The 72,089-nt window shown below is 38.7% G+C and overlaps 2 protein-coding genes across 9 annotated transcripts; one reads left to right on the top strand and one right to left on the bottom strand.

Annotated features, from left to right (window-relative positions):
- Positions 1-28,871: 28,871 nt before the first annotated feature.
- Positions 28,872-34,849, bottom strand: LOC107782171 (uncharacterized). Of its 4 annotated transcripts, none has more exons than XR_001647164.2 (11): positions 33,853-34,849; positions 33,645-33,699; positions 33,167-33,266; positions 32,814-33,060; positions 32,062-32,115; positions 31,827-31,966; positions 31,039-31,606; positions 30,781-30,892; positions 30,607-30,656; positions 29,916-30,127; positions 28,872-29,529 (listed from the first exon to the last, which is right to left on the bottom strand). XR_001647164.2 is itself a non-coding variant. In XM_016603014.2 (11 exons), exons 1-11 carry the CDS (start codon positions 34,579-34,581, stop codon positions 29,281-29,283), a joined length of 2,445 nt encoding a protein of 814 aa, XP_016458500.1. In that variant the 5' UTR covers positions 34,582-34,849; the 3' UTR covers positions 28,872-29,280. The 4 variants fall into 4 exon arrangements, 2 of the variants coding, with proteins under 2 accessions (XP_016458500.1, XP_016458501.1); XR_012694881.1 differs by having other exon boundaries at positions 32,814-33,057; XM_016603014.2 differs by having other exon boundaries at positions 29,987-30,127.
- Positions 34,850-60,078: 25,229 nt separating this feature from the next.
- Positions 60,079-62,170, top strand: LOC107782173 (uncharacterized). Of its 5 annotated transcripts, none has more exons than XM_016603020.2 (4): positions 60,079-60,319; positions 60,490-60,755; positions 60,990-61,325; positions 61,684-62,170. In XM_016603020.2, exons 2-4 carry the CDS (start codon positions 60,531-60,533, stop codon positions 62,014-62,016), a joined length of 894 nt encoding a protein of 297 aa, XP_016458506.2. In that variant the 5' UTR covers positions 60,079-60,319; positions 60,490-60,530; the 3' UTR covers positions 62,017-62,170. The 5 variants fall into 5 exon arrangements, with proteins under 5 accessions (XP_016458506.2, XP_016458508.2, XP_075077797.1 ...); XM_016603022.2 differs by having other exon boundaries at positions 60,080-60,319; positions 60,490-60,610; XM_075221696.1 differs by having other exon boundaries at positions 60,080-60,645; positions 61,081-61,325.
- Positions 62,171-72,089: the final 9,919 nt, after the last annotated feature.

The raw sequence follows: 72,089 nt of genomic DNA, 5'->3' as shown, positions 1-72,089 counted from the left end.
ATTAATCATGATATAAACTTCTAAAATATTTATATCAATCCATGATTTTAATAAAAATAATATAAATTTATTTCAATTGCATTATGTCACTGAAATCACTTTCTGCTCCTTAGGCTTAAACATACGAAAATAACTTTTTATCTTTCCAGCGAGAGTATTATACCATCACCGACACAAAGAAGTCAACTAGGTTATTTACTGTAACGACCCGGCCGGTCGTTTCGGGAGTTATAGCCCCGTTTCTCCCATTTCTATTTTCTTTATGCTCTTAAGCTATATTATGATATAACAGGTTAGTTGGTGCGGGCCCGGAGTGATTTCGCAGTGGAATGAGACACTAAGTCTCTTATTTAGAACCTTAAGTTGGAAAAGTCAACCGAATATTGATCTATATGTAAACGATCTCGGATTTGAATTCTGATAGTTCTGTTAGCTCCGTTAGGTAATTTTGGACTTAGGAGTGCGACCAGAATGTGATTTGGAGGTCCGTGGTAGAATTAGACTTGAATTGGCGAAATTGGAAATTTGGTGATTTTTGGTCAGCAGTGAAAATTTTGATATTGGTGTCGGGATGGAATTCCAGAAGTTAGAGTGGGTTCGTAGCGTTATTTGTGACGCGTGTGCACAATTTGAGGTCATTCGTACGTTGTTTTGTTGGTTTCGGCATCGGTTGCCGAATTTGGAAATTTAGAAGTTCTTAGGCTTGAATCCGAGGGTAATTTGGTGATTTGATGTTGTTTTGAGTGATTCGAAGGTTCGACTAAGTTTGTATGTTGATATATGACTTGTTGGTAATTTTGGTTTAGGTCCTGAGGGCCTCGGGGTGATTCCAGGTGGTTAACGGATTTGTCGAAGTTGGAAAATGCAGCTGAAGCTGCTGCTACTGCTATTTCCGCACCTGCGGAAGGAGGAGTCGCAGGTGCGAGGCCGCTGGTGCGCGTGGGGAGTTCGCAGGTGCGGGCAATGCTACACTAGGCAGGTTGCACAGGTGCGAGTTAGAGGTCGCATCTACGAGCCCGTAGGTGCGAAACCTGGGGCGCAGATGCGGAAAGGGGAATGTTGGGCAGGCTTCGCAGAAGTGGAGTATGAGCGCGCAGGTGCGCTTTCGCAGGCGCGAGAATTTGCTGCGCAAATGCGGAAAAATGTGAGGTTAAGGCTGGAGCGCAGGCGCAAAAGATTTGGCCGCACCTGCGAGCTCGCATGTGCGAGTCCTGGAGCGTAGGTGCGGAAGCTGGGGAATTAAGTGGAGTTTGCGGATGCGGTGCCTTGACCGCAGGTGCGGTCCCACAGGCACGGAAAAAGAGCCCGCAGGTGCGAAAACCTGGGCAGAAACCATAAATAGAACCCTTCGCGAATTTGGTTCATTTTCACCATTTTCAAGTCGGTTTGTGGAGCTTTTGGAGTGATTTTTGAAGGGTGATTCAAGGGATATCACTGAGGTAAGTTTCTTGAGCCCTAATACTTGTTTATATGGTGATTTTCCGTTGTTTAGTCATTGTAATTAGTAAAAATGAGGGGTTAGGGCTTGGGATTTTTGGATAAGAAATTTAAGGATTTGAAGGACCAAACGATATCGAATTTTGATGAATTTGGTATGGTTAGGCTCGTGAGTGAATGGGCTATCTAGTATTATAAATTTTGTCAGATTTTGAGACGTGGGCCCAGGGGCCGAGTTTGAGCCAATTTCGGGTTTTGGTCTAATTTTATAGCTTTTCCATTGGAATTCATTCCATTAGCATATATTGATGGTATTATACTTATTGTAAATATATTTGGAGCATTTGGAGGCCGAGTCCAGAGGCAAGAGCATTGCAGGGTAGAGATTTGACCGGTTTGAGGTAAGTAACGATTGTAAATCTAGTCCTGAGGATTTGAAACCCCGGATTTTGTATCATTCTACTATTTTTAGTGATATACATGCTAGGTGACGGGCGTGTGGGCGTGCACTGTTGGGGATATTGACTTGGTCCATCCCGTAGCAACTGTAAAGTTGCAAACTTTGTTGAAACTATATGATACTTATATATTTTAGAAAGAGTTTCTATAAATTGGGTCGAATGTCATGTTTGGGCCTTGTGCCAGTGTTGTTTGGACCCTTAGGGGCCTTTTCTTACTATCCTCTCATTGTTTTCGATTGAAAATTTATACTCACCCATGTTTATACTTATTTACCGCATAACTCAGTTTTATGACTCTATTTTGATGCATATAAATATTTTGGGCCGAATGTCCTGTTTTACTGAAATGCCCGAGTGGCTTGAGAGGTTTAAGACTGAGTGAGGCTGAGGGCCTGATTTGGGAGGATATTTATGGGATCGGGCTGCACGCCGTAGCATGTTTGATATCAGCCGAGGGCCTGATTGTGAGGATGAGTGTGGATCGGGTCTGCCCGCCTGCAGCATACTTTATTATTATAGCACGTGAGTTGTCTGTGCAGCACGTAAGTTATCCGTGTAGCACGTGAGTTATCCGTGCAGATTATAGCGCTTGGGCTGAAGGAGCCCCTCCGGAGTCTGTACACACCCCCAGTGAGCGCAGGTACCTACTGAGTGCGAGTGCTGAGTGACTAGGAGTCATGAGTGATTGTGAGGTATGCCCGAGTGGCAAGAGTGATTGTGAGGTATGCCCGAGTGGCACGAGTGACTGTGAGGTTTGCCCGAGGGGCTGTATATGAGTGATGTTTTGCCCGAGGGGCTGTTTATGATTTCATCATTTTTGCTCACCTTTGCATTTTTCCTCTATTTGAAAACTGTTGAAAAATATCTTTAAATGATTTTTAGTGGAACTGGGTTTAAACGAGATATTTTGATTCAAATCCTGATTTTAAAAGCATGTGGTATTTTACTGAGATTTCCTGATATGAATGTTATATGCTTTATTGCTCGTCACTACTGCTCAGTCTTTATTTATTGTTATTACTTACTGAGTTGGCGTACTCACGTTACTCTCTGCACCTTTTGTGCAAATCCAGGTGTAGCTGGACACGGTAGCGGTTGTTGATTATTTTGGTTACAGATTTCTCGGGGATAGCAAGGTAGCTGCTTGGCGACTGTTGCCTTCTCTTCTTCCTCTTATCTTCCTTTAGTTGTATTTAGCTATTTTCCAAGCTGAGTTAGCCTTGATATTGTTAGACAGATTGCAGTAGATGCTCATGACTAGTGACACCCCGATGTCGGGCTTTTCCTTCCGCACTTTTATTTTGATTGGAACTCCCTTACGAAGGTTTTTATGTTAAATAACATTGAAATTATCTTTGAAATAAAAATATCGGTTTATTTTGGAAATGAGTCGGCTTGCCTAGTTCCACCATAGGTGCCATCACGACAGGGGTTAGTTTGGGTCGTGACAGATTGGTATTAGAGCCTAGGTTACATAGGTTTCACGAGTCATGAGCGAGTTTAGTAGAGTCTTGCGGATCGGTACGGAGATGTCTGTACTTATCTTCGAGAGGCTTCAGAACCCTTAGGAAAAATTTCACTTTCTTGTATTCTAGCGTGCGAAATTGATTCAGCTTGAAACATAACTCTTTGAATTCCTTCCACGCATTCGTATGCGCACATGAGCGCTTGGTATCAGTTGTGCATCGCCGGCTTGTGATTCTATGAACGAGGTTCGAGATGTGTATTATGTATTTTGGTGATGGGCTAGTCTGGAGGACTTGAGGCCAGGTTTAAACCGTAGCTTTGGCTCGGTAGCTTCAGTTGTAACCTATACATTTGGACTCATATGTCCGATAATGCCACTACGAGTGGAATTCGTGGCTCGATCAGCGGTGGAATGGCTTTGTGATGAGTATGATGTAACTGCGGGATGTGTTAAGATGATTTGAATGTGATGAGAAGTGTTTCCTTGAAATGTAAAGGAAGTCCATTGGGCGCTTGATGTTTTCATTTTGATGTGATGTACGGTCTCGATTGTGAATGTTTTGAAGGATCTTTCACGTTGTTAAATTTTGGAGAAAATTAAATTCTCATGTCTTGTCAATGAGTTTGGACTCAAGAAGAGTAAGTGATTGTGTAGTAATTGTGGTTGAGAATGGGTATTTTTGATATTGATGGCTCGAGAAAGATGATCTTCGAAGATACTTAGAGTCGGTAACATTTTATTGGTTCAGGTGCGACAGAGATACATTTCGATTTGATGCAGCAGTTGGGTAGCAAAGTATGAGGGAAGACATGACGGGAAGTGTTTCACGGTGGTTGAAGTACTAGCAGGTCAAGTAGGAGAAGTAGAGGTTGAGAAGTTTCTTAAAGGAGATGATTTAACTAAAGTAAGAGTGGCAGATTAGCATATGAATTCACTAGTAGGGTAGTCGTGCGCCCTGAAAAAGTGTAGAATGGTTTGGAATCGTGTTAGTATGTGAATCGGCCTGCAGACTCTATTTGGAGTAATGGTTAGTGTACAAAGGAAAATTGAATATGGCAGAAAGGAGTGTGTTTGAAATGAATAGAGGCGTAAAGATCTGATAATCGTGTCAGGCGCAATATGGCTTGAGTTCGGAAGGTGTTGTTGGCGTATAGTTGATGTCAATAGGGAAAGTGCAGACTTATACAAATGGTGGGGGAGCATTAACTTAGGAGAATTTACGAATTTAGTGGTCGTTGCACTTAGTGCAGTGTCATTGGAAGATGTCGGTAAGGAATTCCACATGTGGGTTATCTCCTGTGTGCAGCTAGCGGTGGCGTGATGTTGATGAAGCTTTTGCGAGGAATATTACTTGCTACCCGGTAGGAGGTCGCGTGTATGATTTTGGCTGGAGATTCAGAATGTTCATGAAAGGCTTAATAAAAGACTTCGAGAAGTCTGGCAGGTTAACGGTGCGAGACCTTGGTAATTGAGAAGGATAAATCCTTACAAGTTCTAATTTTATATAATTGCAGCTTAAGGCTAAGTGGGGGAGTCTGCTATCGACGAGTTGATTGTACGGTTATGGGTCGTATTAGTTTCGGTTCGGGGTATACCGGTGAATCAGTTATGACTTGCAGAGGTCGAGATCGAGGATGACTCTGGTAAAGAAATTTCTGGACACAAGTTGTATTTACTCGGTTGCGTAGGAGTGTGGGTTACTCTTTATTCCCTTGGGTGTTGGTGTGCTAATGGGGCACAGGTCATTTCGGTCCGTTTGGTCGGTTAATTCAAGATTTGAGTAGAGTGGATGACTCTCGAGAATGATTCCAATGGATTCAAGATTTATAAATATGGCTAGAAAATTGGGAGTTACATTGAACGATGTTGAGACTCGTGGCATCTTATATCATTGTGAATTATGCATTTTAGTATCAAGAAGGTGAAGTAAAGAGTTTTAGGTTCACATAAAGTCTCTTTTGAGTAAGCATTTTTGGTTGTGGAACCTTTGGGATACATAAAAAGGGAATTCGGCGGCTTATAAGCCTTAGGGCGGCTTGATTCTATGCTAGAGTTTGTGGGGTAAGTTTTAGTTAAGGATAGTAGTGTTCTAACAAGGAAAAACTAGAAATTTGAAGGCAATTTAGAAAGAACTTGGAGAAATAGGACAGCTTGGTTATGTGCTAAGGGATTTCAAAGTGTTCATAATGGGTTCTACCATGGTTTGAACCGGATATTTTCTACCGATGTACGAAACGTGTTGTGTGTTATGATTTCCTCCTAGAAAGAAGCAAGAAAGAGGTTTCTGACTAATAAGGTATGTAATTTGCTAGTGACTTAGAGTTGATAATGGAATTTTTATGCTTGTCACATGATGGCATAATAGATGTGGTGTGTTATGCGGGAATAGGACTTACATGTATAAGGTCACAGTTCAGTTTTGAAGGGAAGGACATAAATTCTTAGGCAGCATGGACGGTTTCAGATGACTAGGTAAATGATATTACTATTTGGTATGGCTTGATGAGAGTGTACATTTCAGAAGGGGCAGTGTGTTTTGATTTATGGGTACTTCACTGGTATTACGGCACTCTCCTGGTTGATCGACTGTTGATATTCAAATTGTTTTGCCAGGTGGCACGGAAGAATTTTTAAAGTATTTCTCATGGGATGATTGTGTATGAGATAGGTGTTAGGCATTCGGGCGGTGGAGGTGGAATCAAATATGGTGATTTATGTGTTCTATGGAATTGGAGATTGGGAGCTCTCAGGAGCAGATTGTTTTATGGTTGTGGACTGTGAAGTTGTGGTCGGAGCTAGCCAGATGATAGAAGGTATTATGATTCCGTCATTGTGGACTTTCAGAGGTTGTTTATCTATTGGTGGCTGATCATAGTTGATTTGGGGCCTATTGGTAGGCCCAATTAGGATGTGTATTCTACACCGAGTCGGATTGATTAGCTCCATACTGCTATTGTTGAAGGATGTGCTATTCAGTTGATATGAAGCTTATTCGTGTTCTGAAATAATCTGTGAGTTACTCTTCTATGCTACGAGGAGTTGTGACTTGTTGGTTATATGCACATATGGTGCGGTTCTATTGTGGCCTTATAGTGGAATTTGAGCGAGAATAGTATTGGATATTGCTTGGTGGATGACGTATTGGTTATGTTCTTTCGGGTTTTATGTGGCATGGTGTCGTTTGCTTCTCCGTGGTTACGGTAATGCACTTTGGGTACTTGATGTCGAATTGCGCATGGTTATTGATTTTAGCAGGGTGGCTTGAGGTGTTTCATATGGACCAGTATTTGGATAGGGTCACGTATTGCAGCAGAGTTATGTGGAAATATGATCCCTCGTGATTTGTGTGTTATGGTTCTACGGTGTGTGATGGGTTCTTAGCATTGCGTCGGGGTGGTACTCGTCGAGCTTGCAGAACGGTTCTCCTGTTTGGGTCATTGTTACGATTGGGTACATTTGGAATGTTGCTATCTGGTGCACAGATTGCACAGGTTGTGGCTTTAGATTGTATTTATGTGTCATGTCACTAGAGTAGTCGTGTTGGATGAGACGAGGTCATTGGGCCTAGAATGGATGCTATCAAATTTGATTGTGGTATAATTGGGAGGATAATATCGGAAGTCGGCTTTGAAATTGGCTATAGTTCTTGTAAAAGGAACGGGAGCTCCATGACCTGTTGGTCTAATGAATGGTTATGAATTCGGTATGTTTCTTTCATCATCGACAGTGTACGAAGGTTTTAGAACGAGGTTTTGTCTGATATGAGGTTTATTACTGGCACTGGGTTGATTTGAGTCGATACTGTGATTTGAAATCATTGTTTCGAGCATTCAAGCTATGCGGTATTTGAATTTGAGTATTTGATTTATGGTTACGGCTTTTGGTACAGTTTGTTCAGACTTATACGGTATGTAGATGCGAACTTCTAATCTTATAAGAAATTTCGGATGTCGGAAATTTGATTCGAAGGCTTGTGGGCTAGGTTGAATTGAGGAATTTCAGTTATGCTGTGCTATCGGACCTGTATAGGATAGGGTGACGTGGGATCACCCCCGAGTATGTGCATGGGAAGGTTACACAACCATTTCTTGGCTTTTGGAACAACTCTCGGCATGTTCGAGGACGAACGTATGTTTAAGTGGCAGGATGTAACGACCCAGCCGGTCGTTTCGGGAGTTTTAGTCCCGTTTCCCCCATTTTTGTTTTCTTTATGCTCTTAAGCTATATTATGATATACCAGGTTAGTTGGTTCGGGCCCGGAGTGGTTTCGGAGTGGAATGAGACACTTAGTCTCTTATTTAGAACCTTAAGTTGGAAAAGTCAACCGGATATTGACCTATGTGTAAACGATATCGGATTTGAATTCTGATGATTCTGTTAGCTCCGTTAGGTGATTTTGGACTTAGTAGTGCGTCCGGAATATGATTTGGAGGTCCGTGATAGAATTAGGCTTAAATTGGCGAAATTAGAAATTTGGCGATTTTTGGTCGGCAGTGGAAAATTTGATATCGGGGTCGGAATGGAATTCCGGAAGTTGAAATGGGTTCGTAGCGTCAATTGTGATGTGTGTGCAAAATTTGAGGTCATTCGGACGTGGTTTTGTTGGTTTCGGCATCGGTTGCCGAATTTGGAAATTTAAAAGTTCTTAGGCTTGAATTCGAGGGTAATTTGGTGATTTGATGTTGTTTTGAGTGATTCGAAGGTTCGACTAAGTTTGTATGTTGATATATGACTTGTTGGTAATTTTGTTGAGGTCCCGAGGGCCTCGAGGTGATTCCGGGTGGTTAACGGATTTGTCGAAGTTGAAAAATGCAGCTGAAGCTGCTGCTACTACTATTTTCGCACCTGCGGAAGGAGGAGTCACAGGTGCGAGGCCGCTGGTGCGCGTGGGGAATTCACAGGTGCGGGCAATGCTGGGCTAGGCAGGTTGCGCAGGTGTGAGTTGGAGGTCGCATCTGCGAGCCCGCAGGTGCGAAACCTGGGGCGCAGATGTGGAAAGGGGGATGCTGGGCAGGCTTCGCAGAAGCGGAGTATGAGCGCGCAGGTGCGCTTTCGCAGGCGCGAGAATTTGCTGCGCAGATGCGGAAAAATGTGAGGCCAAGGCTGGAGCGTAGGCGCGAAAGATTTGGCCGCACCTGCGAGCCCGCATGTGCGAGTCCTGGAGCACAGGTGCGGAAGATGGGGAATTAAGTGGAGTTCATGGATGCGGTGCCTTGACCGCAGGTGCGGTCCCGCAGGCGCGGAAAAAGAGCCCGCAGGTGCGAAAACCTGGGCAGAAACCATAAATAGAACCCTTCGCGAATTTGGTTCATTTCCACCATTTTCAAGTCGGTTTGTGGAGCTTTTGGAGTGATTTTTGAAGGGTGATTCAAGGGCTATCACTGAGGTAAGTTGCTTGAGCCCTAATACTTGTTTATATGGTGATTTTCCGTTGTTTAGTCATTATAATTAGTGAAAATGAGGGGTTAGGGCTTGGGATTTTTGGAGAAGTAATTTAAGGATTTGAAGGACCAAACGATGTCGGATTTTGATGAATTTGGTATGGTTAGACTCGTGAGTGAATAGGCTATCTAGTTTTGTAATTTTTGTCGGATTTCGAGATATGGGCCCGGGGGCCGAGTTTGAGCCAATTTCAGGTTTTGGTCTAATTTTGTAGCTTTTCCATTGGAATTCATTCCATTAGCGTATATTGATGGTATTGTACTGATTGTGAATAGATTTGGAGCATTTGGAGGCCGAGTCCAGAGGCAAGAGCATTGCAGGGTAGAGATTTGACCGGTTTGAGGTAAGTAACGATTGTAAATCTAGTCCTGAGGGTATGAAACCCCAGATTTTGTATCATTCTACTATTTTTAGTGACGCACATTCAGGGTGACGGGCATGTGGGCGTGCAATGTTGGGGATTGTGACTTGGTCCGTCCCGTAGTAACTGTAAAGTTGCAAACTTTATTGAAACTATATGATACTTATATGTTTTAGAAAGAGTTTATATAAATTGGGTTGAATGCCATGTTTGGGCCTTGTGCCGGTGTTGTTTGGACCCTTAGGGACCTTTTCTTACTATCCTCTCATTGTTTTCGATTGAATATCTATACTCAGTCATGTTTGTACTTGTTTACCGCATAACTCAGTTTTATGACTCTATTTTGATGCATATAAATATTTTGGGCCGAATGCCATGTTTTACTAAAATGCCCGAGTGGCTTGAGAGGTTTATGGGATCAGGCTGCACGCCGCAGCATGTTTGATATCGGCCGAGGGCCTGATTGTGAGGATGAGTGTGGATCGGGGCTGCCCGCCTGCAGCATACTTTATTATTATAGCACATGAGTTGTCCGTGCAGCACGTGAGTAGTCCTTGCAGAGTATAGCGCTTGGGCTGAAGGAGCTCCTCCGGAGTCTGTACACACCCCCAGTGAGCGCAGGTACCTACTGAGTGCGAGTTCCGAGTGCTGAGTGACTGGGAGGCATGAGTGATTGTGAGGTATGCCCGAGTGGCAAGAGTGATTGTGAGGTATGCCCGAGTGGCACGAGTGACTGTGAAGTTTGCCAGAGGGGTTGTATATGAGTGATATTTTGCCCGTGGGGCTATTTATGATTTCATCATTTTTGCTCACCTTGGTATTTTTCCTCTGTTTGAAAACTGTTAAAAAATATCTTTAAATAATTTTTACTGGAACTGGGTTTAAACGAGATATTTTGATTCAAATCCTGATTTTAAAAGAATGTGGTATTTTACTGAGATTTCCTGATATGAACGTTATATGCTTTATTGCTCGTCACTACTGCTCAGTCTTTATTTATTGTTGTTACTTACTGAGTTGGCATACTTACATTACTCTCTGTACCTTGTGTACAAATCCAGGTGTAGCTGGACACGGTAGCGGTTGTTGATTATTTTGGTTGCAGATTTCTCGGGGATAGCAAGGTAGCTGCTTGGCGACCGCAGCCCCTGCTCTTCTTCCTCTTATCTTCCTCTAGTTGTATTTAGCTATTTTCCAGGCTGAGTTAGCCTTGATATTGTTAGACAGATTGCAGTAGATGCTCATGACTAGTGACACCCCGATGTCGGGCTTTTCCTTCCGCACTTTTATTTTGATTGGAACTCCCTTACGAAGGTTTTTATGTTAAATAACATTGAAATTATCTTTGAAATGAAAATATCGGTTTGTTTTTAAAATGAGTCGGCTTACCTAGTTCCACGATAGGCGCCATCACGACAGGGGTTAGTTTGGGTCGTGATATTTACCTAGCGGCTAATATCATATACCTTACTTGCTTAGATCGTCTTATCGTAGTATCATATGAATCGACTCAGTCAGACTAATAATAGCACAAAATAGTACCCTTTCATGGGAGAGCAGTCTGTCGTAGTCTGTACCACAAAGTGGCCATCGACGTCTACACTGGCACATGTAGTTTCATGACGGCGAACACAATATATTCGAAGTCAATCTCAGTGAACACAAGTAACTACCAAAATATTTGATATTCTATAAATAGATTCATAGCCTAGTACCCTCAAATGATCTATTTTATCAAATCATAGCTCATAGCCAAACTAAACAATTTGAACAAAATCAAATACAAAATTATTTTCATGTTAGAACCCTTAGCAATTTAACATCCATCTTTTAAATATACAACAAGTGGTATTTATTACTCAAGTTTAAAAATAAATACCTTTCATGAAAACACATGTTTAGCACTCATATATTTTATATCATTTTCAATACATAAGTTTAAATAATTCTTATAACATTTACCTCAAGCGTCATTTGCCATCAAGTCTTCTAGAAAGAAGATTTTTATTTTATAAAATAACAAGACCTGTTATATTCAAAATAACTCAAAACACATGGTGACATCCTTCTCTGCTTGTCCCCAGAAGTACGGATGCACATTTACAAACAATCGCACTTATTAACTCAAGCATGATTTTAGACAAATCCCTCAAGAAAAGTAAGTTTTAATCAACTTACCTTAACTCCAAGCTCTAAAACGATCTCCAATTTGATTTAAATGCTCATAGATATCCAACAAGTCGATATCTACATTTAAAGACCTCAAGTACGTCAAAACCTGTCCAAACATATTTGACATTACTCATTTAGGTCTCACAATTTGACAACAAGACTTCAAGAATCTCAATTCACTCATACGGTTTACTTTCTCCCCAATCAATTCTATTCTTAGCATTTCATGTGTATTTAAAGTCACTAATGATACTACATTAATTACCCAATGCCACCAAGTCATTATACATCGTCTTCCTTAACCAATAAATATTTCTAAACAATTTAATCGAGCGAATACTAGTTCTCCACTTCCAATTTAGCTAACAAATGATTAAATAAGTTCAATGCATCCATTAATTTTATTTTTAAGGACACTATTCATCTTCTCCCCCATTTCTTCAAAAGCACTATTCACGTTATGAACTAGGGGTTTTATAATCTAACCTTCCAAGCATTACAGCTCGTACTAAATATCGTAAACTTCATAAAAAATCATAACAAATGATTTGGATTGATTAGAATTACCTTAGGAAGACCAAATCATGAAAAATAACTTTGGGGTGTTCCAACTTGAAGATTTTTAAGAACTCCCAAGATTGATTTATATTAATACTAGTGTTTAGGAGTAGTAATTAATTCAATAGTACTCCAAAAACTTACTTTGATTAGTAGACAAAGTCCCAAGCTCAATCTTCAACTTATCCCAAAACCCCAATCCAAAATATCCCCAAAAAATGAGGTTGCCCGTCAATGGTTTTATGCAGGTTGGTTGCTGCTGCGAGTTGTACCTCGCTCTCCATATGTTGTACCTCGTAATTTAAGTTTTTTTCCTGCTGGACACCTTTCAGTAAAATGCTCATAAATAATCCTTTATACAAATATCTAAATGATGAAGGGTTTGTTTGATTGACAACTAGACTCAAAGAAATACAATTTAGAACTAAGAACTATGGTAAACTATTTTATAACATAAGAGTAATACTCATTTAAAGTCGGGTAATATGCGACTTTATACCTCTTTTTCACTTACATTTGCAACTTCTTCCAAACTATTTCTCCTTACTTCTAAATATCCTCAATACGTCCCAAAATAAGTTGCACATATATTTTAGAGTCCAAATAATGTTCTTCATACAATTAACCCTCGTTCTAAGTAAATCCATGTAGTTAATATACGTTGAACTCCTTAATAGCCTTTAAGCACTTCAAAATTTCCTAGGGTATTATAATATGAGTACAATCGATTCCATGTACTCAATAAGTAACAAACCTAACCTCGGATTGAAAGCAGTGACAAGCTTGGCAAGGTCGAATACCCACTTTCCATAGCCAACAATAACAATAATAGCAGAATAATAGCATATGAAAGAAAACAACTCAAATAATAACAGACTCGGCTTAACACAACAGGAGGAACCCTAGACATGCTTTTCAGAAACAACAGTCAAGGTATCAACTTCCATAGAAATCACTTACATGTGTATTTAACAAGATAAAACTGTAATATCAAGCTCTAAACATCAAGTAGAGATATCAAATACCAATTAGCATGAGGAATATCATAACTCTATGTCCACACATCAGTCATACATGCAAAATCAACAAGAATCACAATTTAAATATCACGTACACATAATATCTACACATTCATAGTGCCTGGAAAATGTTCCAGAATCATACTCTAATCACTCTCATAGTGCTTGGCTCAAAGCCCATGTACCATATCACGACCCAAAATCCCACTAAGTCGTGATGACATAACTCAACCTGCTAGATAAGTCAAACAATATAAGTTACAACTAAACTGAAAATCAACGATATGTATAATAGAAACTACAACCAAATGCAATACAACTACCCCAAGGACTGGTAGTACAAGTTATGAGCCACTATGATTTAGATTTATAAAATTGATATGAAGAATAAATACAATATCTATTTGAAGTTTACATAAATAGAACTTAAATCCTAAACTACCATGAACAAGAGGTAGCTTGAATCTGGAACGCAGGTACGTCTTCCACATCTACGCAGCTCCAAGATCTGCACGCAAGGTGCAGAAGTGTAGTATGAGTACAACCAACCCCATGTACTCAGTAAGTATCTTGACAAACCTCGGTGAACTAGTGACGAGATTTTAAGTTAAAGATACTCACTTACTATGTACATGTGCAAATAATAAGCAGGAAAAACAAGGCAAGTAATATGTCAAATAATGGTAAGAGCATTAATTGGAGAGCTATGGAGCAGGTTAACAGACATGGCAAACAATACATGACCTCATAACCATTTCTATGAAGGAAGCAATAATCACGAATAATTGAAGCCAACTCAGCAGTCATAACCAATTATCATTTTCATCAATTCTGTTGCAGCGTGCAACCCGCTCTCACAATATATTCACATTCAATTCTGTTGCGGCGTGCAACTCGCTCCTCCAATATATTCATTTTAATCAAGTCTGCTGCGGCGTGCAACCCGATCCCCCAATACATAAATATGTATGTTGACTTTTAAATAAGTCTGTTGCGGCGTGCAACCCGATCCTCCAATATGGACTTTTTAATAAGTAACAACCAAGTACGGGAAAATTCACAACGTAACACCAAGAAAACTAACAAGTGAAATTCAACTAGGGAATACAAAATCAACCAAGTAAAATGAGCAACACAACATCCTAGATCTAGTCTCCCACATATAAAGACAAAGCTTCCACAAAGCATAACACACAACCAATCTAAAATCCACCCAACCCGGCTAAGCAAAGAAGTGTAAAACATGAAACGAGGAAGGATGTACATTAGGTAAATACAAGTATCTAGTAGAGATGTGTAATAAGTAAAATGATGTAGCAAGTTGAGGCATGGGCATATAGCAAGTGAAGGCATGTAGTAAGTGAAGGCATGTAAGTCAAAACACCTAATAAACAGATCACGTAACAAATAGAGAAATGTAACATATACGGGCTAATAACAAGTAAAGGCATGAATTCGAAGAGAACATGGAGCAGAAGTAAATCAAGTAAAAGCGTAGGAATAATAGTAACTCATAAGGTAAAACAATAGCTATAACAGTAACAAGCCAAATGGAAAACACAGAGGTAACTTCATAAGGAACACAAACGCGAAAGTAACATACAAAACAACATTAATAGTAACCAGGGTAGAGAGCATGTAAGTGCTTAACGAATGAGTAATCATACAAGAATCCAACTCCCATTCTTCTCACACGGTAACAACCAACCGGCCGATCTTCTTTCACGCTGCACGGCAATACCCCTCGTGCCATCATTATACCAACCGCACAAAATACCCATCCTGCAAACATAGACCTAAGGCCCCAATCATCATCTCTTATTATGGATAAAGAAGCTCAAGTAACGTGACAATAACAGGTATAGATATAGGTTCGTGATACTACGATTAAGTTAAGTATGCAAATAAATCTCAAAAATAGCACATTAAATCCATTTTAAGATGTCATATATTCTAGTATGATTTCTAATACAGTTAAATTAAGTTTAATAGTCATTGAATTAAATGAAGCATAAGTTAAGGGATCACCAAGTTCAACAAAGGCACAAAAAAGCATATAATTTCCCTCCCGAGAGTGGAAACCCTGGCACATGCATATACGCTCGCCACCTCGTATATGCATCACTCCCGCATGTAGCAAACAATATCAATTAGTAGGAAAACCTCTCCCAACAAAACTAGGCAAAAAACTTGCCTCTTTCTGGAAATAAGTCAACAATCAACCACATCTTTCCCTTTAGAACAAGCTTCCAAACCAATCAAATCTAGCCAAATATCATTCAAAACATTCAAAACAAGCTTTAGAAATTACCCACGAATGAAAAAGGTTCGATGTTGATCATAATTGAAAAGGTCAACAAAAAATTAATATGGTCCCACTCGGTCAAAAATTTGAGATATGGACCAAATTCCGATTACCCATTCACCCTCGAGCTCGAATATGTGAATTGTTTTGAAATTCGACCTCAATTTGAGGTCTAAATCTCAATTTTACCAAATTCCTAAATTCTACCCAAACCCCTTAATTTTTACTTTGAAATTCATAGATTTGATGAAAATATTCATGAAAAAGTAATTGAAATTGATTGAAAACAAGTTAAAGTTGCTTACCAATGAATTTTGGAAGAAAATGCTCTTCAAAAATCGCTTATACGGAGTTTAGGGTTGAAAAATAGTGTGAAATGAGCTAAGTCCCGAAATTCCCACATTTTATCCAACTGCAAATGTCGCAATTGCGAACTGCGATGTTCGCAAAAATGAAAAATTGGTCACAATTGCGGACCTGTCTCTGAGCCTTTAGTTGTCGCAAAAGCAATAAGATTATTGCAAATGCAAACCCTGGGCAGCCGTAAATGCGATCAATGCTTCGCAAATGCGACACTGCTACCAAAGTCCATTGTGTCGCAAATGCGATAGAATCTTTGCAAATACGGAGACCCCTTGTCCGCAAATGCGATACAAACTTTGCCAATGCGAAGTGCCCAGCCCAGCCCCCACATGAAAAATGTGAGCCTAGCATCGTAAATGCGAAGCTCGCATTTGCGAACAGGTCTTTGCAAATGCGAGACCTACAGATTAGTTGCACCAACAATCCTTCTAAGAAAAAAATCAGTCCGCTAAGCATCTAAAACTCAGTTGAGCCCCTCGAGCTCCAATCCGAACATTCACACAAGTATAATAACATCATACAAACTCGCTCGCTACCTCAAATCATCAAAATAACATCAAATATCAAGAAACGAGCACCATAACTCAAGATGTTTCAGCTTTGAAACTCAATTTTTCACATAATGCGCCGAAATATACTCGGGTCACCTGGGACCCCAACCAAACATACATACTAGTCCAAAATTATCACACGAATCTACCGGAATCGTTAAAATACCAATCCGAGGTCGTTTACCAAAAACGTTGACCGTAGTCAACTCTAGTCATTCTTAAAGTTAACAAACATATTTTCTTTAAAAATTCACATTTAATTTTTTTGAAAATTTACACGGACCACGCACACAAGTCATAAATTATCAAATAGAGCTATGAAATGTCTCGGAACACAGAAAGGAAAGTTAGTACTCAAACTGACCGGTCGGGTCATTACATACCCTCACACACACACATATACACACTCAGCATTGTACAGGTGCCTGACAGAAGTCCCTCACCCAAGCGCATATATATGACCTTGTGCCTATGTCCATGGTTAATATTTGACTGTGAAGGGGAGGGTCCTTACCCAAGCACTGATCGGATCAAAGTCAATGATCAATATCATCTAGCCCATTATGGGGCTTGGCGCACGCGTTACCTTAATATCAATACCACTCAGTCCATCATGGGATCTGGCGCACGCGTCACCTCAATATCAATAACAACAGGCTCGATGGCCCAAAATCAGTCATTATTTTGCTCAAGTCTCCATATGTCAAAATCTCATAGAAATATAATTCAATATACCACACATAATATACCATCGTATTACAATTCAGCTCACACCTGTGTCAAGTACAAGGACACCAACAACATATGAGATAACATATCAAAAATGCATAGAGGCAGAGATATAACACGCGAATATAATATCATGACTGAACAGTATGATTACGGCAAAGGCAATAGCTCAACATAGCAAAAAATAGACCTATCATGTTTCAAACAAATAAGCAGATAGCCTAGACATGATTTCTACCATGAATAATAACTCGTGTAATCATATAAAAGGAGAAAACATGATATCAAAGAAGTATGATAGCAAAACAAGGCATAGTAGCCAAATATTCTACCCAGATCACGAATAACCATGGTGCTTTCATATACGCTCGTCGCCCAGTATGTCACCCCCAACATAAAACAAATATCACACCCAACGGGGAATTACCCTCAAACCAAGCATATGCAAGATACTTACCTTTTTTAGTCTAGTCTTTAACCTCAAATCGCATCAAAACCTCGATCTATGTCTCCAATCGTGCAAATCCAAGCTAAACATCATCCAAGGAAGTCAACAATGCCATAGGAAGCAATCCCAATCCATAAAGCTTCGATCTTTGAAGGAAATTCCCAAAAGTCAACAAAAGTCAACCCAGACCCACATGGCTAGAATCCAAAACCAACACCAAAATCTAATGGCCCAAAACCTATCGAGTCCAAATATGTAATTAGTTTCCAAACCAGATCCAAATCGATACTCAAATCCCCAAAATATGCTATCTAAAAATTTAGGCAAAACCCCCAAATTTCTTCCTTAGATTCACCAATCAAATGCCGAAATTGAAGATAAAATCTTGAATAGTAATCAAAATTCGAGTTAAGAATACTTACCCAATCTTAGTGGGTAAAAATCGCCTCAAGAACCGCTCTAATCCGAGCTACCAATCTCAAAATATAATAAAATAAAGCCAAACCCTCGAATATAACATATTCCCAGGGATTTCCGTATATGCAGTCATAATAGTCATTTCTGTGACATTGAATCCACGACAAAACTTTTGCATATGCGATATACACTTAACCTGTTGATCTCCTGCGTCTGCGACAAAATTTTGCATCTGCGGGAGCGCTTCTATGCAAGAACCCTCGCATAAGCGGTCATGCACCTGCACAACTCCAGAGAAATTGTGATTCACTTGGACTATTGGCTTCTCCCTCTTCTACGCACAAACACTCGTACATGCAGCTATGCAGGTGCGCTGCTCCAGGCCACAGGTGCGATGCACCAGATTCCTGCCAAAAACCAACAATGTCAACTTTTACTCAAATGGTCTGAAATCAACTTGAAACACTTTCGAGCCCCACGGGAACCCGTCCAATCACACCAACAAGTCCTAAACATCATCCAAACTTATCCAAATGCACAAAATGGTACAAATAATAGCAAAACTAAGAATCGTCGATCAAGATCAATCTCTTAAGTTCATAAACTTCCAACTTCGAACCAAGCGTCCAATTCAAGTCTAACCAATCCGGAATGAACCCAAACTTTGCACACAAGTCCCAAATGACAAAAGGACCTATTCCAATTCCCAGACAATAATCTGACCCCGGTAGCCTCAAAGTCAACTCCTGGTCAAACGTGTGAACTTTTTAATTCTTAAAATTACCAACTTTCGACAAATAGAGCCAAAACCTTCTAGGAACATCCAAATTCAAATCTGAACATATGCCCTAGTTCGAAATCACCATGCAAACCTATTGAAACCATCAAATCCCGATTTTGAGGTCGTTTACTCTAAAGTAAAATCTTGGTCAACTCTTCCAACTAAAAGCTTCAGAATTGAGAATTATTCGATCAAATCAATCTCGAATCCTGTGAACATTAAAACCAACCATTTACGCAAGTCACAATACAGCATATGAATCTACTCAAGGTCTCAAACCGCTGAACAAAGTCTTTAGCTCAATTACGAGTAGAATACAACAATTACGAGCCTTCTCAAGGATCATCTCTCTCAAATAATCAACACTGGGAATGCAAATCCGACCTGGAAGTCGAAAATGGTGATCCAATCTAGGTGCCACTCCCTAGAACTATCTCGCAACATGCCCTTGGGAAAAACAAATGGATAGCATCATACCAACTATCCTTAATGCACTCAAACAAGGATGATTGTGCAATAACACAAGCAAGAGCTCTACTCAACCCAGAAATACCCAATCTCATAAATCTATCGACCAGGGACTAAACATCCATGGTCCAAATGCCTCCCCCTTATGGAACAAATGCCAAACTCCGAATCATAAACCAAGTAATCCTTCTCATGGGCTGCTACGACGCGAAGCTTAAGCAATCACTCTACCAATCTTCATCCAACACCGCGTCAAGACCAATGCATGAACCATCACAATACACTGTATAAGACCCCAAACTTGTGGGCAACACCAACACTAGGGCTGCAATGGGCGGCAACTCATCCATAAAGTGACAATAGGAGTCTAACCTCCCACATAAGGAGAGAACATCCTGCACCATATTTATACCATCATCAAAGCTTGTCAGTTCCTATCTGATATCAAGTACTCAAAACTGCATACAAAATATGTAGGAACGAACTGAAGATATACACTTCAAGCCAAGATAAAAAGCTCACATAAGGAATCGAGGAAGGGAAAGTTTCCTAAAGTCCTATAGACTCTCGAAGATAAGTATAGACATGCAAGACTCTACCAGTCCTGCTCATGACTCGTAAGACCTATACAACCTGGTGCTCTGATACCAACTTATCACGACCCAAACTCCCACCGGAGCCGTGACGGCACCTAACACTGCTTGCTAAGCAAGCCATCAATCAATAAGCAGAAACAAACATAAATAGCAGTATTAAATAGTCTTAACTGTAGAAATAATGATAATTAACTGAAGTCAATAGTCACAATACAACTAAAACCATCTCATGATCTGGTATCATCGAGTGTATGAGCTATATAAAATAAGTAACACAAGGTTTAAATCAAATATAGTATTGTCCGAAAGACTAAATTGTGTTAAAATGAAAATAAAGAAAGGGGACTTCAAGGCTTGAGAATGGAACAGCAGAGTCTCCGAGCAGGTGCTAGCACCAGATCTCGCAATCACCGCATCCAGATGTACCTGGATCTGCACACAAAGTGCATAGTGTAGTATGAGTACAACCAACCCATGTACTCAATAAGTAGCAAGCTTAACCTCGGGTGAAGCAGTGACGAGCTTGGCAAAGTCAGATGCTTACTTTACACAACCAACAATAACAATAACAGCAGAATAATAGCATATAAAAGAAAATAGCTTAAATAATAATAGGCTCAGCTTAACACAACAGGAGGAACCCTAGACATATTTTTTAGAAATAACAGTCAAGGCATCAACTTTTATAGAATTCACTTAGACATGTATTTAACAAGATAAAATTGTAATTCAAGGTCTAAACATCAAGTAGAGACATCAAATACCAATTAGCATGAGGAATATCACAACTCTATGCATGCATGTCAGTTATACATGCCAAATCAACAAGAATCACGGTTTAAATATCAAGTATACATAATCTCAGCATATTCATAGTGCCTGGAAAGATGCCCAGAACCATACTCTAAGCACTCTCCCGATGACTGGCTCAAAGCTCATGGACCCTCACTTACACACATACACACACTCAACACTATACAGGTGACTGACATAAGTCCCCCACCCATGCACATATATATGACTGTGATTGCACCCACGGTTAATACCTGACTCCAGAGGGGCGGGTCCTTGCCCAAGCACTAATCAGATCAAAGTTAGTGATCAATATCATCTAGCCCAATATGGGGCATGGCATACCCGTCACTCAATATAAATACCAACACGGCTCTATAGCCCAAGATCAGTCATCAATCCGCTCAAGTCTCCATATGTCAACATCTCATAGAAACATAATTCAATATACCACACGGAATATATCAACGTACTATAATTGAGCTGACACTCGTGTCATGTACAAGGACACCAACAACATGTAAGATAACATATCAAAAGTGCACAGAAATAGAGATATAATACACGGATATAATATCATGACTGAACAGTATGATTACGGCTAAGGCAAATCGCTCAACGTAGCAAAAATAGCCATCATGTCTCAAACAAATAAGCAGATAGCCTAGACATGATTTCTATCATGAATAACAACTCACATGGTCATACAAATGGAAAAATATGATATCAAAGAAGCATGGTAGAAAAACAAGGCTATAATAGCCCAAGATTCTACCTAGATCATGAATAACCATGGTGCATGCATATATGTTCATCACTGTATATACGTCACCCCCAGCATATAATAAATATCACAGCCAACAGAGAAATTACCTCAAACCAAGATTAAGCAAGATACTTACCTCATCCAGACTAGTTTTCAACCTCGAATCACGTCAAAACCTCGATCTAGCTCTACAATCGCGCAAATTTAATCCAAACATCATCGAAGGAGGTCAATTATGCCATAGGAAGCGATCCCAATCCATAAAGGTTTAATCTTTGAAGGAAATTCCCAAAATTCAGCTCAGTCTTACGTGGCCGGAATTCGAAACCAACACCAAAATCCAATAACCCATAACCTGCCGAGTCCAAATATGTAATTAGTTTTTAAAATTGGATCCAAATCGGTACTCAAATATCCAAAATATGCTCTCTTAAAGTGTAGGAAAAACCCCAAATTTCTTCCTTAGATTCACCAATCAAATGCCAAAATTGAAGATATAATCATGAGTACTAATCAGAATCCAAGTTAAGAACACTTACCCAATCCAAGTAGGTAAAAATTGCTCCAATCCGAGCTCCCAATCTCAAAATATGATAAAATAAAGTCAAACTTTTGAATATAACATTGTGTCATGGATTTTCGCATCTACAGTCATAATGGTCGCTTCTGCGATGTCGCATTTGTGGCAAAACCTTTTTAGATGCGAGATAAGCGACCCTGCACCTGTGCAACTCCAGCGCAGATGTGATCCACCTGGACCACTTCCTTCCTGCTTATGTGCACAAAGACTCGCATTGCGCTGCTCCAAGCCGCAGGTGTGATGCAACAGATTCCTACCCAGCAATGCCAACATGTACTCAAATGGTCTGAAATTAACGCAAAACACTCCTGATCCCCATGGGACCTCATCCAATCACATCAACAAGTGCGAACACATTATCCAAACTTATCCAAATGCTCAAAATGCCACAAACAACATCGAAACTAGAATCGTCAATGAAGATTAATCTCTTAAGTTCATAAACTTCCAACTTCGAACCAAGCATCTGATTCAAGTCTAACCAATCCGGATGATCTCAAACTTTGTACACAAGTCCCAAATGATAAAACGAACCTATTTTAATTCCCGAAATAATAATCTGACCCTTATAGCCTCAAAGTCAACTCGCGGTCAAACTTGTGAACTCTCCAATTCTTCAAATTGTCAACTTTCAATAAATAGAGTCAAAACCTTCTAGGAACATCCAAATTTGAATCCGAACGTATGACCAAGTCTGAAATTACCATACGAACCTGTTGAAACTATCAAATCCTGATTCTGAGGTTGTTTGCTAAAAATTCAATCCTTGGTCAACTCTTCCAACTTAAAACTTTTGAATTGAGAATCATTCTATCAAATAAATCTTGAACCCTGTGAACATCAATACCAACCATTTACGCAAGTCACAATACATCATATAAAGATACTCAAGGTCTCAAACTGCCGAACGAAGTGCTAAATATCAAAATGACCGATTGGGATTACAATTTCAAACTGTAAATTATTTTCTACTCTTCCTTTATTTTTTTGTTCTGATCCAATTCAATCTCTAACCTTCTTGCGGCCTTCTATTTCATCTCTCACATGTGGGTAGTTATGGTTCAAGTGTATAATCATATGATCCATCCCCCATCTATTATTCATAGGCTCATGCTAAATTATTTGCGTATAAATTTTAAATTGAATCGTGTATGTATCTATACCATCAAATAATGCCACACGTGACTTGTTCTTGCTTGGGGCCTAGACACGTGAAGAGGACTATCCATTATGTAAATTGATTCTTGAAGGTAATTTAAGAGAGAGAGAGAGTGTGTGTGTGTGTGTGTGTGAGAGAGAGAGAGAGAGAGAGAGAGAGAGAGAGTGTGTGTGTGTGTGTGTGTGCGTGTGAGAGAGAGAGAGAGAGAGATAGTAAGTCTAATTTTAGCATTTACAGGTACAATTAGGGCTAAAGTATAATTATAGGTGAAATTAGGGCTAAAGTATAATTTTGTAAACTTGGAAATTAAAAATAAAATTAGGGCATGGGGTATAGGGGTATTTAGTGGGGGTAGGAGTCCATTTTGTCTGTTTCTAAACGTTGGCCAATAGTCAAACTATAGAAATAGCAGGTTTCAAAAAAAAAAATTAATCGTTAGAGGTCGGTTCGGGCCGGTGCCCTGATGGAGCGAGACTCGGACTACCACCTAGGTTGGTCTGTCGGGCCTAGTACCTTGTTCAGTCCAGCCCCTCTCCCTGGTACCCCCATCCTAGCCCCCACTCGAGACCAACCAGGTCATTTCGATCGGAATTTTTACTGGAACATGAGCTAACTCGACCCAATTGACAGGCTTATAGTCCACCCACTATAACTACTAGTAATAGAGGTATAACTTTAAGAATGCATTGTTCAGTTGAAAATAAATAAGATTGCAAGTAATATTTAGCTAAAAATACATATAATACGACAATAATTGCCTCATATTTTAGTGTAATGTTGGTGATATTAAAGTGCGTTGTAAAATTTTGAGCATAATTGTATTATTTGTATGTGTAAGGACAAATGAAAGAGAATGAAGTAGAAGTGCATGATTTTTAACAAAAAATGATGATTGGTGATAGCTCATGAAAGTGACTTTAGTCGTAGGATGTTTAGAATGAAAATACAATAGGTTACTAATGGCCTAATGACGGAGATTATCATGATGTGATGATGGGGAATGTGAAAAGATGGAAGACAAGAGTTGGGCAAATAGAGGGGAGCCCAGGGTCATCCTCCGACCCCGGGGAGCGCGACCGGCGCTCAACCAAGATACCCCAGTTAAGCAAGCCTGCCAGATGCTTTCTACCCAACCTTGCCCATTAACAATTTAAGAATCAGTACAAGTGATAGACATGTGAAGAGTCAAGTGTTCTATATTATTTTTCCATTACTCAAAGAAGATTCATTTATGATTTCCAAAATATTACAAGTTTATAGATACAAGGAAAAAAATATTTGTCAAATACCAACACTTCTAGTTCATTACCCAAAATCGTACACTACCCACAACATGTCTACGGAGCCTCTAAGTACAACAGAAGGGTAGTATGAAAGTGACGGCGACAAGGCCTTGGCTATACCTCAAAATATTATGTACAATATCAAGTGACATAAGGCCCATAACATAATGGAGCTCACATGCTGAGTAGAGGGTAACTGCTAACGAGGATCAAAGCTGCCTGCTGACGAACCACCTGCATCTATTAAAGATGCAGCGTCCCCGGCAAAAGGGACGTTACTACATATGAAATAGTACTAGTATATAAGACTAAACACCCGCCCAAAGAATTGACTAAAAGTACAAGGAGAAATAATCATAAGATCAATGAGAGCCTCAAACAATATAAAAGCATCAAGTTAAGAAGAATATAACTTTTCCCAAGTAAATATCATTAGTTTTAAGTTGGGAGATATTTAGCACTGATATACCACCGTATTTTTAGCACGAAATCTGATCTCTGCTCGATCGGCTAAGTCGTCTCATCAGAGACATCCAATCACAACACCACCATGTGTGCGGCATGGTGTCTGATCTCAGCCCGATCGGCTAAGCCGTCTCACCACAATGTCGTGTGGGTCGACATCACATTCACTAGCAATTATCTCATCCCAATTAAAGGGAATAATATCATCACATCAATCCCATCCCAATTAAGGGGAATAATCTCATCACATCAGTATGGGGATTTATCCCTCAATCACACCTACACTGACATGTGTAGTTTCGGGGTTAGGTTGTTTTAACCTACCCTTCCTTGGTGGCTAACGATACTCCCAAAAAAATACTTTTTCTTGTATACAAAGGAAATAAAAATATAAATGCATTCATCTCATAACCTTTCATACCATATATAGGTTCATTAGCACTTTTAACCACTCACAACATCACTATTTCATTGGCTCTCTTGGCCATACATAAAGTTCTTCATTCATGGAACGATGGCCGTATTTCATATTTCACACTTCCATTTTATTACTTTCAAGGATCATTATTATAAACATCAACACATAGAATATCCCCGAAATCATAACCTTAAGTTCATTAGTATTGAAGGCTTTAAACATAATGGATTTCTTTCCACAGAAATGGAGCAAAAATGATTTGCAATCGAGGCATAAGTTAAAAATCGTAAACGAGTGACACACCATTTATTCTTGACATACTCTTCCCCAAAAGAGCAATACACAATTTCAACTCATGAATATGTAAGAACTCAAAACACGTTGGAAATACTTACAAGGCATAGCATGGTGATTTAAGACTGAAACAACGGTTCGAATCATACGCATTAGTTCAAAACAACCACATTTGAACATGACTTGGGTACATAAACTTTTAGGAAAATCTATTTTCGGATTCAATTTGGAACCGTTGAATCAAGGCTCATTTCATAATCTTTCACATATCATTTCATTTCATTGGCACTATTGGCCACAAGTATATCTTTCATTCTTGGCACGATGGCCACATTTTAGATCCCATGCTCACTTCTTTCACTTTCAAGCATCCTCATTGATTATCGACCACAAGAGCATTTGGGACCAAAACTTTAAATATGGATATGAGGAGCAATATGGGTCTTAAGCACATTGAATTTTCTTTCCAATTTAAGCATAATAATCTTTCATTTGAAATACGAATTGAAGTCATAACATTTTAAATACATAAACCATACTTGAACACATTCTCGAAGAGGTCATAATAGGATAGGAACAATTGGAACACGTTTTGAGTATATACATCTTTCAACACAATGCCTACTTGGGATAATCGAATCTATTAGGAACAGCTCGGAATATAGAAACTAGGAACATGGGCCAACCATACTTGAACTTACGGGAACATTGTGAAATTCGATTTTAAGAGAGAAGTTTAGCCCAAATACCTTGCTTGAGCTTTCCTTTTAAGTTACTATGACGTTCCAACACTTCTAGCAATATCAATTTATAGGAAGATAGCGAAAATCGGATAATAATTAGAAGGATTCTCATGGTGTAACTCTCTTAGGAATTTTGTCAAACACCTATTATGCAAAATTGACTACAAAGCTCTACAATGGTAATCACTTCCTCCCTCAACCAATTTCAACAAGAAACTACTCGAAATTATTTAACAATCCCACATACTACCTCTTATTGATACATGCATGGCCTATCTCCAACCCCACAACATACTTAAACCTATAATCTCTTGCATGAAAGCTTAGGAGAAGGACTTACCCAGATGGATGATAGTTTAGTGAATGGTTTCCTTGATTCTTGAAAATTGGGGCAAGAGTAGATGAGTAGAATTGATAGGTCTTTACCTTATCTCTCTAAGATACTCTCACTTCTCTCTAAAACATTAGATATTTTCCTTCAAAATGAGCCCCAAAGACTTTTAATCAAAATTGGGTCGGGTTACAAAAATAAAAAAATGGACCCTCCAAACTCAACTTTGCGGTCGCAGAGTGGACCGCAGAATAGATACGCGGTCCGCATAAGGGACCGCAAAATTGACTTTAAAAACGGGACTAGCCTGGACCCGTCTGCGGCCAGGTCTGCGGTCCACAGACCAGTTATGCGGTCGCGAAATGGACCGCAAAATCACTTTCCGAAATTCTTTATGCTAACTCTGCGACGAATGTGCGGTCCGCGAAATAGAAATGCTATCGCATAATGATCTTCAAAAATCCAACTATTTTTCTGCTCAACTCTGCGATAGATATGCGGACCGCATAATGGATCTGCGGTCGCGAATCTGACCGCATAATTGCCTTCTTCTGCCAAAAATTTCCACCAACTCCTCAATGTCTTCTTCAACCCAAAAAGTTTGTACCACTATTACCTCCGAATATAATAGTCTACCTTGGCACCACAAAACCTTAAATCCCTTGGAGAAAATTTACGTGCCTTTACACCCGGTGTCCCGCACCCAATGTAGCATCAAATTAAATGCTCTCCCCAGTATCCCGCACCCTATATAGCAATCAAATTCAGTGCTATCTTCAGTGCGGGCACCCATAGTGCCTCGAAGTCAACTTTTTCTTTTTTTACTTGGACTTAGTTAAAATCGCCTATGACTTTTTCTACACATATAAATAGTCCTTAAACTCGTGAACTATCTATCTATGCTAAAAAGGTCGTATTTAAATTAGAATAGAATTAGAGACATTTTTTTCTAAACTTGTGGCTCGGGAAAAGGTTTCACGGCAGTCTAGCTCAGTTGAATGTCGCAATTAATTCATTCATGAAAGATTCAATACCATAGAATATATAATTAATATATTGTGGATAGGCGAATAGTATTGTGGGAATATGCTATTCATATAACGATCCGCTAAAATAGCAATCGTAGATAATTTTAATTAACATGTGTGATTACGAACTCAATACAATTGATAAATCGATCACAATATTGGAATCTTCATCTCCAAAGGATTAAAGTCCAATCACAATCACCTGCATTCTTGTTAGTTTATTAGTTAAGTAGTTGTTTAATTTTTGCAATAGTAATTTAGTAAAAAAATCATCACTCGTGATTACCTTAGACAGATATTCAATTTTACTTGCTTAGTTAATAGTTAACCTAAGTCTTTATGGGTTCAACATCTAACTTGCAAGTCAATTTATTACTTGACGACCATGTATACTTGCATGTACGTGTGAAACCAACAACAGAACGCCTTAATATGGCTTAATTATGAATCCTATCTTAATATGTCCAGATTTTCTTTCTCCTTTTTGATATAAGAAATTTTACAACTTCCAAAAAAAAATTGTGGTTCACGTGTATTAACTCATTTATTTAAAAATAATAAAATTTATATGATCTAATATAATCATAAATTTTGGACAAATAAACATATGAGTGAAAGAATATCGAGTAAATGAGAATAGGAGCTATAGAGTTTTAACAATAAGATTAGCTCAAAATTTAGCAACGTAACATGAGAGCAGAAAAATCTTAGGGTCATTTGATTGGAGAACAAGTTATCCCAAAATTTTAATGCGATTATAATACATGGATTAAATAGTGATAACATTATTTAGTGAATATATTTGTATTGGTAAATATCTGATTCATTGGACTAAAAATAGGATATATATATATATATATGGGTATAATATAAAAATTAAAACATGTGTTTGATGTCCACGAGATAAGTTGAGATGAAACTTTTATTTTCAATGTTAACCTTAAATTTTTAAAGGACTTTGGGGAAGAGCCTTGGACAAGGGCATCTTTGTTATTGTAGTGTTTAATCCCGAAATTATTATTCCACGCTCAATGTGAAATAAAATAATAACATTATTAAGGTGTAAATTAATTTTAAAATTGCTAATTGCGAATTTAAAAATATAACCAAACAACAGATAAAATAATCTCACATTTAATCCCAAAATTATTATCCCTTATCCCACTAGCCTTGATTGGGGAACAAGTTACACTAAAATTATGATGACAAGATTATAATACATTAATTAAATAGTAACAGAATTATTAGTGGATATATTTTTATTGATAAATACTTAATTCATTGAACTAAAAATATGATATACAGGGGTATAATATAAAACATATGTTTAGTATATATTAGATAAATTGGGAGAAGAGCATCTTTTGTTATTGTAGTGTTTTATCCCAAGATTAGTAATCACAAGATTATTATCACATCCTCAATGAAAGACAAAGTAATACCACGATTGTAATATAAATTAATCACGAAATTACTAATTCTAAATTTAAAAATTCAACCAAGTGCGAGATAAAATAATCCTTATCCACAAACCAAGCTACCCCTAGAGTACTACAATTTGACAAGGGGCAGGAAATCAAGTGGCCTGTGGTTACGGCTTGTAAGAGGATAAATAATTGATTTCAGTGGCTTGCTCTTTTTCATGAAAAGAGATAAGATAAGCAATCCTAATAAAAAGGAAAAGAAGATAGGAAAATCTCAAATAGGTATTATTCACAAATAAAAAACCAAAGACTATTTCTTCTGCTTGCATTCCCTCCCCAGTGGTTTCAGATCCCATCCACTATTTCATTCTTCCTGGAGAAAGAGAAGAGAAGGAAAACATAAAATCCACTATCTGCTGAACTATCTTTTTCCTTCTGCCTTTAGTGACCTCTTTGAAACTCTAAGATCAGCAAGGAGAGGTTTAGGAAGGTCAAGCAAAACATCTCGAGAACAAACGTTAGATGGTGCTGAAGATCGCTTTAATATATCAAATGAGGGAGCAGCAGCTGATGTTCCCGCAGCAGCATTTTTACCTTGGCTGCTTGATTTGGCTTGGAAATTACCAAACTTTGTTGTACTATTCCTGATTGGAAGGTTTTCTTTCACGATCTGAAAGGAAAAACATGAGCATGATCATTGAATGTCTCTACAAGCCAACATCAATTCTATATTAAATGGAATACGAACAACATTTAAGTGATTCACATAAAAGCAAGTGAATAACAAGCCATGATTTCTTATAGTATTAGGTTATAAATTTTTGAATACACATTATCATTAATGGTAACCTTTTCTCATAGTGATACCTATTTTTCTAGATTGAATTGATCAGGTTAAGTAGGAAGAAATTTGAGTTTTACCAGTCCATTAAGGTCATTTTAGGAGAGAACATGACCCCCCCCCCCCCCAATGGTTTGATGAAAATAAAAATAAATACAAAAAATTCAAGCATCCAACATGAAACCAAAAAAAGCAACTTAGTCAACATCCCAAACCTTCAACGTAGTTGCCAAGTGGGTGATGCAAAACATCAGACACAAATTTGAAGCTTTCATGAAGACGTTACCATATCTGAAGAATCCTCTGACATTGACATTGAGCTTCGGCTATTGCTGTCATCCCGTCCAAAGATGAAAGAACGAACTATGGTTGAACTTTGTTTATGGGACGATGGAAGATGATTTGTAACTCGTCCAAGAAAAGAGGACTACAGAGAAACAATCAGCAGATATTTACAGAGTATTAGTCATACAATGTCTAATAAAGGAAATAGATGAAGAAGCAATGGGGAAAAAGAAAAAGGAAGAGCTATGAAAAAGTTAGACCATAGAATTTGAATATAACTGACGGAACCAAAAACACAAGGCCTTAGTGTACCCAATGGTACCTTTGATAGGACATGCAAAATAAATGAAAATATATTCCCCAGACACAGCTCTGACATGCTAATATCTGGTAAGTATAGAACGACACTGAGGAGTGAAGTCCATGGTTAATCACTTCTTCAATCCCAAATCAATAAATGGAGGGGGATAAGCTAGTATCTCAAAATAGAGTAGACTACAATTAAACGTCATCCTAAAAGTTCTAGATAAATGTTTCTCGATAGCATTGTATACATGGATAAATTACACCCAACCTCAGTTTCATGTTCCAAGTCATAAAGTAATTTAAGACAAAATTTACCTTCAGAGAGCTTTTCTTCTTTTGATTCCCTAGCACTGTATCAAAGAACGCTGCAAAGTAGCAACAGCAATGAAAAGTAATAAATCTGACAATTAAAGCATCATAAACAAGTACTTCACCATTTTACAAACAAAGCATAATAAACAAGTATTTAAATGTTGAAATAACACCTACAGGATGCTTTTGCTTTTCTCTTATTGTCAGGTACAGTATTAAGCTTCTTTATAAGTCCAAATAACTCACTGGAGCTTTCATCCTCAATAGGCGATACTACTGTTGTCGGCTCCTGTTCATATTTAAAGCTGAGTAAGTTTTCAAAAAGATGAAAGAAAATTCAACATGAAAAGAAAATGTTTGTTAAACCATAGAATATAACATGAAGGCTAATGTGCTGTGTCAGTGTTGTCAAACCTAACAACATTGCAAACTCACAGAGTTATATAGCATGCGCTGCTTTACAAGCCTCTTTTCAGTTTCCTCATCTTCATCAGATAAGTAAACGTCATCTTTATCCACAAACATCTGCATTATTATTTGCTTTGCCCTTTTTGAATTTAGTCGAGCAGAACTTTTAGGAATTGCATCCATGTCAGTGATATTATTGACGTCTTCATCACACTCATCGCTTTCTAGTTCATCATCGACCAACATTGTCTCCTTTTGTTCTACACCACATTTTAACCGTTGCAGCAAATTCTCAGTTCCAGCTGCATCCTGCTGCTCAAGCCACTTTTGATGAAGTTCATTCCGCTTTTCTTTATCAACTGGCTTTTCTTTGTAATCAGTGGCAATAATATCGTGGAGTTCAGCAGAATCATCAATATCTTCGTCTTCTTCATCACCGAACCGTAATAGGTCATTATCACTGTCATCTTCTTCCTCCGCTTCATCATCAACAAATGCTTTAACTGGGTCTCCCTTTGGAGAACTGCAGCCATCACCACCTTCTTTTGTATATGGATTTATATTCTCCTTGTCATTGTCCTCCTCATCTGAGGAACTGTTAAAAGAAAAAAATTATATATTTATTTTCTGGAGTTTATGGTAATAAGGATGATGACTTAGTTTTAGCATCACAAATCAATGACAATAATCAAATAGACTTTTCTGTTTGTGGACATGTGATCCTTCGCCAAAGAACAAATCAGAGCTTATCAAGCCCAGATTGCAGTAAAACATGTCTAGATTTGCAAGCATAGATACTTTCCAGAACCACTTACCTTTCATCTGGAGGGGCAGAATCGAACTTCAAGTTCAAAGCAAGGAGAGATGGTGCCATTACTTCTTCCAAAGGACTAGAGGCCGGGTCATCAAGCATCTCCTCCTTACTGCCTGTTCGTTCAGAGTCATCAAATAGATCCTAAAATTTTGAAAAAGCTCCAGCGTTAGATTTTCTTACAAACCTGGTGTTACTTATAATAGCTCCCTTTACCAAGTGAAAAGATGAGAAACTACCTGAGTGTCATCAACTGGAGCTCTAAATACAGAGTTAGGCCTTTCTTCCAAAGCCTGCAGTGAGATAATAGCAGCAGCACTTAGCATGGTGATGACTGTCATCAGGATGCAATAGATAATTTATTCAGTTTCATATACCAATCTCTAATGTTCCTAGGCTCTATCACAGTTGCAAATACCATCAATATATACAAGTAGATTGTGGACTCCAGATAGCATGTTGACAATCCGTTACCTGGATGTGGTTGAAGAGTACAAGCTCTTTGTCAATTCATACCACAAATTTGGCATTAGAGTTTAAAATGCATGGATCTCATGTATACATACTAAAACAAATCTGGGCTAAACTTGGTCAATTTCTCTGAATGATGTTTAGAAAAGAGTTGCTGCCACTAACATATCCAGCACCTACTTCAGCCAAAGAAGGATCAAGAAAGAAACCAGTTCAATGTTATGTTTTCACAAAAGTTACAAAGAGCTCACAAAATTTAAACAAATGAAGCATGCTTATACAAATGGTTGAAAAGTAAAGGTCTACCAGTTCTTAACTCACAGATTAAAGTTCAGATTAAATTCTTTTACAGAAATTACCTTCAACTCATATGTGAAAAGGAACAGACACTCAGACCAGACACAAAACTGAACTCAATTGTCCAGCACTAGTTAGTATCAAATAAATGAATCTTATAGATGGCAATCTACTAACTGGACTACAGAATACATGCTATAAAAATTAATGCAATTCCACTCGCCGTTTGATCAGGAGCAATCTCGCTGCTTCTAGTAATTGGAGATACCGAAATTCCATCAATATTAGAGGTATCTGTAGTCCTATCCGTTTCTATGCCATTTACATCCACCTTCTCTTCCAACTCTATGTCCAGTTTGTCTACTCTGTGCTCTTCAGAATATGCGCTCTTTGCACCTAATTCCATCATAACCTCACTTGAAGCACTAATCTTGTGAATGGAACTGTTGCCGTTTAGCATCCCGGTCCTGCTAGTGAAATAACAACAGAAATGTATAGATAAAAGGGTGAGCAATCACAATCCGTATAGATCCAGGTAGCAAGACAGATATTGCTTAAATTTCAGCTGCTGCTTACTTTTTCAAGACCTCGAGCTTCCTTTTCCGAATCTTCTCCAAAACAGAGGATATAGGCTTATGTACAACAGGTACAGGCTTAAATGTTGCATCCTTACTTTCTGATGGTGTTAGGAAAAAAAACATGTGAGTTTCCATTAAGTCTGGCAGCTTTAGTCCAAGTACACATTTTCCATAAGAAAGAAGAACTACTCTTCTATCTCAATTTTGTATGACTCTTCCTTTTAGGAAGTTTCAAACGTTTGACATGATTCTATTCTAAAGAAACTTTAGCAAGTTTCAAGAATCCAAATTCATTAAACTTTCCAAATGTTAAACTTAGATATAATTTTTCCCTATCAAACTAACATTTCAATCATACTTTAATATTTTCTTCAACTATCACTAACATAATATATAAGTCAAATTAAAACTTAGTATCAAATCAAATAATGTCACATCAATTGACACATGAAGTACTAAAAACATTAAGTACAAACCTCGCAATAGTCGCTGAGTATCAACATGAAGCTGCTGAAGAAATATTTTTCTCTCCTGTATGTGAAACAAGTAAATCCAGTATCGTCAATCTTCATATGCACATACAAGCATCAACAGAAATTAAAAAGTATATACTTATAATAAACCACAATAACTATGCCTCAAAGTAGACTAGTTGGGATCAGCTACTAAATCTGCTCAACAAACCTTTGCTTCTCTTCTTTTGTTCAAAGCCAATTCTTTCGACTTCACTTCACTACCAATGTCACCTTTAGTTCTCTTCTTCTTCTTCTTTTTCGTTTTGTCATCTTCCTTCAGATCCCCATCTCCTTCAACATCTTGTTGTGTTCCCAATTTCTCCATATCCAAATCCTCCATCTCCTTTACCACGTCACCAGATTCCAAATCTTCCCCAACTTCCCTACTCGTTTCATGTTCTTTCCCACGAGACTGATCATCATCCTCACCAAAATCTAGAAATCTTTTAACCTCTTTGCTCTGCTCGCTAGAAACGAGAACATCCTCACAGCCCTTTTCATCCTCGCTATTGTGTGGTGACACGAGTTCAGTTGAATCAGCAGAATCTTCCTGGGTTCTAGAAGCTTCTAAGGCTTCCAATTCTTCCCTACTCTCTCCACCCTTTTCGTTAAAGCCAAACTCAGATCTTGTCTCATCCTCGCTGCCCTGTGATGATGATACAAGTTCAGTTGAATCAGCAGAATCTTCTTCTAGGGTTTTGGAAGCTTCTAGAGCTTCCAATTTGGCAAAATCAACCTTAGGAAAGCCAAACACTTCGTCTATTGGCATAGTTGGGGGAGCATGTCGATTTTTGGAAGCTTCTAGAGCTTTCTTCAAACGCTTGAATCTAGGACGTCGGATCTCCGGCGAAGCCTCCTCCGGCAACGGGGAGGACTGATAATCGTCGTCACTTTCCATGAATTATTTTGAATCAATATGGGGTTGAGAAATAGGAGAATAGGGGATAGTGGCTGTGTGGAGGAATAATAGAGAAGTGGATCTTATTTGTGAAAGAGAAATGGAACTGAAGGGAGCGGTAAGATTGAAATGGAGATTAGGTTATAGCGCCAAATGATTTGAATTTTGAGGAAAGATAACCCGCCAAATTATTTGGTACTCTGAATTTATGGTTCGGCCCGCTTTTGTTTTGTTATAAATGAAAAAGTGCTAGATGTGCCCTTTTACTGTCGCAAATTAGTTTATACCTTTGTTGTTATCCATTTTAATATTTTTATCCCTATATCTAACAAACCCATTCTTAAGGCCACGTGGCACTATTTTACCCTCTAGCCCACCCATTCAGGAGACTCCCCATTCAGCCCCTAACCTGAATATCCCCCAAACCATCCCATCTTTGCACCAGCTGCTTCAAGTATAGTTCTAATTCTTGGTCTAGTACTATAATTAGCAGTATGGTCCATTAACCATTCAGAATTCCACCCATTTACATAGAAAGCTTTACCATCAACATAGAACTAAGTCCCATTTCTCGCTAGAAAACTGAAATTTAGCTCCCGTTTGGCCATAGATTTTGACTTTATTTTTATTTATTTTTAAAACATATTTGAAAACAATATTTGTTTATATAAAATATGATCATGTTTTGAAAAAAAATATTTCAAAAATTTAGGGCAGCTTTTTGCCGAAAATTTTTTTTCCACTTACAAAACTGCAACTTTTTTTCAAGTAAAATACATGTCCAAACATAATTTCAACCTTCAAAAATTATTTTTCAACACAACTTCAAAAACTCTTTCAAATTTCAATCAAATATATGTCCAAACGCTAACTTGTTTCTTTATTGTATTTAACCCAGAAGTCCTCAAAGGACAAATAGAGGAAAGCAATAAATGATGCAAAGCCAATAATTGGATAAAATAGACCATTTCCTCCTAACATTTTGCTCATAGATGATTTAACCATTACAATTAACAGGGAATAACTACCACACCGCCGACAGTTATTGATGAAATCTAAACCCCAAAGATGGTAACTTTGAGCTATAAATCTAATAATAGAATATAAAAATGTGATCTTTATACCTTAGATCTCTTTAACTCCCCAATCTTTAAGAAACCCACATGAAAAAAAAATTATTTCGAACAATAATTAGATCCTCTTTGGAAACTTAACAAAGAGATAACTTCAAGATTAGCCAAAATTCAAGAATTGCAATAAAGGAACTTTTTTGGTTCCAAGAATGGGGAAGTTGAACTAAATTTGTGTTCTAATATTTTCTCATGATGGCATTTATAGATTTAGCAAAAAAGGAAGAAAGTACACTTAACAATATAACCTATAAAGAATTTGTCAAACATATCATGAGAATTTGAGAAAACTTAGAAGAAGAAGAAGAAGAAGATGACGACGACGATGATGACGATGACGACAATGACGATGACAACGATGACGATGACGAGGATGACGATGATGATGATGATGATGACGATGATGATGATGATGATGATGATAAGGTAAAATTAGTTAATGACAGTTGGGAGAATGATGAAGTGACACATGAAACTAAAGACAGGTGGGATGTGAGTCAGCAAATAGTTGTCACGGATGTAGGCATGCGACTGATGTTGAATGAATCCCGAAGACAAAGTAACTGATAACAAAGGTTCTAATATATTCATTGGATAGAATTCAATGAGAAGACGTTACAGAGTATATCTGCATTTATAGCCAATCGTTATGCGGCCATCAATGACGATTTTATTCACATTCAAGAGGAGCTTGATTTGGAGATCTTGTCTCCTAAAATAATGCTATAAATAGGGGAATTATCATCATTTGTAGAAAAAAAATATTTTGTACACAAAAAAGGCTATATTCTGCTCTCATTTTATGTCATTACTCTCCGTCTTTATTCTTGAATATTGATCTCACTTTTGCCATCGGAAAAGCTAAGTTCATAGTCAGACTCGTATTTCCTTTAATTTCATTTCATAATCTAATTTTTGTTCTTATTTATTTGCTATTATTGAGTCAAATGATTCACTAATTAATAAATCATGCTATAAATTTAACTGTACCATTTTACGAGTAAATAGTTTAGCGCCCACCGTGGGGCATACACAATTGTGTAATTATTATGATCCATTCATCTGTTACTAACAAATTTTGATTCCTTCATTAAAAAAGGAAAGATGAGGTATGACAGCTAATGATGTCAACAATGTTTACAATATTTGAGCACACAATGAACGGGAAGATGTGTTATAGCGTGATGATCCAACCAACGAAACCCGTAACGAGGGGGATGAAGCAACCCAGTTCGTGAAGGTCAGTATCCTCGACATGTACGGAGCTGAACTCCTAATGATACGGAGGACGAGCACGTTGTTGAAACAGTCAAAATCTTGAGAGAACAATAAAATATGAGTATGGATCACCTCTCAAGGCAATATCGGGTGATGACGGAATTAAAGCAGGCATTATCGAGCGCATCCAATAATGTTAATAGAAGGGCTCTGATTCATCCCAACGTTCCTGCAAATCAAATGGCTCAAAGAACCGATAACGACACTCCAAGGGAGGAGGTCGATTTCGACGAGGCCGGAGGTACCAATAGTGGATCTGGGAACAACAAGTTAAATAACCCTTTCAAAACCAAGCTCATTAGATTCATGAGAGAAATTAATGAACGAATGGATAAGAATCCAAAGGAATTTTATGCTCAGATGGATCAGATCCCGGGAGCCCACCAGTGTTAAAGGGACCGGATTCAAAGGAGTATACGTAGTTGCCATTCAAACCAAGTGCGACACCGGAGTTGATCCCAAAGAGGTTTAAGATGCTAGATATACCAAAATATGATGGGACTTCAGACCCACAGGAGCTCATCGCGACCTACATTGTGGCAGTAAAGGGAAATGACTTAGCTCAGCATGAGATTGAATCGGTTTTATTGAAAAAGTTTGGCGAAACCCTTACGAAGGGTGCCTTAACTTGGCATTCCCTCTTACCTGAGCATTTTGTTGATTCTCTTGAAATGCTTGCAGATTCGTTTATCAAAGCTCATACTGGAGCAAGAAATGTCCAGGCAAAGAAGGCAAATATATTCTGAGATGTTGCGGGAGTTTGTGATCCGGTCCAGAACGAAAGAATGTTGTTACCAGTAATATTGGATGAGTGGGCAGCGAAGGCATTTACAAAGGGTCTCAACCCGTTGAGCTCCAATGCCTCTCGGAAAATGAAGGAGAGCCTGCTCGAATTTCAGGCGAACACATGGGAAGATGTTCACAATCGCTACGAGTCAAAAATAAGAATAGAAGATGATCAACTTGGTTATTCGGTGTCTTCTAAAGGACGGAATCGTCATTAGAATCAAGATAAGTTTAAAACTTAATTTTGATGTAGACCGGAGACCATCTAGAAGTCATTTTCAGCCCTACGAGAGGGCCGATGGGCATGGTAATAAAGGATTCCAGTCATCGGATAGGTTCACTTCCGATAGAAGGACGAATCGTGGTCGGAGTGGTAGATCATTGCAGGAGAAAGAGTTGTCAGGGTCCCGAGATTCAGCGTATCCTAGGTTGTCTGATTATAATTTTAATATCAGCCTCGTGGAATTGGTGTCGACCATGAGAAATATCAAAGAGGTTAGGTCCTCGAAACCAATTCGATCGGATCCTAGCCAAAGAGATCCTAATCTATGGTGTGAATTCCATGGAACTCACGGTCACATAACTGGGACTATCAACATTTTCAAGAAGAGGTGGCAACGTTGTTGAAAAATGGCCACCGAATTTTTAAGCGACCGCACCAAGAACAACTATGGGAGAAACTGGGATAATGCAGATCCATCAAAGCCGATAAGAGGTCGCCTCAGATGACAATCAACATGATCTTCGGAGGAGACGAAGTCAATGGGGTGATATTTTGGCAGCAAAGAAGACGAAGATATCGGTGACTCAGGCAAAAGGATCCAAGAAGTCTCAAAAGATGACATCACCTTCACAGAAGAAGATGTTGATGGACTTCTTTTACCGCACAATGATGCTTTGGTAATTTATCTTAATGTTTTAAGTTTCAAAATTAAGCATGTTTTGGTTGATCTAGGAAGTTCGGCCAACATCATACAATGGAGATCTTTGGATCAAGAAAAGTTAACCAGGAATATCATTTCAGTGACAAAGCTTCTAGTTGGATTTAACATAACAAGCTTGACAACCCGAGGGGAAATTTTATTGCTCGCACATGCTGAAGGAGTAACAAAGATCACCCTATTCGAGGTGGTAGATGGAGACATGGGCTATAATGTAATCCTCGGAAGGCCTTGGATACATGAAATGAAGGTCGTACCTTCTATATACCATCAACTGTTGAAATTCCCAACACTTGAAGGAATCAAGCAAATCAGAGAAGATCAACCGGCTGCAAGGGAGATGAACGCAATAACCGTTTCCGGTAGCAATGGCAAAGTAATGAGCAAGTAGTAATTACAGGAACCGGTGCCTTCTTCTATCTCAATTGAAGATGATAAAGACAAAGAGTCATCGGAATTATATCAAGTACCGGAGGAGACATATGAGACTAAGTCAACTGTAGAAGATCTCGAACAAGTGGCCCTATTCGATGATTTTTTAGAAAGAAAGTTCCATTTAGGGATGAGGTTGAGTCCCGAACTCAGGTTAAAAACCATGGATTTTCTTAAATCTTATGTTGATTGTTTTGCAGGTCACATTCAGATATGACATGTCGTAAAGATTATAAAGATTTAAATAAGGCATGTCGTAAAGACTCTTTCCCGTTGCCAAACATTGATCAAATGATTGATGCTACGGCCGTACATGAGTTATTGAGTTTTCATGATGCATATTCCGGGTATAATCAAATTAGGATGGACCCGAAAGATCAAGAAAAGACTTCTTTCATCACAAATTTTGGCACATATTGCTATATGTGATGCCTTTTGAGCTTAAAAATGCTAGAGTCACTTATAAGAGGTTTATTAATAAGATATTTGAAAAATAGATAAGTAAGACAATGGAAGCTTATATTGACGACATGTTAGTTAAGTCTATTAATGTAGGAGATCATCTAAAACATATCCAAGAGACGTTTGACATTCTGAGGAAGTACACCATGAAGCTCAACCCGGAGAAGTGTGCCTTTGGAGTGGGTTCCAGAAAGTTCTTGGGGTTTCTGGTCTCTAAAAGAGAAATAAAACTTAACCCCGATAATATCAAAGCCATCGAGGATATCCCGGACCAGCTGACATGCGTGAAAGAAGTACAAAGGTTGACCGGTAGATTGGCAGCTTTAAGCAGGTTTATCTCGAGGTCTTCGAAAAAATGCCATCACTTATTTTTACTTTTGAAAAAGAAGAACGATTTCGTATGGACTTTGAAATGCAAACAAGAACTGAAGGACCAAAAACGGTACCTATCTAGCCCTCCGTTGTTGTCAAAATCGGGAGAAGGTGAGCAACTGTTGATTTATCTGGCGGTCTCGAAAGTAGCGGTAAGTTCTATTTTGGTTCGAAAAGAAGAAGGTACACAATTTCTCATTTATTATATTAGTAAAATATTATCGGGAGCAGAGACACGATATCGCACCTTGAAAAGCCGACCTTAGCTCTCGTAGTTGCCTCTCAAAAGCTTAGGCCTTATTTTCAGTGTCATCCAATAGCCGTTGTGACAACCTTTCCCTTAGGGAATGCCCTTCATAAGCCTGAGTTGTCGGGTCGATTGGCTAAATGGGCAGTTGAAGTTAGTGAATTTGACATTTAATATAAGCCTAGGACTGCAATCAAGTCACAATTGTTGGCCGACTTTATGGCCGATTTCTGTCCGAGATTAATGCTTTTAATCACTAAATAAGCAGTGGCAGTATCGGGAATGGTATCAGGAGTTTGGATCTTGTTTACGGATGGGGCTTCCAATGTAAAAGGGTTTGGAATCGGGGTATTATTAATCACTCCTTCGGGCGAAACCTTGAGACAAGCCATTAGAACTATGACATTAACTAACAATGAAACCGAGTATGGGGCTTTAGTTGCAGGACTTGAGCTAGCTAGGGGACTAGGTTCCGAGGTCAACAAAATAACGTGTGACTCCCAGCTGGTGGTGAACCCAGTATACGAAATTTTTGACACCAAAGAGGAGCGCATGCAACAATACTTGATCAAGGTTCAAGTATTACTTTTCCGGTTCAAAGAGTGGTCAATCGTCCACATTCCAAGGGAGGAAAATATGGAAGTAAACGCATTAGCCAATTTGGGTTCGTCCACAAAAATAAAAGGATCTGATTCTAGTGCGGTAGTTCAACTGCTGCATTCAGTGTTTGATGTGGACGGCTACTGTATAGTTAATTCAACTAACTTGATTTGGGATTGAAGGAACAGTTTTATTGAATATATAAGGCATGGCAAATTGCCTAAAGACCCGAAAGCATCCCGGGCACTACAGATTAAGGCGGTTCGTTATTCTTTTATTGACGAACAATTATATATGAGGTAATTCCAAGAACCATTGGCTCTGTGTTTAGGGACATCGAAGGCTGACTACGTGATGAGGGAAGTTCATGAAGGAGTCTGCGGGAACCACTCTGGTGTAGACTCGTAGGTTCTCAAGTTAGTTAGAGCTGGCTACTATTGGCCCTAAATGGAGCAAGACGCAAAGACATTTGTATAAAAGTGCGATAAATGTCAACGCAATGCACAATTAGTGCATCAACCGGCAGAACTCTTGAATTCGGTGGTGTCATTGTGGCCATTCAGGAAATGGGGGATGGATATAGTCGGTCCCTAACCACGAAGACCTGGTAAGGTAAAATTACATTTGATTTTAACTGATTATTTCACTAAATAGGTTGAATAAGGTGCTTACTAAAATATCGAAGAATTAGAAGTGATCGATTTCATATGGGATCACATCGTCTGCCGATTCGGAATACCGAAAGAAATTACTTGTGACAATGGGCCACAATTTATAGGTTCCAAAGTCACAATATTTTTGGAATGATTGAAGATCAAACAAATTACATCTTCACCATACCACCCGAGTGCTAGTGGACAGTCATAGTCGACCAACAAGGTAATTATTCAAAACCTTAAAAGAAGTTAGAAGATTCTTAAGGTAAGTGGCTAGATGAGCTACCGGGGGTGTTATGGGCATACCGGACCACAGCAAAGTCGAGCGCGGTATGAAACTCCCTTTTCACTTGTATACGGTTCAGAGGCTTTGATACCGATTGAAGTGGAGAAACCGACCTTAAGGTTTTTCCGATCAAACGAAAAAACAAACAATGAAGCATTGCTGGTTAAACTAGATTTGTTTGAAGAGCACCAGAATCTAGCATATGTGAGGATGGTGGCACAAAATCAAAGGATGGAAAGATATTACAACCGTAGAGAAAATATCTGATATTTCAAAGTTAGGGATTTGGTTCTGAGAAAGGTAACTAAAAATACTCGGGAACCTAATGTCGAGAAGCTAAGACCAACATGGGAAGGACCTTATCGGGTTTCAGCAATAATCGGTAAAGTTTTGTATGAATTGGAAGATTAAGATAGAGCTAAATTGCCAAGCAATTGGAACGTGACTCGCCTCAAAAGGTATTATTGCTAAAGATCCTTGTTGGTACTAAAAGTATGCATTGCGCTCTTTTTCCCTTCGTCTAGTTTTTGTCCCAATTGGCTTTTTTTCTGGAAAGGTTTTTAATGAAGCGGTAATGTAAAGCATACTATGAAGGAAGGATCATCGGAAAGTATGTCTTCACTAGTGAATCAACAATTGAAAGCTCTATTGCCTTCACTTTAGCATGCGTATAAACAATTATGTGTAGATCAACTTGTGTGGCAATCAGCATGTGGATGGTTAAATAACCTTTGGCTCGATAGTATATCTCATCTCCCAAGGCTCTCATTATTTCCATTGGCCTCTAGAATCAGATTATTTACCCATCTACAAGTTGTTTCCATTAATGAGGAAGCAATGTAAAGCATACTATGAAGGAAGGCCTTCGGTAAATGCAAGACTTCCAGTGTTCGAATTCTCATACTTAGCATTCGAACACTGGGGGGGGGGGATAATACACGACAAGGTACTAAAAGTGTTACGAAGACCGATGACTGTTAGAACCAGAATCAATATCTTATCAGGATCGGGGATTGTATGATCAACCTCGTAGAAATACGTTGTACAAGTTAGCTACACGTATTGGCAGCTTTATTTACTTAAGCAAAAGAATATTTATGTAAATGTACTTTTATAGATAGAGGGAATAAATCAAAGTCCTTCTATTTTTATCTTATTTCTTGTCCGAATGATAAGTTAATGTGTTTTATCATTTGAAAGTTAATAAAAACTTCAAATGTTTATGCCGTAATGAACAAGAAACGTCCTCTTCAAGAACACCATAAATATAAGGGCCCTCTCTTATGAAACCCTCTTAGTGAAGGGTAGATTCCGGAAGTATTTATGCCCAGAATCAAAAGCTATCAGATGTAAAAAGATTCCCAAATCATTGCACAATACTTAAGCAAAAGGTTCTTTTATTAATTAAAATTCCAAAATTAGTAAAAGGTTATGGCATAATTACAAAAAGTAAAGAAAAATATATACATCAGTTTTTGCTGCCAGAACCCGAAGGGAGAGAAGAGTCTTCGTTTTCTCTATTAGAAAAAGGGTGTTCCGTTTCCGGTTCGAGGCCATATCTTCTTCAGTTTCTCGTTCGGTTTCCGAATACTCAGAATTAGTATTCGAAGAATCAGAAGCAACGGGCCGAGCAGGGAGGTTCTCATGAGCAGTTGTCTCCAGCTCCTGGCCTTGGCAACGCATTGGTCAATATTTGCAATGCCTTTTTTGGACTCCTCCAGAGTCTTCCTCATCGCATGGTACATGTCTTAAGCTTCTCGAAGACAATATAATCATCCTGATCTTGGAGTTTGGCTCAGAGTTTTTCAATCTTCGCTTGAAGCTTTTCATTTTCGGCTTTAATAATGCTAATTCTAGAATCAAGATCAATATTTGTTGCGGCATGAATTTGATTCTACTCCATGACTCTCTTGAGACTTTCCTCCATCCTTGCTCTTTGATCCACGGAAGCATTGGCCTCATAATTTTTGGAGCGTAAGTTAGCTTCCAAGTTATTAACTTGCTCCATAAAGGCATACTCGTGCTTGGCAGTCGCAATCACGGTGTCATGAAGTTCAACCCACTTAGCCTTTACTTCCTTAAGGTTTTTATGTAACTGGTCATCTTCATGGCTGTGAGCCATTCTATCTTGCTAGGACTGCTGCAGCCGAGCCTCGAGGTCATCCATTTGAGTGATTAGCCTCCAACACTAGGAGGTGCTCGACAAGCTGATTCTGTTCGGCTAAAGCTGATCTCGTTCCGAAGTAAGCTCTTGCGTGTCCAAAATCAATATTTGCAGGCCCTCAGAAGCAAGAAGATGGCCTGAAAAACGTTATAATTAAAGTTATTAATGCAAAGTATAAATTGAAAGAAGATGGAAGGAAGTCAGATTGTTACTGTTGACGGTCAATTTGGACCCTCCTTTTAAAATTAATTAATTTATACTTATTATTTACAATAATTATTTTCAAAGTATTTTTCAGTAATAAGTATCTATTTTTCACAAATTAACCAAGCATTAGTTTTAAAATTAATCATACAGTATTAACATTATGTAACTAAAATATTATTTACTATTTTTGAGATTATTAAAATACTTTTTATACATACGACATATAGGTTCTATAATTAATTTGATAAATTACTTCTTAAAATAGTTAATTAGTCTACTATTTCAATAATTTAAAATTAATGTCCTAGTGAAGTATTTTTACAAATAATCAATTAATAAATAATTAGTAGTATTTAATAATTTTCTCATAAATTTTATTGAAATTATTAATTTTATTTAACTTAATTTCAAAATTGATTAAAGACCAAAAGGCCACAATTGCAATTCTTGAATCAAATGTAAAATGGCCATCTTTTAAATTGGTTCTGGCCCGAATCGCTGAGTCCGGTCCAAAAATACCCAGTCCAATAACCCCTCATTCTCCACTTTGGCAATCCATATCACTCCTATTAGACCAATCGGACCTCGCCACATCACTCGTTTCAGTCACCCACAAAAGAAACACAAAACTATCTTGGCCATCCATTCCATAAATCAAAGGCCTACAATTTTAACTCTGTTCTCTTTATTTTTAATACATCTCCAGATCTAATCCTACCCATCCAAAATATAACAATCCAACGGCTACGAAATTTTCTTCGAAAATCCTTTACCGTTGATCTAAAAAATCAACGGTCCAGGTTAACCCCCCTCATTCTTAACCTAGAGAAGCCCCTCAATCTCTCAAACCCTAATTCAGTTGTAACTCTCACAAGCGCCTCACTTTTCCTCTTTCGTCTTCTTTTCTCTCAAATCGCCATGAACAATCAATCAACAAAACTTGCACAAATCTGTGCAAGGTCACGAAACCCTTATCAAATCATCCTTTCTTGCTTCATTATCCATAAATCTCACTGACTTTCCCTTTTGTTCGGCAAATCTGAAACGCCAGGAATCGGATCTTTGAAATCGAAACACCATTCTGTCTTTGCTCTCAAATCCAACTGGCAGTGTCAAATTGCCTCATCCCTAGGCTATGAAGTCAGAGATCATATTTTTGCTTTCATTGATTAAGTTTCAAAATCCCCCAATCCGAAACCCTAAGCTAATCGGTGCAATGTCAAATCCTTAGGGATTCTTTGTACTATATCAAAATTGGTGGCATGCATATCCATTTTAATGTACCATCATCATTATTCTTGGTCCAGAGGTCAAGCCCAGAGACCTCTAGACATTGGGCCTTTATCCGATGGATTCCTATTCTCAACGGGCAGTCCTCCTCTCTCAGGTACAAGTTATCTTTACTCTCACCACTGTCATATTTGTTTTCACTTGAGTATGCTCACATCATCTACTACTCGTCATCTTCCACTATCTTAGTTTGAATCCTAATACCCTATGGCATTGAATGCCACTATAAATTAGGCTTTAAATGCTCTCACCTAACAAAGATAACCTAAGACCTAACACTGAAGAGATACACATAAAAAAAACTGTGAAGTTTAGCCTTAGGTTTCTCACTGTTTTCTTTTTCCTTTTTGCTGAGTATTGTCGCTGGTCCAAATTTGAGTGTTCTGGGATCTTAAGCAAATGAAAAGAGCTCTCGTTGGTTTGCTACCCTCAAAAAGGTCAGCACACCTCTCTTTACTCTCTTTTGTTTCGTTTTCCTTGAATGTTACAAGCATGCTAGCTAGGTTCTGAGTATTATAATTATTTTATGGTGTTTAATATGTTAATGTTTGTGTTCTGTTTGCTTAATGGCTACTTGTGATCAGTTGTCTTGCAATGAGCCTTTAAATGATGATTGATTAAACTATATAATTGATTCCTGCTGATCTTATTTCCTGAGTTTCCAACAGTCTATATGTTTAAGTTATTATATGTTCATGTTCACACGAACCTTATAGCTTTTATTGGCATGCAATAACCTTTATCCTTGCATGTTGCATATCTGCAGTTTGTAAGCTTTTGAAGTTGAACTTATATCCTAATAACTATGATTGAATGAATCTGAAGGTGTTAAGTTTATATTCTCTATCCCTTTAAAACTTGGGCATAAATTCTAAGTGTTCATATGCCATCTTCTTTGTTTAAGTCTGTTAGACTACTGCTTCTATGGTCTTTCATTTTGTTTAGTTGCTTGTTGCTTTTGTTAACATGATCTTGTTTGAACTAAATATCTCCTTCTTCTCTCTGTAATCCTATTTTACACACATGTTATGGCTATGTCATCTTTCCTCATAATGTGATTAGGATTCTGTTCTTTTCTCTCTGTTATAAAGACTGGTAATTGGATAAACTGAACTTGACTGTTTTCTTGATTAGTCAACACCCTCAGCAACATGCTTATTTAGTATCATATCTCATATCTCTTATCTTTAGGGTCATCATGCATCTTTGAAAAGCTGGCATGCATCTTTATCTTTTAAAGAATCCAGTTACTCTGCCCTAGTTAAGTGATAACTTGTAAAAAGGAAGCATGATCATCTTTGTATCCATGTGCTAACTTAGAATTAAGTTTGAGTTAAACCTATCCTGATGCAATGTCTATCGCTTGTCTATAATTTTGCTTAATCCAACTCCCAAAACATGTAAGGATTCCTCTGATTGCATTAAGTCATTACTGACTTGAAATGTTTAAGTGGCCAATTGAATACTACATGCCCTTGCTTAGCTCCCGATTTAATATCTTGTCCAGAACTGTCCTAGTCTCTGCTTTCTTGATAATTTCAAAACCAAGTTTAATCCCTAGGCCTCATAAAGATCCTTGCTGATACTATCTGAACTTGATGATTTGTCTGAAGTCAATACCATTAGGAGTATGATGCTTAGGAATTCCCTGTTGTAATCTGTAAATTTGTGGACCTACTGAGAAAGTTGATCATGTCATAGATACCTTTGAAACCTCTATATATGATGAGTTGTTGTTTTATAGCTCTAGCTTTCCTTAGAGTATTTCTTCACTCTAAATTTAGACAGTTGTAGAATGTTTGTGATGTTTCTGATGTTCACTTGTATGAGTATCAGAATTAGATCTTTAAAATTCATGTGATACGTATGTTTGTTTGGTGATCCATTATAGATTACATGTTCTTATGTTAGGAAGGAAAGTATATTTTGTGGTAGGTAATGATACATCATTTGATTTACATTGGAAGGGCCTCATTGATATTTAAACACGTAAAGAAAATATGTTGTTAGTGTTTAAGGGTATTTGGGAGTGGAATTCGACTCTAGGTTGGACTACCCTCCCCGGCACAAGCATTGCCTTGGGCCTCGAGTCCCTTGGAAACTTTGAAGTGTCTGGGATCCAAAGGGAGCATCAACCTTGAGTGGAGCTTCCTCCTTAGCCCTTAATTCATTGACACATTTAATTCTTTGGGAGTTTATTATTTAATGACAACAAAAGGTTTCCAATATGAATTATTTGCTAAGTAAAACCACCACATTAATATAATTTCTCATAGTATTGATTATTTTCTTGTTTTAATTATTTGTTTATATACCTATCATGTGTATTTGAATATGTTGAGAATGTGGGAATATTTTTAAGGACCTTCTTTTATTATTTTGGGCATGTATACACTTGGGCTTGCTGAGTTCTTAAGAAACTCAGGCCCAACCGGCTTTGTTGCATCTTTGAAGAGTACAGTCTTTCCATAGCCGCACCTCTCACATTGTTGGGCCTACCTTATTGAGGCCCAATTGTCAGAGTCCAGTCCTCTCTGCCTACTTCTTTCGTTATTGTTCAATATTTCCATTGCTTAGTTTACTGCCTTTGTTATTTTTTGCTTGCTGCCTTTGTTGGTTTATCATATGTTATTCTTACGTGTTTAACCCTCATATATTGGATTATGTATTTTTCTTTCATGCTATAGTATTGCATGAAATATAGGTAAACCTTAACTAATGACTTAAAAGGAAATATCTAGCAATTAATCTCCGCCTCATGTTAATTTTAACTTGTTCATCTTGCACACTCACCTTTTTCTTAAAGATTTTTGAAGCTCAGGTCCTTAATCAGAATGACAACCCGTTTTTTCAAAGAAAATAGGAAAGAATCACAGATTTTCGCTAACAAGGAATGAAATCAGTTTTTTTAAGGCAGTAGCGAACGATCACCCAAATGAATTTTCAAAGACTCACATTCTTCAGAATTCTAAGAAAAATCAAGGTACATTTTAAAAATCACTTTCCTACAAACATCTTTCAAAAATTACATTAGCATCTATTCTTCAACGTGTTTTTTTAACAATTACAAGCTTTAAAATATAAATCACTTTCAAAATTCTCTCAGCCTCCAATACTTTTTTTTATAATATAATCCCCACACCATTTTAAGTCTTACACATATACATTCCCTTTAGTATATAGTGAGCCTTGTCTTAGTAATAATCAAGCATAGTGTAACTGAGCACTTAAAATTAGTCTACATCCTATGGAGCTACCTCATGTAGATTTTAAGGGGTACCTAACACCTTCCCCTTAGAAGAACAAAAACCCTTACCCGTAATCTCACTGGTTTGCAGACCTGTAATGAACATAACTTAATAACTGAATAGGTGCCCTAATATACCATTAAATATTAGATGGCGACTCTTTTTCATCAACAACAGAGAAACTACAAGTTGAATCATGTCTTGACTAGTACAAAATAGGGTGCAACAGTTACCTACGCCGAGCACTTCGTGCTATTATTTATTAGACACTCTGCAGAAAGGGAGTCCATTTTTCTCCAGTCTTTTTTGAGGCTAGTGGTTTCAGATAATTGGCAAGCTCCACCGTCTTGGAAAGTATATGGCATTCATTAGAAACCGAAAGAATGACACTTCATTTTCTATGAGGGTCCTGAGTGGGTGCCGAGTAAGTACTTTCCAGATTTCCATGGTCAGGTGATCGAGGAGAAGGAGCACTTTTCATTTGTTCAACCTGGGCCGGTGGAGAAGAAACAACTGGTGTAGATGGAGAGGTAATTATTATCGCCTCAGAAGTTGATAGTTGGAGGAAGGATAGGAATTGAACTCCTTTGATTAGAAGTAATTGTGGGAATTCGAAAATGAGATGAAGCGTTTTCAGCCATTTCCATTTCCCCCCAGAGTTCTTGAACTTTTTCTGTTGGTGGAGTTTGAAGCTCTCCCGGCTGAGCATCCGGTTGAGTTGATGAAGATCTTTTTCTTCTTTGAAGGGGAGCTTCTTCATCATCATCCCCTTCTTCATCAAGGACCATTGTGGTCGGTCCGATTGGTGTTTCTTTTACTCTCTTCTCCTGAGTCCCAGCCGAGGAGATAGGTTTCCTTTTTGGTTTCTTGTTTTTGGGTTGAGGACTCCGGGAGAAGGCACCTTCATGGAGGCGCATGTAGATTCACGATCCCTCCTCCGGTTAAGGGCATTTTGCAGTACTCGTTCAGCTTCTACTGGGTCATCGAGAGCCTTGATGTCGGGGCAAATGACAGATCCCTTCGGAAGTCCTATGTGATACAAGAAGATAGTTAAATTGTTTCTAGGATATATTGAAAGATTGAAAGAAAGAAGAATTTTTATTTACCATGGTTCTTGGCTTTCCATCCATATTTGGGAGCCATTTCTTTCCACCATCGGGATTTTTGAGTAGTATTGTACAGAATATTTTATACCCATTGGGCCAAATCTTAAACCCGTGGTGGTTTCCAATGAGTAGCTAGAAAGAGGTAAATATGAAGTTAGTAGAGAAGGAAGGTATTTTAGAGCAAGAAAAGAAAGAGGTATTCGAAGAATTACGAAGAAGATTCCATGACTCAGGGAAAATGGGTGTTATGGTCGGGATGATGTCCCTGGTAGTGATGATAATGAACCTTTGCATCCATCCACGATCAATGTCGTCATCAACGCTGGTAAGGAGGGCATGATGACCGCGTTTACTAACCTTTAGCACTCCCCCATGGAAAATCTTTGGGGAGTAGAGATTCAGCATGTGTGCGAGATTTAGGATTTCCCCAATCTCAGAGCACAATTGTCGGAGGCAAGCCACAGTACGCCACACGGAAGGCCTACTTGTGACAAACATATTTGGTACCGGTGGCAAAATTCTAAGATTATTAGGTCAATTCCTTCACCCACTCTCAAAGTGAAAGGGTATGTATAAATATACATGAACCCTGCTTTGGAGAAGGTGACTCTTTCTACCTCGCTAGGGGTGAGGATTTCAATATTGTTCCAGTTACAATCCTCCTTCACGACAGGAATACTAGGAGGACGAATGGAAGAAGGATACCTACGAACATGCTAGAATTTGTCACTTTTGAAATTCACAGGTTCTTTTTGTTCTCGAAGGTCAGACTTCATGCTAAGATGAAGAGGTATGATGGTGTTTATGGTAGGAGGTTCCGAGTCAACATCGGTCTCATTTGTTTTGCTCTTCTTTGGGCCTCCACCGAAGAGAAGGCCAGAATTTCTGAAGTTAGCAGTGTTAGAAGACATGATGGTAAGAAATATGTTAAGAAATTTTATTGAGAAAGTTGAAGTTTACAAGTAGGGTTCTAAGATAAGTTGGAGAAGAAGAGGAAGTTGTAAAAATAAAGGGTAAAAATAGGGAGTAGTAGGGAAGTTATAGACGACAAAAATCATGGTCATGATTACCTTAAAAACTGGTAAAAATATTTGTTGAATTACGGAAAAACACATGTTTGGGTCATTAAATGTGAGAAGACGTACGTCCTTTCAAGTGTCAGAGGCCATTTAAGAACTTTTCCGCCAAGAAAAGAATTCTTACTTACTTCCCGGTAACACAGAGTTGTATCACCGGAAAGTAGGAAAACTATCTATATGATGTAAAATTGGTTAGTGACAGTTGGGCGAATGATGAAGTGACACGTGAAACTAAAGACAGGTGGGGCGTGAGTCAGCAAACAGCTAGCACCGGATGCAGGCATGCAACCGGTGTTGAATGAATCCCGAAGACAAAGTAACCAATAACAAAGGTTTAAAATATTGACATAGTATAACATTCAATGTACAACCGTTACAGAGAATATCTGTATTTATAGCCAACCGTTATATGGCCATCAATGCCGATTTTATTCACATTCAAGAGGAGCTTGATTTGGGGATCTTGTCTTCCAAAATAAAGCTATAAATAGGGGAATTAACATCATTTGTAGGGGGGAAATATTTTGTACACAAAAAAGGCTATATTCTGCTCTCGTTTTATATCATACTCTCAGTCTTTATTCTTGAATATTGTTCTCACTTTCTCCACGGAAAGGCTAAGTTTATAGACAGACTCGTATTTTCTTTAATTTCATTTCATAATCTTATTTTTGTTCTTATTTATTTGCTACTTTTGGGTCAAATCGATTTATTTATCTATAAATCATGCTATAAATTCAATTGTACCATTTTACGGGTAAACAAAGAGCATGGCAGTGAGGTACCCCATTATATGGTTCGGAGGCTATTCAGGTGGGTGAGTTTGAGGGTAAATAGTTAATTGGGCGATTTAAAATTGTCCCACGTGTCCTTAAGAATGAATTTGCTAGATATAGGTGTAGAAATATTAAAATGGATAACGATAGGGTAGAAAGCAAAAAATAGTATAACAAATGGTACCTATAACTAAGTTTCGATAGTATAGGATCTAGAGCTTGTTTGGTTAAGATGGACGAAAGTAGCTGATGAACATCGAGTGTTGAAAGACACTTTTAAGTGCTGAAACTGATTTTGTAAATAAATAGCTACGTGTTTGGATAAAAGTGCTGAAACTAATAATATAAGAAAAAAAGTGTTGATAAGAATTTTTTTTTGTTAAAAAGACTTAAATGCCCTTAAAATTGTTACACAAATAAAGAACTATTATTGCAACATATTTGATTCTAAATTGTTTCAAATACAAATTATTTCATGTTTCAGTTTATTATTTAGTTCTAAATTTATTAGACAAGATTATTTTATATATATAAATCATAATTATTGTATGATAAACTAACATACAATAACTAAATATTTGACTAAAGCTTGTTAGCAAAAACACGTGTACAAATATTCGCGTAGAATAAATAAGTATTCAAGTTCTTTTTGTTTTTAATTAAAAACAAACTTAAAGTACCAATATAAAATCAATAACTGCAAGGATTTTGTAATAACAATTTTTTCTTTTTCTTTTATCCAGATAAAAAAAGAAACAAAATATAATGTAAAACTTGAAAGAAATATTTTTCTCCATCAAGAAGGAAAGAGAACGATGAAAGGTTCAAGAATCAGCAAAATATACTTGTTTTTGGCTATTAGGATATAATGAATACTTCATTGCTTTACTCATGGCAATCACCACCGATGATGTTTGTTTTAATAGTTAAAGACTTAGGAACTTACCAATTTTTTTTTCTCTGGCACACAAAATTCTTCATTATACAACATCATGCAAAAGAATTGTTAACAAATAAAGGAAATTTCCTGTTAATGGCAAGAAAATCCATATTACTGTTAATGGTTGAGGAGGTGACAGAAGTATTCCTGGGTCTCGAAAAATCGGTGACGGAATAAAGTCAAGGTCATGGATATGGAGAGAGGGACGCCGAAGTTTTGTGTTTAGGAATGGTGTTTTAGGGATAAAATAGTAAAAATGTTGGTCAAAGCAAAAGTGCTTATAAGCTGAAAAATTATAAGCTGGGGTCCGGATCAACTTATGATTTTTGATTTATTTTGGCTTATAAGCACTTTTGTTTTTTTTTTCAAATGCGTAGATAAACCAAAAAGTACTTATAAGCCAGTTTGACGAGCTTATAAGCTTTGACAAACACCCTTCTAGTCCTTTTTCGTTTGTTGAATTAAATGGGCTATGGGACAAGGTCCCTGGGGAGGTTCTCTGGAGATGCCTGGAGGTGAAAGGTGTGCCGGTAGCGTACATTAGGGTGATAAAGGACATGTATGATGGAGCAAAGACTCGAGTTAGGACTGCGAGAGGTGAATCAGAGCATTTTTCGGTTGTAATGGGGTTACACCAAGGATCTGCGCTCAGCCAGTTCTTATTTGCCCTGGCGATAGACTCTCTAACACACTGTATTCAAGGGGAGGTACCATGGTTATGTTGTTCGTTGATGATATAGTTCTGATTGATGAGACACAAGGCAGCGTTAACGAGAGATTGGAGGTTTGGAGACATGCCCTTGAGTCTAAAGGTTTCAAGTTGAGTAGGACGAAGACCGAATACCTGAAGTGCAAGTTCAGCGACGTGACGGGGGAAGAGGACGTGGATGTGAGGCTTGACTCACAAATCATCCTCAAGAAAGAAAGTTTCAGGTACCTTGGGTCAATTATCTAGGGGGATGAGGAGATAGACGAGGATGTCACTCATCGAGTAGGGGTGGGGTGGATGAAATGGAGATTAGCATCTGAAGTCATGTATGGCAAGAAGATGCCACCGAAAATTAAAGGTAAGTTCTATAGAGCGGTTGTTAGACATGCTATATTGTATGTGGCTGAGTGTTGGCCAGTCAAGAAGTCTCATATCCAGAGATTGGAAGTAGCAGAAATGAGGATGTTGAGATGGATGTGCGGGCACACTAGGCTGAATAGGATTAGGAATGAGGTTATTCGAGAGAAAGTGGGTGTGGTTCCCTTGGGCAACAAGATGAGGGAAGCGAAGTTCAAATGGTTTGGGCACGTGTGGAGGAGAAGCCTTGATGCCCCGGTTAGGAGGTGTGAGCGGTTGACTTTGACGGGCGTAAAAAGAGGTAGAGGGAGGCCTAAGAAGTATTGAGGCAAGGTGATCAAGCAAGACATGGATCTTGATAGGAAGATGTGGAAGTCGAGCATTAGGGTTGAAGGGTAGGGGTAGTCGAGCGTTTTTCTTCTTTATTCCGGGAGTGAGACTAATCTGATAGTGTTTTGTCTTAGTTTGCTAGTGGTGTATATTGTGTTCACATTATTTTTCCATTTTCATAGTATTGTGTTACTAGTTACGATTTTTGTTATTGCCTTTCCACCTATTTTTCGTCTCTTACTATGTTGATATTGTATTATCTCTCTGATTGTTGTTGATAGTAAGGATCTATTATCTCTGTTCGCCTTTTGAGCCCGGGGTCTCCTGGAAACAACCTCTCTGCTTCTTCGGGTTAGGGGTAAGGTCTGTGTACACCTACCCTCCCTAGACCCCACTTGGTGAGATTTTAGTGGGTTGTTGTTGTTGTTGTTGTTGTTGTTGAATTAAATGGGCTATGGATTACTACATTATTTAGAAGAATTATTCATTTGATTTTTTTTCCTTTTCCACAGAAACTTAATATTATTAGCGATGGTAGTCTCAGCCCAAGGATATTAGGTGAATTCGATTTACCATAATAGTTAGAATTGAAATGTTAGTGAGGTTTTTGATAATGTGAAGTTTAGAACCATAATAGAAAGTTATTAAATTCTTAGCCGAGAAAGGTTGGCGGCTAAATGACATAGAGGGTGTTTGACTAAGCTTATAAGCTGGTCAAACTAGCTTATAAGCACTTTTCGCCTTATCTATGCATTTGGTAAAGTTAAAAGTACTTATAAGCCAAGTGCTTATAAGTTAAAAATAAGCCAAAAGTCATAAGCTGGTCACCCTCAGCTTATGAATTTTTAGCTTATAAGCACTTTAAGTTTGACCAAGATTTTTACTATTTTATCTTTAAAATATTCCTTTTTAGAACAAAACTCCTACATCGATAATCATTGACTATTTAAGATAAACGAATCCTCTATTCCTTTGCATATTCGTATCAATGTAACTGTGTATTAATCTTTGAACTGTATATAATAAATGATGAGGACATATCAATTTTTTGGTGTATTGCTTTCTAAGTATTGTGGTGATGAAGACAATGTTTGTTTCTCTTCAAATATTTTGTCCTATTTAGGTTTATTTTTTACTGAGAAACTTTTGTCAATTTATTAATTATTATAACTTATGATTATATGCTTATCATAAAATAAATTATATTTATCATAAAAATTATCTTATCTAAGCATAGTTGTATTTAAAATAAAATGACAAATAGAATATTTTGTATTTGAATCGATCTAGAATCTAAAATTTTGAAAAAATTACGTCCTTATAAGTGTAAACAATTATAAGGTTATTTAAGTCATTTTAACAGAAAAAGAGCTTATCGGCATTTTTTTATCAAATACTGCAGCAACTTATTATCAATTTCAACACTTGTATCCAAACACGTAACTGCTTATTTATAAATCAGTTTCAACACTTAAAAGTGCTTTTCAGCACCTAATGCTTATCAGCTACTTCAAATCAATTAATCCAAATGGGCTCTAGTTTTTTTACGTAATTAAATAATTTTTTAACTGAAAACAATCAATTGAACCCTTCATTACGCATAGCTTTGCCACTAGTTGTTACCACCAAATATAGTGTGTTTAATTGTGTATCACAATTCACAAACACAACTTATTAAATGGATCGCAAAAATAGACAATGAAATTAGAAAAGAGCAAATGGGTGTTTATACACACGGAATGAGTTTGGTGAATGTCTTTCTCCTTGGGCTCTTGGCATATACTATCACATAAGGAGGAGACGGTTGGTTTTGGTGATAAGTTCATCTACTTTCAACCTATGAATCGAATGTTATGTGGTGAAGGAAGAACCAAAGTTAGATGAAAATAAATTAAGAAAAAAAAAACAGAAGCGGGGGTCGAAGAGGAATCTATGTAAAATTTAATTTTAATTTAAGGAATCTTGATAGATTTCTTATTTTTAGAGCGTGTAACAGAGTCCAAAAAAGAACTACCCTATTATTTGGTAAATAGTTTATATTTATCCTCTGTCCATTTATCGATCCAAAAACACACACCACGTGTATCTATCGGTCCAAAAATACGCACAACGTTATTTTCTATAAAACTACCCCTACGTTTAACAACAACCAATGTGGGCCTTCAAATTAATGTGTTTGGCTTATTTTGACAGGGCAACATGGCTCTTTCGTCCAGAAACCAAACATGGATCTAATATTCATCTCATTAACCGAATCCGACCTTATTTATTTGACCCGTCTTATAATTTTCTGTTTTTTTCTTTCTCTTTCCTCCTTATCATCCAACACACCCACTTCCACCCACCTAAACCCCCTTCTTTCCTCCTTGAAAATCAAACAACAATTGCAGCATCCTTCAATCCACTCACCCTTTTTCATTATTTTCAGTTTACTTCTTTTATTTATCACTTCACAAACCACTGCCTCACATCCACCACCGCCGCCGCACTCTTAAACACGCCGAGACACTCTCGTTCCAACTCACTTTATATTATTAGCGTAGCTACTAATTTCAAATTTCAATAAATTATATACCCAATTCATCGGGTCTCCGACTTTTTATGACGGGTAAAGCCCACTAAATTTACAGTCTTTTTCTCTGTCAAACTCGACCCAATTTCGTAGGCTCTCTACACCTCTTTAGCTAATTCTAACCAAAATCCATTTTTTCTTCTATCGAAATCTCAAAAATCCTTTTTCTATTTTTGACCCTTATCCACAATTTCGCTCAACACCAAGAATCTTAAATAACGACGAGGTTGATGGAAAATATTACATTTTGGTAAGTAAAGAAGAGTTTTTGCAATAATTAAGGGACATGAGATATTGGAAAATTACTTTTTATATGGGATGTAACGACCCGACTGGTCGTTTTTCTTTCTAGATTTCCGTTTTCCTATTTAAGATTATCCGTATGTGCTTTTACTATTTTATGACTTGCAGTGATGGTTGGTTTGGTTTTAGAAGGGTTGGGGTTGAATTTGAAACATTTAATTCCATAATAGTGGCATAAGGTGGCTAAGTTTGACTTGAGTCAACACTTTGAGTAAACGATCTCAGAATCGAGTTTCGAAAGTTCCAATGGGTTCGTATGATGATTATGGACTTGGTCGTATGTTCGGATCAAGTTTCGGGTGGACTGGGAGCGTTTCACCGCTTATTGTTGAAAATTGGTGTCTTGAAGGTTTTAAAATTTTTTAAATTTGATTTGAAGTAGACTTTAGTTTTATCGATGTCCGTTTGAGATTCTGAGCCTTGGAATAGGTTCGTATTGTGATTTTTGACTTGTGCGTAAAATTTGGCGTCATTCCGAGTTGTCTAAGTATGTTTCATCGCGTTCGGAGTTGGTTGAAATGCGTTTGAAGTTTAGAAGTTGATTAATTTGGTTATGAGATGCAATTCTTCGTTCCGAAGTTAGTTTATGTGATCTGCGGCTTCGAGTAGGTACGTAGTATGTTTATGAAATTATTGGTATATTTAGACGGGGTCCCGGGTGGCTCGTGTGTATTTCGGACCACCCGAAGCAAAGTTAAAGTTAGCAGAAATTGCTCTTGTGCTTTGCAATCGCAAAGAAGGCTGGTGAGGAGCCTGAGATTTTATTCTTCGCGAATGCAAGGAGGGCCATGCGAACGCGATGTAGGATCTGGTTCCTCTACGCGAACTTGGATCCTACCTTTCCGAACGCGAAGAAGGGATGGGTTGAGTTGGGCTGGAAGGCTATTGCCTTCGCGAACGCGTCTGGGGGATCACGAATGTGGAAGGCTGGGAGATGGTGCTTCGAGAACGAGACCAGTCTGTCGCGAATGCGAATGGCATTTTTGGTCAGCCAGAAGAGTTGGTCTTCGCGATAGCGAGGGCGTTCGCGAAGAAGAAATCCCTGGGCAAACTACTTTTTATTTCGGGACTTATCCCATTTCTCTCAAATTTTTACTTGGTTTGGACGAATTTGAGAGCTCTATTGAGAGGATTTTCGTCAACATCAGAAGCTAAGTGAATTCTACCAATTCTTAAGTTAAATACATGGATTGTGGGTAGTTTTTAACATAAAAATTATGGAATTTTGGGATTTTTTTTAAGAACCTAAGGTTTGGTAAAAATGCAATTTGACCAAGAAATTGAGAATAAGTTAAAAATTTGAGTTCGTAATGTCATGGTTAACGTTTATCTTCGAATATTTCCGGAATCCGGGCACGTGGGCCCGGAGATGACTTTTATGGACTTTTTGAATTGGGTTGAGAAAGTACTCTAATAGATGAATTATGAACTTTTGAGTATATATTGATTAGTTTGTACGACTTTTGACTAGTTTCGAATTGCTCGACATCGTTTGGGGACCACTAGTGAGGTCTTAGAGCCGAGTCGTGAGCTTGAAAGCGAGGTAAGTCTCTTGCCTAATCTTGTAAGAGGAAATTATCCCCTTAGGTGTATAAATTATTGCGTGCTACTTGTTGTGGATGCTACATACGCACGAGGTGGCGAGAGTCCGTACGTAGCTATATTTATATTTATGTCCAAGTAGACATTGATTCACATCATGCCTTAAATGTGCTATTTGTATTAATCTTGTACATTTAATTTTTTTAATTTATGACTGGGATTGAGACTAGAATAAAATATTGGCTGAGTCTCTTACTTTGAAAAATATAAAATATTTGATGAACGGTAGTTCCGTGTCTTCTCGACTCGTATGTATTTTTTGCGAGCGAGAGAGTTTCTCTACTCTTATGGGATCAGGTTGTTCGTCTTGACAGGATTACAAAGTATTCTTATGGGATTGGGCTGTTCGCCTCAGTAGTGTTGTAAATTATTCTTATGGGATCGGGGTTCGCCTCAGCAGTATTGTGAGCTATTCTTATGGGATCAGGCTGTTCGCCTTGGTAGGATTATGTAACACTATTCTTATGGGATCAGGTCATTCGCCTCGCCATTATTATATAACACTATTCCTATGGGATCGGGCCGTTTGCCTCGGCGGACTCGTACGTAACACTTGAGATTTGATTTGGTATTGATATCAGTTGATTTTGTGCCTTCGAGGCTGGTTATGCCATTTTAGTGATTTCGTAATAATCCATGTTTGGAAGTTTATTATTAAAGCTTATTTGTTTCGTTGTTACTTGTTGTGTTTCATGTATTTCTACTTTATGTATATGATTTATTGGACCACTAGTAAGTGTTGATGTGGACCCATCATCACTGCTTCTCCAAGGTTAGGCTAGATACTTACTGGATACGTATTGATTTACGTACTCATACTACACTTCTGCACTTATTGTGAAGGTTTACATTTCTGGTGGTCTTTTGGGCGCAAAGGCGCAACTATTGCAGGGACTTTACAATGAGTTACATTCTATATAACGATCCGCACTTATCTTATTTATTGTTCTGTCTATTTCATTTTAGATAGTGGTTGTAGTAGTTTTGTATATTCCCTAGATTGCTCATGCACTTGTGACACCAGATTTTGGGGTCTTCTAGTGGACTTTCATACTTGTATTTATTATCATTATCGCTATGCTTTATGTACTATTCGTACTCGTTATTTTGGTAAAGTAGTACGTATGTTCCCATGAGTTCTATATTTAATTCTATTTATCTAATAAATTTTTTCTAAGTTTAAAAGTTAAAAATGGATAATTAAATTGGAGGTTTACCGTTGGCTTGCATAGCAGCAATGTTGGGCGTCATCACGATCTATTATGGGATTCGGGTCGTGACATGTGAATTATATGTATATACCGAAATAAGAAATTAGAGGTCAAATGGATAAAGATTTATGGACAGAGATGAGTTTTATGGCGGAGAGAAGGGGGTAGGGGGTAGGTGGGTGGGAGTGGGTGATTTGGGTGATAAGGAAGAAAGAGAAAAAAACTAGAAAATTATGGGGCGGTGTCAAATAAATAGGGCGGATATATTATACCCATATGTATGAAGTGAAACCAAGAGCCACGTTGCCCCATAAAATGCTGCCAATGCATTAAAAATGGGCTCCATATCTATTGTCGTTAAACGTAGGGATAATTTTATTAATAAAAATAATATGGTATATGTTTTTGAAGTGATAGAAGTAAATGTAAACCATTTAACAAACAAAAAGTAGGAAATTAATATTTCCTGCCAAAATCGTGCCCACACAACTGCTACGACCAAGGAAGACCTATGGCAGAGAAGGTAGAGACCCACCTCTCCTTTCCTTCCTTTTCCTCTTCCCTAGTGATTCTCAACAAAATCACCCGCTCTTAGTCCAAACACGAAACACCCACGTAGTAGGAAAGAAGAAGACCTTTTTCTAATTCTTGCAGGTTTGATGATTTCTTGCAAACTTCCTCTTTCTTATATGTAGTACTAATAATCTTTATTCTTCTTTTCTTTCTTGGTTTTCATAACAAAAATCCCAAAGACAATCCAAGATTAATCCCATAGAGGGTTATTCATCCCATGAGAACATTGTGTCCAAATTTGGACAACGCAGATAGGCTGGAGACAGTTTTGGAGGTCCCCATACCAGAGGAGATGTTTAACAATATGGGTAGCAATGCTGCCTTACAATGGCGGAATATGCGCAATCTTATGAGGGTTCAAAGTGCAGACATGTATTCTTCTTCTTCTCATCATGCCGTTGTATCAAGTAATTATCAATTCATGTTCTTGTTTAAAATTGTTGGCTCTGCTCTTGTCCCTTTTCGAGTTCAATTGGACCATATTTCTGATAACATGCATGTTAGGGATGGTTCAATGGTAAGCACTTTATTCCTTGTTTCCTTTTCTTACTGAACATTCTTGAATGCGATTAAATCTTAAAATTGGGTAGAATCTAAAATTTTTCCTTGGGCAGATGTTCTTGTTCAACTCATTAGATATGAATAAGATTCAAGGAAAAAAGACAAAAGGAAAGATGATTTGTTTTAACTGATTTAGATTTTACTTTGAAAAACTATATATGTTGAACTCGTAACTCCTTATGGTCATCAGGAGGGTTCTACTGCTAAATACATAGTACAACAATATTTGGCAGCATGTGGAGGGCAAGGAGCGTTAAATTCACTTAATAACATGTGTGCAGTAGGGCAGGTGAAGATGGCTACATGGGACATGCATCAAAGTGGTTGTAACACCAACTCGAAACGCCATTGTGAGGTTGGAGCCTTTGTGCTTTGGCAGAAGAACCCTGACTTGTGGGTTTTAGAATTGGTTGTTTCAGGTTGCAAGATAAGTGCAGGAAGTAATAGGAAGGTTGCTTGGAGTCAGTCTTCCTCTAGTTCTAATGCTTCAAAAGGTCCTCCAAGATCCCTTAGAAGGTTTTTCCAGGTACCCTTTTGCTGATGAAAGTGTTATCAAATGAGAATATTTAACATATTTTCGTTGCTTACATAGACATCATTTATGTAATTAATTCATGTCTATAGTCTTTGCTTCAACAGAATGGCGACACAGTTGGCACAACCAAATGCAATAAAATAGAATTCTTTAATATATTTCGGTTGCTTTCCTAGAATGCATGCATAATTTTGATGGCAAAGTAAATCATATAATTCTAATGCATATTCATGACTTTTTGCATGATCATCCAACAAAATATAATTTATGTGCTTAAAATGACTTTAAGGGTCTTTCAAGTGTGAGTTCATGTATTTCGATGTGTGAGTTTATGTATTTCGATGAACAGGGCTTGGACCCTAGATCAACGACCAATTTGTTCTTGAATGCTATTTGCGTTGGAGAAAAGACTATTAAGGATGAAGAATGTTTTATTCTAAAACTAGAATCAAGCATAGACATGCTCAAGGATGAAAAATGTTTTGTCCATCACACAATATTGGGATACTTGAGCCAAAGGACAGGTCTTCTGATTCAATTTGAAGACACAAAATTAGTAAAATTGAAGTCACCAAGGGGGGATAGCAATGTCTTTTGGAAAATAAGTATGGAAGCTATGCACGAAGATTATAGTACATTGAAGGTATCAACATTGCTCACAGTGGGAAGACTGCAACAATAATTTACAGATATGGAAAAAACATAGACTATAGAGAAAAGATTGAGGTGACTTGGATGATTGAAGAGATTGATTTCAATATATCTGGTTTGCCAATGGACTGCTTCTTGCCTCCTGCTAGATTTGAAGAGCAAGGAATGGGTTGCTGATGTGACATATTTCCTTATATATATATATATATATATATATATATATATATATATATATATATATATATATAGGTTATAAGTCGATGTTTTCTTGTCAAGAATATTTCAGGTGTATACTTATTTTTAGTTTTAACTCATGCACTCACTTAGGACTCTCCCTCTCTCTCATCACATAATTACTAGATTGTTTAATGAGGTTCTTTTTTTTTTCTTTTCTGATTGGGCTTTCTCTGTTCAGTTTTTTTGTTTTTTGAACTTACAAGCATCCTTTTGCTTTTAATATCTATCTCCCCCTAATATGCTTCTTGCATCACATTTTATCCATTTTCTTCAAACTAGAAAGATCTACTTCTACATTGACTTGTATGGGATCTATGAAAGGAAAATTCACGATTTCAAAAATACTAAAATAAGTAATTGAGTTAAACTTTATTGGTTGGCTTGCCTGACAGTGGCGTTAGGCGCCATCACGACCTTTAGTGGGTTTTGTGTCGTGACAACATGGTATCATAGCACTAGGTTCACATAGGTCTCACGAGTCATGATCGAGTCTAGTAGAGTCTTGCGGATCGGTACAGAGACATCTGTACTTATATTCAAGAGCATATAGAGTGTTAGGAAAATTCTCTTTCGTTATCTCCTATCGTGTAGTTGATATTGTGCTAAGTATATTTCTCTTATTCTCTCACAAATGGTGAGAATGCGTGCTATAGTCGTACCTGACGACAGAGGGGCTACTCCTCCGGTTGTTAGAGGTAGAGGCACAGGTAGGGCCAAAGTTCTTGTTAGAGGACGAGGGAGTCCTAGAGTTGCTTATGTAGTACCACCAGTAGATCCGGTGGAGGATCCTATTATTGAGGAGCAGGACGAGGCACCTGTAGCTGAGCCGCCCCCAACAGATTTTATGACCGCACTCAAATTTCAGGAGGCCATGGGTCGTATGCTGCAGTTCATAGATTCTATGACCCATACTAGGATATTTCCAGCGGATACAACCATACCTCAGGCGGGAGGGGGAGCACAAGCCCCTACCGTTCATGCTCTAGGGCATGTTGCTGTCGTTTATCATACGCAGGTGCACTACCTATGGGGCGGGGTTCAACCAGTTGTAGCGGTTAGACCGGAGACCAAATTGGTCACATACCGTTGAGGGGCAGAAGCGGCTGGACAGATGGACTAGGCTTCGTCCTCATATCTTTAGCGGTAAGCGGTCATATGACCCACAAGATTTCATTGACCGCTACAAGGAGAGGCTGTATAATATGGGAGTATTGGATTCTAACGGGGTGAATTTCACCACATTTCAGCTAGAGGGAAAGGCCCGTATATGTTGGCAGTCTTATCTCCAGAGCAGGCCCGCATGTTCACCTCCCTTGACTTGGGACCAGTTTACACATCTTTTCTTGGAGAAGTTATATTCCCTATTCAGAGAGAGAGAGGAGCTTCAGGGTCAGTTTGAGCGGCTCCGATAGGGTCAGATGTCTTTGACAGACTACGAGGCAAGATTCACTTATTTGTCTCGTTATGCAGCTATCATACTCCACACGGATGAAGGGATATTGCGGAGGTTCATTGTATGTTTGTTCCTTGAGATTCAGGTTTCTATGGCCCGTGAGACAGAGATGGGGACTCCATTCCTTCAGGTTGTAGAGATAGCTCAGATGATCGAGTGTATCCGCAACCAAAGTAGAGAGTTTGCGTTGAGGGATAAGTGGCCTCGGCATTTTGGTGGATTCAGTGGTGCCCCGTCCGGGGGCAGGGGTTAGTTTATAAGGGGAAATCCTAGCAGGCCCATGCATTCATCACCACAACCTACTCGAGGTGCTCCAGCGCAACCCTACTTTAGTGCTATTCTAGAGAGTACTTATCGTCCGCCAGCTATTCAGGGTTCCTCCAGTGGGTATTCAGGCTATCAGGGTTAGACTTAAGGTCAACAATTCACCACTCAGAGAGGTTGTTTTGAGTTCGGGGAGTTGGGCTATGTGAAGAGGTTTTGTCCCAAACTTTGGGGCAAGGCAGTGCAGCAGGACCATCGGCCCATGATTACTGCACCAGGACCATCGGCCCATGATTACTGCACCAGCTACTGCACCACCCTTCTGGCCAGCCAGAGGTAGAGGGAGTAGGGGTCGCTCCATAGGTAGAGGCCAATCAGGTGGCGCTCCGGCTAGATTCTATGCCTTCCCAGCCAGGCAAGAGGGAGTCGCCTCCGATGCAGTGATCACAGTTACTATTTCTATATGCCATAGAGATGCTTCAGTACTATTTGATCCAGGGTCTCCTTATTACTATGTCTCTTCTTTATTTGCTCCTTATTTGGATATATCTAATGATTCCTTGGTTATTCATGTATATGTGTCCACGCTAGTGGGTAATTCTTTCATTGTGGATTGGGTTTACTGGTCCTGTGTAGTGACTATCTATGGTTATGAGACTAGAGCGGATCTTCTATTGCTCGATATGATTGACTTCGAGGTTATCTTGGGCATGGACTGGTTGTCTCCGTAATATGCCATTCTCGATTGCCATGCCAAGACTGTTACTCTGGCGATTCCTGAGTTGCCTAGATTGGAGTGGAGAGGTTTATCTATTGGTACTTCTAGCCGGGTTATTTCTTTATTGAAGGCTCGACATATGGTCGAGAAGGGTATATTGGCCTATCTGGCCTTTGTTCGAGATACCACTGTTGAGTCTCCCTTGATAGATTTAGTGTCTGTGGTATGGGAGTTTCGGTTGTATTTCCTGTTGATCTACCAGACATGCCACCAGATCAGGATATCGATTTCGGCATTGATTTGGCACCGGGCACCCAGCCTATCTCTATTTTGCCTTATCGCATGGCTCTAGTGGAGTTGAGAGAGTTGAAGGAGCAGCTTCAAGCGTTGCTTGAGAAGGGGTTAATCAGGCCGAGTGTGTCGCATTGGGGTGCACCGGTATTATTTGTGAAGAAGAAGAATGTGAGTATGCGGATGTGCATTGATTACTACAAGCTGAACAAAGTCACCATCAAGAATAAGTACCCAGTGTCGCACACTGATGATTTGTTTGATCAACTACAGGGTGCTAGAGTGTTCTCGAAGATTGACTTGAGATCTGGGTATCATCAACTTAAGATTCGTGTTTCGAATATTTCGAAGACGGCTTTCCTGACTAGATATAGGCACTATGAGTTTCTACTGATGTCATTCGGCTTAACTAATGTCCCGGTGGTATTTATGGATTTGATGAATTATGTGTTCAGGCCATATCCTGACTCGTTTGTCATTGTCTTCATTGATGACATATTGATATACTCGTGTAGTATGGATGAGCACGAGCAATATTTGAGGATAGTGCTTTGGACCTTGCGAGAACAAACGATATATGCTAAGTTCCCCAAGTGCGAGTTCTGGTTAAATTCTATGGCTTTCATTGGGCATGTTGTATCAGGTGAGGGTATTAAGATGGATCCCAGGAAGATCCAGATAGTTCAGAGTTGGCCTTGTCTTATCACAAAGACCGAAATCAGAAGTTTCTTGGGGCTAGCAGGTTATTATCGTCGGTTTATGGATAGTTTCTCATCTATTGCAGCTCCTTTGACTAGATTGACCTAGAAGGGTGATCAATTCAAATGGTCTGATGATTACGAGGTGATCTATCAGAAGCTCAAGACTGCATTGACTACAACACCAGTATTGATTTTGCCCTCCAGTTTGAGGATGTATAATGTGTATTGCGACACTTCACGTGTTGGTTTGGGTTATGTATTGATGCAGGAGAGGCGAGTTATTGCATATGCTTCACGCCAGCTGAAGCCCCACAAGAAGAATTACCATGTACATGATTTGGAGTTTGTTGCGATAGTTCATGCCCTCAAGATATTGAGGCATTATATTTTTGGGGTGTCTTGCGAGGTTTACACCGATCACCATAGTTTGCAGCATTTGTTTAAGTAGAGGGACCTTAATCTGATGCGCATGTGGTTGCGGATGCCTTGAGCAGAAAAGCCGAGAGTAGGGGTAGTTTGGCATTCATTTCAGGGGAGAAGAGGCCAATGGCTTTGGACATCTAGTCCTTAGCTAACCGACTTGTGAGATTGGATATTTCGGAGCCCAGTCGAGTTCTTGCATATGTTGTGGCTCAGTCTTCATTATTCGAGCATATCAAGGCTCGTCAGTATGATGATCTGCACTTGTTGGACCTTAGAGAGACGATGTTATGCGATGATGCCAATAATGTTACTATCGGCGATGATGGTGTTCTGCGACTCTAGGGTCGCTTATATGTTCATAATATTGATGGCCTGAGGGAGACGATTCTAGAGGAGGTGCAAAATTCGTGTTATTCTATTCATCCAGGTGCCACGAAGATATATCGTGACCTGAGGCAACATTATCGGTGGCGGCGGATGAAGAAGGACATAGTTGAGTACGTGGCAAGATATCTAAATTGCCAGTAGGTTAAGTACAAGCACCAAAGGCCAGGTGCCTTACTTCAGCAGATGGCTATACCGGAGTGGAAGTGGGAGCACATCACTATGGATTTCGTGGTTGGTTTATCGCATATGTTGAGGAAATTTGTTGTTGTTTGGGTCATTGTCGACAGACTGACCAATTCTTCACACTTTATTCCGGTGATGACTACTTACACTTCAGAGAGGTTGGCCCAGATTTATATTCAGGAGCTCATCCAGTTGCATGGTTGGCTCTATTTTAAGGCTTGTATGGTCGGTGATGTCATTTTCCCATCGATTGGTTTGAGCCCGGTGAGGATAGGTTATATGGTACCAATTTGGTAAAGGATGCCATGGATAAGGTAAAGTTGATTCAGGAGCGACTACGCACAACACCGTCCAGGCAGAAGAATTACGCGGATAAGAAGGCATGTGAATTGTCATTCATGGTGGGCGAGAAGGTCCTCTTGAAAGTCTGGCCGATAAAGGGTATCATGAGGTTCGGAAGGAGGGGCAAGCTGATTCCGAGGTTCATCGGTCCATTCGAGGTGGTGGAGTGAGTTGGAAAGGTTGCATACACGCTTGAATTTCCCCCTAGTCTATCGGGAGTTCATCCAATATTCCATGTGTCTATACTCTGGAGGTACCCATGCCAATATATCATTATCATAATTAAGCTAGATGATAGAGCTTGGGGTTATGAGGAGGAGCCAGTTACCATTGTTGACAGGCAAGTTCGCATTTGAGGTCTAAGAAGATTTCAGCAGTGGAGGGGTCAACCAGTCGAGGAGGTGACTTGGGACACTGAGGAGGACATGCGGAGCAGATATCTACATTTATTCGGCACTTCAGGTATGACTCTAAACCCGTTCGAGAATAAACGTTTGTTAAAGAGGTGGAGAATTTAATGACCCGACCGATCATTTTACTTTCTAGATCCCTATTTTCCTATTTAAGACTTTCCGTATGTGCTTTTACTATTTTATGACTTACAAGAACAATTGGTTTGGTCTTGGAAGGGTTCGGGTTGAATTCAGAACACTTGGTTCCATAATAGAGGCCTAAGATGGCCAAGTTTTCTTTGAGTCAACACTATGAAACAACCTCAGAATAAAGATTCGAAGGTTCCAGTAGGTTTGTATGATGATTTTGGACTTGAGCGTATGTTCGGATCAAGTTTCGGGGTGGGCCGGGAGCGTTTCAATGCTTATTTTTGAAAGTTGGCATCTTGAATGTTTTAGAATTTTTTAAGTTTGATTTGAAGTAGACTTTGGTGTTATCATTGCCCGTTTGGGATTCTGAGCCTTAGAATAGGTTCGTATTGCGATTTGTGATTTGTGCATAAAATTTGGCATCATTCCGAGTTGTCTAAGTATGTTTCATCGCGTTTGGAGTTGGTTGAAATGAGTTTGAAGTTTAGAAGTTGATTAATTTGGTTTTGAGATACGATTCTTGATTTCGACATTATTTTACGTGATCTGAGGCTTCGAGTATGTCTGTAGTATGTTTATAGACTTGTTGGTATATTGGACGGTGTTCCGAATGGCTCGGGTGTGTTTCAGACCACTCGGAGCAAAGTTAAAGTTGGCTGAAATTGTTGGTATGCTAGTGTGTTGGTGTACTTCACGATCGCGAAGGTAGTCCCGCAATCGCAAAGAAGGCTGGTGAGGAGCCTGATATTTTATTCTTCGCGAATGTGAGGAGGGCCCCGCTAATTCGACCCTTACCCACAATTTCGCTCAACACCAAGAATCTTAAATAACGATGAGGTTGATGGGAAAATTATATTTTGGTAAGTAAAGAATAGGTTTTGTAATAATTGAGGGACATAAGGTATTGGAAAATTACTTTGTATATGGGATGTAACGACCCGACCGGTCGTTTTGCTTTCTAGATTTCGGTTCTCCTATTTAAGACTATCCATATGTGCTTTTACTATTTTATGACTTGCAGGGACAGTTGATTTGGTTTTGGAAGGATTGGGGTTGAATTCGGAACACTTAGTTCCTTAATAGTGGCCTAAGGTGGCCAAGTTTGACTTGAGTCAACACTTTGAGTAAACAATCTCAAGACCGGGATTCGAAGGTTCCAATAGGTTCGTATGATGATGTTGAACTTGGGCGTATGTTCAGATTGAGTTTCGGGTGGACCGGGAGTGTTTCAGCGCTTATTGTTGAAAAATGGTGTCTTAAAGGTTTTAGAAATTTCTAAGTTTGATTTGAAGTGGACTTTAGTTTTATCGATGTCTATTTGGGATTCAGAGCCTTGGAATAGGCTCGTATTATGATTTTTGACTTGTGCGTAAAATTTGGCGTCATTCCGAGCTGTCTAAGTATTTTTGTCGCGTTCCTTGGTTGAAATGAGTTTGAAGTTTAGAAGTTGATTAATTTTTTTTTGAGGTGCGATTCTTGGTTCCGACATTATTTTATGTGATCCTAGGCTTCGAGTAGGTACATAGTATGTTTATGGAGTTATTGGTAAATTTGGACAGTGTCTCGGGTGGCTCAGATGTGTTTCGGATTACCCAGAGCAAAGCTAAAGTTGGCTAAATGTCACGACCCAAAACCTACCCAGTCGTGATGGCACCTATCATGGAACTAGGCAAGCCACAACTCAACATCCTAACATAGAAATTTTTTTGAACATAAAGACATAAGCAATTTAATAATTTAGGAAAGCCTTTTTGAAAACAGAAATATCCAAAATGCGATACAATCCATCCCAAAACCAAGGTGTCATAGAGTACATGAGCGTCTAAATTAGAATACAGTCCACTACAATATCTAGAGAAATAAACTGAAAATACTACTAGTGATAAAGGAGGAGAGTCAAGGCCTGCGAACGCCGTGCAACTACCTTGGTAGACTCCGAACTCTGAAGCCGCAATCAGCAACCGCCGTCGTGACAAAAAATGCATGTATCTGCAAATGAGGTGTAGGGAGTAACGTGAGTACATCCAACTCAGTAAGTAACAAGTCCAAACTTTGGACTGAAAGGTAGTGACGAACTCAACCGGTACATATAAAATAGAAATAACTTAACAGAAACGTAGGCATTCTTTCAAATTAAATAGGTAACTCAAATAGTAAAGTGAAGCAGACCCGAACAGTGTAAAGAAGATAACTCTGCTATCTCTACATGCCAATACATATGTTGTATGTGATGTACCATGCTATCAGCCTCATGTGCTCACACTCTCGAATGCTCAACCACTCGGTACTGTATATGGTCTATACGGCCCAGGGAATATCCATCCCAGAACATATACGTCACTGACTATAAGTCACCCAGTACCGAGGAAGGCCAATCCAGCACTGTGAAGAAGATCCATCTCCAGGTATCAAGTACTTCGGACAAGATCCATGTCCAGGGAAGATCCATCCCTCAATAATATCAACCGCGCTCACTGGGGTGTGTACAGACTCCGGAGGGGCTCCTACAGCCCACGCGCTATCATAAAATCAGTATAACCGCTGCAGCGTGCAGCCCGATCCCATAACTGTCACTCATAATCAAGCTCTCAGCCTCACTCAGTCATCAATCTCTCCAATCTCACTCAAGGGCTCACAATATCATAAAAACTAGCCCGAAACAATGATATGATGTATCAATAAACCACAACTGAGACAGAGATATGATATGAAATGCATGAACATGACTGAGTACATAATATCAATGAAATCAGTGAGATGACAGTAAGAAACGACCACTAGGGGTCCCAACAGTACCGACATAAAGCCTAAACATGATATCTAGCATGATTGACAGCTCAATTACTTTATCACAAGATGAAAACACGGATATCAATAAAATAGAGTCACTATATAGTGCCATGGAATCAACCAGGCCACAATTCTCACGGTGCATGCTCGCACGCCCGTCATTTGGCATGTGCGTCACCTCAATACCAATCGTATAGCACATAGTTCGGGGTTTCGAACCCTCAGAACCAAGTTTGAAAGCGTTACTTACCTCAAATCGAGAAAATCCTACTTCGAAATGTCTTTGCCCCTCGAATCGGTCTCCAAATGCTTCGAATATAGCCACAAGCAGTACAGTATAATTAATATAGGCTAAATGAAGCTATTCCACAAGAAAAATACGAAATTATAAGCCAAAAATCCGAAATCGGCCCGAACCCGGCCCCAGGCCCACGTCTCAAAATCCGACAAAAGTCACAAAACCCGAAAGCCCATTCACTCACGAGCCTAACCATACCAAAATTACTCAAATCCGATAACAAAATATCATTCAAAACCTCAAAAGTCTAGCTCAAAAGTTCTTCCTTCCCCCCCCCCTCCCCCCAATTTCTCACCCCAAATCACAAATTAGATGATAAAATTAAAGATGAAATCACAGGATTTAACCAAAACCAAGTAGGAATCACTTACCCCAATCAACTCCACAGAAAACCGTTCAAGAATCGCCTAATTCTGTGTTCTCTAGCTCAAAATATGAAAAATGGGTTCAAACCCTCATTTTTGAAATTAATACTGCCTGCCCAGATATCCTTCTTCGCGAACGCGACCTATGCTTCGCGAACGCGAAGCTTTGCAAACTCAAACCTTCGCGAACAAGTCCCTCACCTCGCGAACGCGTAGAACAAAAGACTGGGGGTCCCCAGCTACCTCACTCCCCTTCGCGAACGCGACGCCACTCACGCGTTCGCGATGCACACACTGCCATACCTTCGCGTTCGCGTCCTCTCCTTCGCGGACGCGTAGAGCAAAATCTCACCAACTCAGAAACACTCTTCGTGAACGCGAGGTTCCTCTCGCGAACGCATAAGAGGAAACTAGAAAAAGTGCAGCAGTAGATATCAGTTATCTTACCAAGGCAAAAAATAATCCGTTAACCACCCGAAACTCACCCGAGGCCCCCGGGACCTCAACCAAATATACCATCAAGTACCAAAATACTATACGAACTTAGTCGAGCCTTCGAATAACTCAAAGCAACATCAAAACACCAATTACACCCGGATTCAAGCCTAAAGAACTTCTAAACTTTAAAATTCCACAAATGACACCGAAACCTACCAAACCACGTCCGATTGACTTCAAATTTTGCACACAAGTCATATTCAGCATTACAGACCTACTCCAAATTCCGGAATCGAAATCCGAACCCGATATCAAAAAGTCAACCCCCGACCAATCTTTTCAAAAATTTGACTTTCGCCATTTCAAGCCTAAATTAGCTACAGACCTCAAATTCACAGTCTGGACATACTCCTAAGTCCAAAATCACCCAACGGAGCTAACGGAACTGACGAAACTCCATTCCTGAGTCTTCTTCACACCATCTCGATTACAATTAAAATTCTAAGACTTAAGCTTCCGTTTTAGGGATTAAGTATCCCAAAATACTCCGAAACCACAACAAGACCTCCCGACAAGTCACATAAGTAGAAACAGATACGGGGAAAGCAATAAATAGGGGATCGGGGATAATATGCTCAAAATGACCGACCGGGTCGTTACATTGAAATTGCT

The sequence above is a fragment of the Nicotiana tabacum genome, chromosome 9 (genome assembly GCF_000715075.1).
Source record: "Nicotiana tabacum cultivar K326 chromosome 9, ASM71507v2, whole genome shotgun sequence".
Lineage (NCBI taxonomy): Eukaryota > Viridiplantae > Streptophyta > Magnoliopsida > Solanales > Solanaceae > Nicotiana > Nicotiana tabacum.
Note: the sequence above shows the minus strand (reverse complement) of the source record. Positions and strands in the feature narration are given on the sequence as shown.

What these genes read in the sequence shown, in the direction of transcription:
- LOC107782171 (XM_016603014.2), bottom strand. Translation starts at nt 34,581, where the DNA reads ATGGAAAGTGACGACGATTATCAGTCCTCCCCGTTGCCGGAGGAGGCT. An exon ending in ACAAAAGAAGAGAAGCAAAG is followed by an intron (nt 33,700 to 33,852) that starts GTTTGTTGAGCA and finishes TTTCACATACAG; the next exon opens with GAGAGAAAAATATTTCTTCA. An exon ending in GAGAAAAGCAAAAGCATCCT is followed by an intron (nt 30,657 to 30,780) that starts GTAGGTGTTATT and finishes GCTACTTTGCAG; the next exon opens with CGTTCTTTGATACAGTGCTA.
- LOC107782173 (XM_016603016.2), top strand. Translation starts at nt 60,456, where the DNA reads ATGAGAACATTGTGTCCAAATTTGGACAACGCAGATAGGCTGGAGACA. An exon ending in ATGTTAGGGATGGTTCAATG is followed by an intron (nt 60,756 to 60,989) that starts GTAAGCACTTTA and finishes TATGGTCATCAG; the next exon opens with GAGGGTTCTACTGCTAAATA. An exon ending in CCCTTAGAAGGTTTTTCCAG is followed by an intron (nt 61,326 to 61,683) that starts GTACCCTTTTGC and finishes TTCGATGAACAG; the next exon opens with GGCTTGGACCCTAGATCAAC.